Genomic DNA, 72,089 nt, shown 5'->3' on the forward strand with positions numbered 1-72,089 from the left:
TAGACAAATATTTAAGTTGGGGCTCTCTATCTTTGTTTGGAGTTACTTATATGTGTATATGTTTTTGTTTTGGAATCAGTAAGGAGCTTTTAATAAATGTTAATAGATTTCATGTTAAGTTTCCAATACTTGTTAATATCTACTTAATGAGTATCTCAACTATGTGTTTCATTTGTTTCTTGTAGGATGGTGTGGTACTGGTTCACTGTAATGCAGGAGTCTCTCGTGCAGCAGCAATAGTCATCGGTTTTCTAATGAATTCAGAAGGACTCAGTTTTGCTAGAGCCTTTTCTCTGGTGAAAAATGCAAGGCCTGCTGCTTGTCCAAATCCTGGCTTCATGGAGCAGCTTCACAAGTACCAAGAATACAATAAAAAGGCAAATGGAAGCATAAATGATCATGACTGATCAAAAGGAAGAAGTGAAACAATCTGTTTTGACTATACAATAACAGATGTTGGATGTACTTTAATCTGTCATTTTGCAGTTCCCTTTCACATATGCATTTTAAATTCATTCTCCACGCATTTTTATTCTGTGTTCCCTCCCTGCTCTTTTTTTCAGCATCTAGTTTAGAGGCCAAATGGCATTCTACTGACTTCAGAGATGATTTGGCCGAAGAACAAGCTCTTTCTAGAGCAATGATAGAAAGATAAAGTTCTCTTTTCCTTGCAATATTAGGAAAAAACAGAATGATGGGCTTTATTGAACCATCAGACAATGCAGCCAATAGAGAAAGGACATAAAATGATAATTGAGATAATAAAGTTGCCCTGTTTACTTTAATATTAAACTGAATCTTTATTCATTCTAGCTGATTGTAAAACCTAGATAATAAAATGTTCCTGTAATAAAGTACCTTGCTATTAGGTCTTGAATTGATATTGCAAAGAAAGAAGCTTTTATTGAATTTCATGGGCTAGCCACCTGATAAATATTTTTAGAAATTAAACCAGATGGTCTTTTGATGGAAGTAAAAAAGGCGTAGGGTGCTTTAATACTTTATTTCTTTTTACCATTTCCCATCTAGTAATGATTCAAAGTGCACTAACATGATGTTTTTGAAGTGCCGGAACCAGGCCATCAGTTTTTATTTTGGTAGATTGTTTCAGGAGAGATATAAAAAATATTTAAAGCAACATATCTCAGACTTACTGCTACTGCCTTTTCTTTGCATCCAGTCCTGCACTGCTGTCTTCTCACTCCAACATCACCTAAAAAGAACATATATGATAGAGTTTGTTAAAGATTTTGTTAATGTAGTTAGTGTTTTCTGTGGCCTTTATGCCAGCTCTAAACTGCTTGACATGTTAATATACAATAAAAGAGTTCTGTGTTTGGATAAATTTTGTGCTAAATGAAAGATATTTGAAAGGCTTGGTTGCAAGTACTGATACAGTATTCTCTCCTCCTCATACCACTCATTTGAATTGCAGTGTGTCACTGAGTTTCAACTACACTGTGTCTACTTCTCAGTATTAATTGTTCATGCTCACTGTTAATGCAGGTTTTAGGTGACCCCCATATTGGCATTTGCTGGCCATCATTTTCCCATTTCAAGGGGGGAATGGGTCATTCCATTGCCATTTTAGGTGTGGGTGGCTAAACGTGCTGCGAACCTTGGAAGTGCCTGACCAGCCTCTCCTCCGGTGAGTAACCTTTTCCACGCCATCTCCCGTTCTTACTCACGGGTTTATGAGTTGTTGGCCCTAGAAACGCTGCGGAACCAACGTGTAACGATAGCTACGGGTCTGCACGGGTGTAACGAGCCTCGGGGCCACAGCTCAGCTCGGGCGGGGCGCGGCGGTGACGCAACCTCCCGGGTGACGCAGGCGATGCTCCCACCTATCGGGGTGGAAACCGCCGGGCCGCGCTTTGTGATCTCCCGCCCCGAGGGCGGGGCCCGGCAGTGACGTAGCGCCATGTCGTGCTCGGCGTCGCCACCCCGGCCTCTCCCCGCCAGGGGGCGGCTCGCGAGATGGCGGGAGGGTGGGTGGGAGCCACAAGGCCGCGCCTCCCGGAAGTGACGTCGGCAGGCGCTTCCGCCCCGTTTGAAAGCGCCTGGCGGAGGTGTCGGCAGCCGTTTCCCGCCGCCATGGCCGCCTTCGCCGTGGAGACGCCCCTCGCAGGTGAGCCGCGCCGCGGGGCCGCCCCTCCGGGCTGCGCCTCGCCGCGGCCGCGCTGGCCTCCCGCCGCCTCGCCCGCGCGCGCGCAGCCGGCGGCGGGGCGCCTCGGAGGCCGCCGCTGCCCGAGCTGCGGCCTGGCTCTGCCCCTGCCCCGGGCGGCGCGGGCCGCCGGCGGTACCGGCGGCCGGAATCCGGGCAGTGCTGGGCCGCAGTGCTCAGCCTGGTGTCGGTGGCCGGCTGCACCCGGAGATTGCGGAAGGAGGAGCGCCTTCCTCTGAGGGGAAGCGAAAGGGGGTGTGCGGTGAGCTAAACGGCAGCAGCACAAACGTTTCGTGGTGTCAGAGCTGTGCTTAGAGCACCCCAAAGCAGCAGTCCCGAGCAAGCTTGTGGGCGCGAAGCGTGGCAAGCCGCGCTCTGGTGCCTGGGCCGCAGCGAAACGGAGGTGGCTGGCAAGAGCCCCGAGGGCTTTGGCAGGGCATGTTCTCTGGGCGGGGGCACAAAGCAGGATTCTTGATAGGATTTCTTTCAGAAGTAAAATAAACACCTTAACAAAGCAAATAGAGGCAGATGTCTCATGTGACCAAAGTAGTATATTTTAAGAAGGAAGTCCCAGTGTGGCAGTTCTTTTACTGCCTTTTAGATAGTGCAGTTGCTAAAAATGCAAGATTATGATAACTTATTTTTCAAGAAAATAAAACTTATTAGAAACATCTTATTCATTGTGAATTCGTTTGCAGTTTATTTATGGAACTGCTATGTAAGTGATGGGAGAGACTGGATTGTTTGGCTGCTGTGAAGTTTTTAAATTTTGTTTTTGTTAATGTAGGAGCTGAGCCAATGACTCTTGGCTCCCCGATGTCTCCCAAGCCAGGTGCTGGTGCTCAGTTTCTTCCTGGATTTTTGATGGGTGATCTACCTGCTCCAGTGACTCCACAACCACGTGCTTTAAGTGGCCCTACTGTTGGTGTAATGGAAATGAGGTCTCCTCTACTTGCAGGTCAGGATTCATTAAAAACTGAGAAGTTGTCCCAAGAGTAAGAATTAGGGTTTTCTTTATTGCTCTGACTGTTGCAGACTTGAATCCATGTAGCTTTAGAATTTGCTTGACAGTGAACTTAAATGTGTTCAGTTTAGTTTGGCTAAACTTCTCAGAGTAGGCTTAAGCTTAACAAATATTATAAATTGGCAGTTTTGATACCAGGAAAGGCTACTTCTACAACAAAGGTAATATGAACCTCTCCTAATATAAGTTCAATTTATACAAGTCTTTACAAATCAGTTGCATGTACAGCCATCTGCATTTTCTTTGCTCAAAGCAGTTAGATATCTGCTGGCAAACTAAATGCAGCTCGTGAAAGCTATTGATTTCTTTGCAATGAATTCTAAAAAGCCGCTTACAGATTGTCAGGTTCTTAAAATTGAATGGAGAAAAAATAAAAAATACTCAGTATCTAGTAATTGATGTATTATTTGACAGTCTTAATGTCTGCTGCAATTGGGCTGCAGTAGTGACACCTCTTACCTGTTGGAGGTAGATGCTTTTCTCTTTCCAACCACCTTTCCTCCCCCTCCCCTTAAATGCAACCCTCTTGAGAAACTAGTTTCAAAAATTAAAATAAACATGTGCATTTCACCTCATCTTTTTTAAAAAGGGATCATTACAGCAACAGAGTGTCAGTTCCACAAACAGGGCAACCAGTAAAACACTAACAGAGGTTTCCTAAAACAAGTGGTTAAGTGTATTATTTAAACTTAAGGTGAGAACCTTGAAGAGAGAGTGCTTTACATAGTATTTTAAAGCAGTTCCTGGATGTGTTAAACTGGTGAGAGAGGAGTCTTGAGGTAAGTGAAAATTGTAAGGTCAAACTACTTTCTCTGGTGTAAACCCACACAAAGTATTCAGAGGTATATCAAGATCTTTCAGTCAATTTAATTTGCTGTAATAGTGGAAGTCCTAATGTTTAAAAAATGGTAGGGCAGCTAACTTAACTTCATCCTTGCTGTATGCAGACTAGTTCCTACTCTTGGGAGCTTACACTTTATTTAATATGAAATTTTATGGGAAGGAAAGGAATAAACAGTGGGACTTTGACAGTGTAAGCAATGCTGTACACATTTTGACATGGTTCTTTAGTACAGTATGTCCCTTAATTCTTAGAAACCTTGCTTTTGTATCTCTGATAGGGGGCAGTTAGTCTCTGAAACAATTCAAATGTTAATCTGCCTTAAAGCAGGAAGGATGTAGCTATGCTTAGAACTCTTTAAAAAGAACAAGTATGTTTAAATAGGGAATATATCAGGTTTAATCAAGTGTGTTATGACAACTGGTGATTTACAAGTTTTAGATGATGCCTGTGTAAGGAGACAGTTTCTGATAAATATGTAATATTCATGCACAGAACTCTCTAACCTGAGCAGTTTGGTAGGTCAGATGGTTTTGCAAATCCCCAGTGAAAGAATAAATGGTCTTTTGTGGCTGAGTTTGCTGTTGAACTTTCAAGAACACAACAATGGAGTAAAATTACAGACTTTCTTAGGCTTTTTGTCTGCTCCTTTTAAGTGCAGGTGGCTCTCCCCCACAACCAGTAGTCCCTACGCATAAAGATAAAAGTGGTGCTCCACCAGTTAGAAGCATATACGATGAATTATCTAGTCCTGGACTTGGACCAACACCTCTAACCTCAAGACCGGTAAGTGGTTTATGTACTGACTTATTCTCAGCAGAAAACATGAGGTAGATTACTGCTTCAGTGAATTCTTTAACTCAGTTGTATAAACAGTTGTAGCAAAATGACTGAGTTTTCAGTTCACGTTGTTGCTTGCTCTGGTTGTTTTGTGTGCCTGTTCCTTTGTAGTAGTAGCTCTGCAGTAGTGGAGCTTTCTTCTGTAGTTGCTGTTTATCAATAGACAGTAGAGAATGAAAAACACAGATCTTGCCTGTATTATGCTTTTTACATGACAGATACAGACTTGTTGCAGCCCTTCACCTTCTTGTAAGTTTATTTGGTTGCTGATTGCCAGAAATATCCAAATAAATGTGATCTTTTCTTTTGGTGTGCTTACAGAGGTAGAAGAGATTCTGTGCTGAGTAAAATACCTTATCAAACAGGGTAGGGGGATACAGGTCATTTTGGAAGAGCAACAGTAAAATTTCTAGAAGATTATGTGAATAAACACCTTTGCTGCTCACCTAATCTGAGCAGTTAAGTGCTAGTAAGCTCTTTTTCAGTGAACATGATTCTTCTGATGCAAGAGAACATTCACTGAATGAGCAGGCCTTTTATTGAATGTTGCCTTCTGAAAGGATTATTCTAAAGTTTCAAGTCCTCTGTGAAGAAGAGAATCCACTACTGTCTTGAAGTAAATGTTTCCAAAAAAATTATTAGCGGCTATCAGTTAGAATGCATGCTGCTAAATCTACAAGTGCTCCAATTTGCTTGATCTTGGACATAAGAATTGCCATGATTCAGGATAAAAATAAACTTATTTTTTCAGATATTGAGATTCTTCTATATTAAAGAGAAAATAATGGCTAACAGCTAAAACTTGAAGTTGCACTAAAGAATTGAGAGAGAATAGTAAGTCTGGTGATAGAAAATACAAGTGTGTGTATGCTTACATGATTTCTAAATCTTTTAGACAGTAAAAATCAGATACTGATAACTTACAATATTGGCATCCTTTCCCTCAGGATGCACACAAATAATGTGTGAAATACTATAATGCAGCAATAGTGAGATAACTACCTCGACAAAGTTAACCTTTAAGGTTTCTGAGTATTGATACCAAAAGCTATTTGCCTTGACAAAGGATATGTGATTGATGTTAGGTAACAGATTTGTTAGTCCAAAGTTTCCAGTTCCTATGACTTAAATAGGCTTTCTTGTATGACAGGAGCTGTTGCTTGTTAGATGATAAAATACTGTGGACAATTCCTAAATTTTGTTGCTTGTGATTCTTTTCTTGGGTGTAATGGTATGCTCTACATTCCTGTACTATCTCTGCTTCTAACAGTTAAGTTTCGTAGTAAGATAGCTAACTGCATTATTTTCTGTGGCTTAGTAATCAGTTGTAAATTCCAGCATGTAATAATTGAGGCCTRCTGGATGTTCAGGCTATCTACTAGGCTACTAAGTTGTGTTAGAATGTAAAAATGGTGTTGAATAGGTGGGGGAGAGTGTGTGGGGCGAGTTTGGAAACCTTGTATTAAATAAACATATAAATGTGTCTGATCTTAATCTTGAAAGTTAGAAGGAGTAACTTAAGGCAAACTGTTAATATTCTTGCCTGACATTAAGTTGCCTGAAAATGATCTTTTCTGATATGAAAAGTATACTACTTAGAATGATTTGTTACTTTCTGTATTTTAATGCAGCCCAGCTTTTCTGTAACGCAGAGCCCATTGGTTGGAACTATGCCATCAACTCCTGGAGCAGGTAGACATCCTGTCAAAATATATAGACTACTTTCTTATTGCCTTCCTTAGTACTCAATTAAAAATCATTATTGTCCAGACTAGATCAACTCCTTGCTAATTTGCAAAGCAGTCACATCTTTCTTACTAGTTCTTCAAAAGGTATGTGAATAGGAAATACCTTTCCACCATGACACTGATTGAATCAACCATCTTTACTTGTTCCTTGTGGAGAGCTTGTTACTGAATTGAGCACAGAGGTAGTTTTACCTGAGTAAAGCTGCTGAAATTGATGGGTGGCCTTCCACCTTCATAAGGCTTTCTACCTTTTGTATGAACCTATGGCATCTTGCTAGGCTTAATTCTGGATAGTCTTGTTCCTACTTGGCCTCTGTATTAAGCTGCTGCTGCTGTTTAAGTGTTAACAAGAAAGCTGAGGCTAGTCACAAAACTCAGGAGCATGCTTGCAGATGTGAAGTTTGAATTGACTTACTATTTGTCTGCAAATAAATCTCCACCAGACTCTTTCATATACAAATGAAACACTTGATGTTGAATTTATCCTTTTAGGATATGTTCTTAAGCTTGTGTGTCTTGCAAAAGTAACTTGTTAAACAATGCCATTTCAATTTAACAGCTTCAAGTGTATTCAGTCCTGCAAGTATTGGACAGCCTAGAAAGACTACTCTGTCTCCTGCTCAGCTAGATCCTTTTTACACTCAGGGTGATTCCCTAACTTCAGAAGATCAACTTGATGACACATGGGTAACCGTATTTGGGTGAGTTGATTTCTGAAATATTAGAAATAATGGACGAAGTCTTGGCAACGTATGGAAAGAAATAGCAGTCAGACATTGCTGTTATCTGGTATTCCTAGGTTCTGCAACTGTGGTCAAAGCCAGCAAACAGACATATCTGATATTTTAGTGAAGCACCTTAGCTTAAGCTGCATGTTGTTTCTTCAGATTAGAAAGGCAGCATTCTACTATTGAGGTGTGTGGTAACATTATGCAAGTCACTGCTTCTAAAACAGTATTAATACATCATCTTGTTTTGCACTTCTAGAAACCCTTTATAAGGATGTATTTTAACACCAAAAAACTTGGTTCTCATTATGATTTTTTGAGTGTTTTTCCTCTGTTTTTCAGATTTCCTCAAGCATCAGCTTCATATATTCTTCTTCAGTTTGCTCAGTATGGAAACATATTAAAGCATGTGGTATGTCTTAGTTTGAGACTTATCTCTGAAAATGTTCTTGCACATTCTTTAAAACCTTAAATTTTGCAACTGTCATTTAATCTCATACAGATGTCCAATGCAGGAAACTGGATGCACATTCGATATCAGTCTAAGCTTCAAGCCCGGAAAGCCTTAAGCAAAGATGGAAGAATTTTTGGTGAATCTATCATGATTGGTGTCAAGCCTTGTATAGATAAAGTAAGTTAGTAACTGCTTTTACTTAAATATAAGGCACTCTGCTTTTGGACTTCCTTTTTATTTCTTTCCTGCTCCCTTAACTTTTTTGTTTTTGAAACACAAGGCATAGGTAGATAAGTTATATAGGTATAATCTATTAAACCTTAAATGAGTTTTTATTAAGTATTTGACAAAATGCCATGCTGAGAAGGGTCACTGTGGGAAGTCTCCATGATGCTTGGAAATTACCATAATACACAAATCTGTGTTGGTCTTCAAGATATGAATTGAAACCATAATTTCTTTAAGACTTAAGAGACAGTGGAGATGAAACAGTTTCCCAGATTGGAACCTGAGGCAGTGTAGCCTGCATTAGATGTGGATGTGGATTAAAATTGTTGTTATTGCTCCAAATTGTCTCTTGCATCCTCTGACTCTTATGTGACTTCTTATCTGATTCTGTCTTAAGTTTACCTTAGTACATTAGGCTGAAAATTTGCTAGCAAGACAAATCCTGATCTTACCACACACCCCCACCGTCCATTTTCCCTTCCTTGTAAATAGTAGTTGGGGGGTTGTAAATGATGGTTTTATTTCAGTCTGATTTTTTATTGTGAGCTGTTGGTTCCTGTGCATTGATTGTGCCTTATATATGGTATTGTGCACTAGCTTGAGCAAATGCCACTGTCATTTATTCCTCACAGAATTTTTGGTCTCCTCTAAAGGGACACAACACTTAAGGACTAATGCAGTAAAAGTAAAAAGTAAACTATTCTGAGAGGAAGGCCTTAGAAATAAAGCTGGTGATTATCAAATTCAGCTTTTACCAGTTTTAAACATTTCTTCCTATGTTGCTTAAAATTTGCACCTATTACAGTGCCCCTTTTCTCCACAGATTTGTGATAGGGCTTCCAGCCTCTCTTCTTACCTTATTTGTTAATTTGTTGTCCAGTTAGTATGACTGGCTGAATCACCTATAAGCCAAAACTCAAGAAACAATGATTTAAGACACTTAATTGTCAGACATCTGGTTCATTTGTTGCTTTTGAATTGTCATTATCTCTTTTGTGGATAGTGTTCACTTTTAAATATTGATAGATAAACCCGTGATCGTCAACTTTACCTTTCATATTTGCTGCTCTGACTGGTTTCCAAGGATGGGAATGTCTGTGCAGAAAGAGGTTGAGATGTTCAGTTTCTGGAAGCGAGAGAGAATTCTGGAGACTAATCCATTGAGGGCTTGGCCTGGACCTGTAAAACTCTTCCTTGCAATTGAAAACTAGATATGGATTTGACATCAGCTCAGGCTTCTGATCTAAAAGTTGCAGTTGGTTCTGTAGGTTCCCCTCATGCTGAGTGGAGGGTCAGCTGTCACCCATACTGGACACTAATCCTCTCCTGTATTTTGAAGAGCTGGTCTTCTGCCCCATGTGCTTTTGGATGTCTGCTTTCCTTCGGCTGGTTCAATGCTGTGCTCCACTGAGTCTAGATGCAGTAGAGGGAAGGTGGATCAGGTCTCCCCAGGCTGCTTGTCATCCCTCTTGTCTTGTGGAACGCATCATTCTGATCAAGTCACTTACTGCTTCTTCCATTCTCTGTGCATTGCCTTTTCAACACACACTTACAAAACGGAGCCAGAGCCTTCTGACTCCTTTTCCTAGTATTTGCCATGGGGACTGAAGGAAATTTCTTTGCAAATTGAGTCTGAGCGAAGCACTGCAGGCTGGTAAATACTTGGAGATTTACTCCTATCCAGGTCAAGTAAAATATTTTAGAAATATCTGGAAGATGGTCATTATGCTATGTATGTTCAAGTGAGCCTGAAAAGTTATTTCCTGAAGCTTCCTGCAAGTCTTAACAGGTTGTACTGAAAGGCACTTTAAGTGTAGTCTTTGCTTGCTTTGATATGCAGACATATATTTTTATCAAACAATTTTATATAAATCCATAAAGATTGGAATACTGTTGTATAGCTTTTCAGTTTTTGATTATGTTACATTAACTTTTTTCTTCCCCAAGAGTGTGATGGAAAACTTTGAAAGAAACTCTACAACCTCAATGTCTTCAGTCTTTACTCCACCTACAAAATCCTTAGGCACACCAGTACAACCTGCAAATACTACCAGAATTTCTACAATGAGACCTCTTGCAACAGCATATAAAGCTTCCACTAGTGACTACCAGGTATTTTAAGGGGAGATAGCAACCCCCTCTGCCTTGCTTAATTGTTTGAAGCTAGACACATTTAAAAAAGTTAGTGGCCTTAGCCTTTTTCTTCTCCTGTCATTTCTTATAGCAAGTGGTAAAGAGGTGATTTGAGTGCATACTTAGTCTGCTCAGCTGCTAAAATCATTTAAAAAATTAATGACTTGTCACTTTTCCAGAAATTAAGAGTTTGTTTTGGAACTTACAAACATACTTTGGCAAAATATAGTAATACTTAAAAAGAGAAAAGTTTAATATCGAGTTAACTGTGTGTTGACTGATTCTCTTTATTTTCTCTCTTTCTCTTTCCCCTGCCTTCTAGGTGGTTTCTGACAGGCAGACTCCTAGGAAAGATGAAAGTATTGTATCTAAAGCAATGGAATATGTGTTTGGCTGGTAATAAACAAGAGGAAGGAACATACTAGGCACGGTTAGCATTTGAAATCTGCTACCAGCATCCTTGGTTAGTTGTATAACCACTGATGGCAGTACTCTCAACTTCCATCTCACCTGTTTTGCCTTCTGTGAATTCAGCGGACATGTAGCTTGCACTTTAAATGATGGCAATGTGCACATGGTTTTAAAAATATAATCAGTGTAAATTTAAGTGCTTTTTTCCTGTTTGTGCTTTGATTGCATGACTAAAGAAGCATCAGCACTGACTTTTTTCCTTGTAATTACTTTTCCAACTTACTGGGAAGTAATTCACAAAATATTTAAAATGGCAGCTTTATCTACTGATGCCTTTAATTCTTTAATTTTATCCCCCCCCCCAAAAAAAAAAAAAAAGATGATGGGCTTCTTGCTGGAAGAACACTATGTACAGCTGGTTCCCAGGGATAAGGACTGTTTTTAGTATATGTAATCTTAATTTTTTTTATTTGGATTCATTGCTGTTTTGTAATTATCTCTGGCATCCTGTTCTAAATGTCATAGCAATCTTTTAACTCTTTATCCTATGTTTTATTAATAAAGCTAAATGAAATTCAGTCTTTTTAGGTTGTTTTTAAAGAAGAATGAGTTCTATTAGGAAATAGTATTTCTGTTACTCTTACTAGAGTTGATTATGAGGCTGCTTAATCTTTATTACAGTGTTAGCAGCAGAGCAGTTACTACTGACTTTTACTGAAGTAATAGCAACCAGAGTTAACACCAGTTAGGGTTTAAATGCATATCTCCATGGGTATTTCAGTGCACTTCGTAGCAGTTAACACACTGTAGCCTTCTAAGCTACAAAATGTTCAGCTGAAGTAGCTGAATTAAAAAATGAAATGTGTCGGTGACCAGAGCTGGTTTCATTTCAAGGTTGTTCTAAGAAATTGTTTCTGAGGTGTTGGCTGCATGCTGAATTTTTTGAAATTGAACCCCGTCTCCCTGAAGCTTTCTCTTGAAGGGGAACCTCTCAGGTAGTCACATGCATCATGTGAGCTCATGGTCTTAGACTGAGATAGCTTGTGAGAAGCTCTTTTATCTGGGAAAAGAGTAATTTTTCTTCAATACTTGGGAATCTACATGTAACTAATACTTTAATTTCTTTCATGTTTTTTTGTGTGGCTGTTTCAGGGTGTGTCAACATTAGAGTTTTATTTTGGATCAGGAGTGTGCTCCTGAAGTGAACCTCCGGTCATACCTACCTGCCATGCTTTGGTTCAAACTGCAATGTGGTCTCAGAGTTCATCAGCTGAACTTCTTTCAGATGAAATTATATTAGAAGATTAGTCCAGAAGCATGCCTAAAGAACTCCAAATACTAATGGACATTCAGTTTACAGGATTAAACTAAAGATGGTCCTGAGTAAAATCCCAGAAGTACTTAGTGAGGAAGTCAGGTCCTGAGCATCTGCTGTGGCTGGGCTGCACTACCTGCTATTGTAAGATGCCCTGATTTGCTATGACTATGCTCCTTGCATGTGGAGGGGGAGGGAGGAGGGGGAAAAAAAACACCCTGGAGTGGCATGACCATATTTATTGGGGGTGTGATGGTAATCTTTTGCAAATTACTTTTGAGTAGTTTCATAGGAAAACTGTGCCCCCCCCCCCCGTAGCTGGCTGGAGTTTAGAGCATTAGAATCTGAACCAGCCTGGTGATATCAGTTTTTTGTTTTTTTTTTTTAATTAAGTGAATCATGGCAGTCAGGGGGAGAAGAAGGAAGATTGACTGAAAAGGAGGAACTGTGGTCTAATTAGAGAATGAGTTTCTTTGTAGATGCACTTGGGGAACTTGCACAGTTCACAGTTCACAGTGCACATCCTCAAAAGTATGTTTCCAAAGTTTGTTTCCTTGCTTACTTGCTCCTGACACATGCATTCACATTAAGTGCATAGAAATAGGTATGTATATGTTTATACATGGAGAACTCCAGCCAGCCCCAGCCATAAAAGATGCTTCTGAGACCTCAAACTTTGGAAATCAGTGCAGAGATCTTCGGATCTAGCAGACTATACTCTTCTCTGAATCATTTACCAATAGTGGTAGGGCATACCATAAACCCGTTAGCTAGGTGCAGGTTGAGTTAAATGCCTGTTTGCATAAAATGTGAATAAATATATTACGGCCTGCAGTTGTCTGCACCATCCTTGTGCGCTTCAGTCATGCAGTCTTTAAGTATGAAAGCACCATACTCATGTTGTCCTGCATTGTGCTAGAGCTAATTGGTTCTCAGTATCAGCAGGACTTATGGGCTCAAGTATAGCACTATATTGTACTGTTTCCAGTTCTGCTAACTTGTCCTCTACTACCTCAGGGCCCTTTGTACTTTGTTGTATGGTGTAGAAGTAACCTGTGCCCAGGCAGATTCGGAGTTCTTTTTGAGATGCATTTTACTTTATTTGCAGGCTGATGTTGTATTAAAGATTGATTTTTAGAATGAATGCTAATTGTTACTTATCTGTTTGTTGATCAAAGATAATGGAGCTGCTCAAACCTAATTAATATCCAAATATGTTTGCTCAGAATACACATGACTTTTTCTCACTGAAAAATATTTGACATGCAGACAACCTCAAAGAAAATAAGTAGTTCATATACATTTTCTTCTGCTAGTTGTTTTGCAAAATATAATTTTGGTGCACTTCAAAGCTAAAATGTGTGTAGGATTTAGTTACTTGAATTCAAGTGGTCAAGAATGAGATTGAACTCAAATCAAGTAAGGCTGATGCTGAATATAGAAGAAAGGAATTGGAGCCTAAGTCATTTGTTTAGCTGAACTGTTGTACCACTAAGTATCAGACTTAAAACTGTGCTCGTAAGTGTTTTCACTTATCTCAGTTTCCTGTTTGTCATGCAGTCTCTTGTTTGTCATGGCTTTAGGAATTTTTTATTTATTTATTTTTGCAGCTTCCTGCACAATAAAAGCACTTGGGGGTAGTGTGCGTTTTTTCACTTTATTATGGAGGTAAATAAGAGAAGAAGAAAGTTTAGAACAAGTGAATGTGTATTTCTGTAAATAGCATTAGGTAATGCTCTTCATATGGCTTCTGCTGGTAAAGATTCCCCTTAATATATTTAGTGTTGTGCACTAGGTAAACCCTAGTCTCACTGGTAGTTCAGGCTTAGTGATTATGCAAATGTTAGTCTCACACTGCACAAACCACTGTACAACTTTATTTCAATGTGTTCCTGATGTGTTCTTACTAACTAAATCAGAGTACAGGGGGCCATGGGCGAATGGCCATGACTCAAAAGTACATGTGCGAAGAACATCTGAAACACTTGGATGTCTGCAAGTAAACTCAAGGCTGGTTACTGTTGTTAGGTAGCATTGCATTTAAAAATTAAGTTCTTCCTATTTGTTAGCCCTTTATATGCTGCTCTGCAATAAGGAGTAATGCTATGCTAACTGTTGTTAAAGATGTGATTTACATTAAAACCAAAATTAAGGACTTCAGCTAGTATTGGGTAACGTGCTCAGTCGTGGTTTCAATTGTATGAGATGTAAGACTGGAGACAGCATTTTTCATAGGATCATGGCCTTTAAAATAGAACTTTCTTGAATATTTTTTGTAGTCTGCCTCAAACACTAACAAGTTACCCAGGGATTTAATTTAATATCAAAATCTGTGCAGTTTTAAATTCTAGAAGGATCTGTTGTGTAGTTTTTGTGGCAATTTCATTACAATTTTAACTGGGATACTTTTTTGTAAAGGCTTTTTTTAAAGACAAGTAGGTAGTGTTTATCTTCCACCTCTCCTGCCATCCTGCTTCAATTTAGCTTTCTAGTAACTTTGAGTTATGTGTATCTGGGTAATGTGTTTATAAAATGAGGGTCAAATGTTAGAGTACTGCATGTTTGCTTCTCTATTTTAAACTTATTTCAAGTTGCAGGCATCTATCTCCATCTTGTGGCAATTCTTCAGAACTCTTTAGTTACTGGGCTTGTAACTGTTTAACTGATGCTGTATGGGATACAGTATCTTAATACTTTGTCTAGGCAGTGCCTAAATAGTACTGTGAGAGAACAATAGAGCTCAAATGTCATTTTTTAGTTGAAGTGCTTTTGTAATAAAAGAAGAAAGAACAAAGATGAATTTACAAAATGTAGTAACAGCATAATTTAGAAATAATTCAAACTTCTAAATACTGCTTGAATGAAATAGTTCTTAAACTTATTAAAAATCTTATCAGTATTTACTCATCTCCTTGTCATTTCGAGATGGATAAACTGAACAAATAGTATTTTAGCTGAAAATGCCGTAAAACCCATTTTACATAAACATAATTGGCTTTTTTCTGGTACTGTCCAAGTGCATGTATAACACAAGTCTTGCATGGGTTTTATCCTATTTGACTGTAGATGTCTAGAGCACAGGTGAATCCACAGAAATGTTGTATTGCTTAAATATGTTTTAAAATTTGTAAGCTCCCTTACTGTTCATTTGATAATAAAATCAAAACAAACTGGCTTACAACCAACTAAGATTAAGGAGTTGATTTACTAAATTTCAGACTGCAGGTGAGAAGCCACTGGAATAAACATTCTACCTGGAGCAAAAACATCAATCTGCAGACAACTTTGTGGCTTCTTGGTAATGCTGCATTTTCTTTTTTTAATTATGTGGACAAGGGTAAAAGGTGTTCTTTTGATGTGAAGTGTGTCTCCTGGTGAGTATCAAAGTGCAAACAGTACTGACTGTCAAACTTCTGTTAGTGTTTATAAATGAGAATTCAACATTCCAGGAGGAAAAACAGATAAAAGTTAAATAATGTTGAAGCAAAAACTGGCAATGACAGCTTGATGGAAAGTCTTAAGTCTGTGAAGGGACCTTGAAAAATGAATGCATTAAATAATAACTTTTTTGGTCTTTTATTAAGGAATCCTTCAACTCAATTACATTCTGTGTAATGCTTATACATTGTGTTTCTATCAGTAATCATATCTTCCACGTTTTCTGCAAGCAAAACCCATGTTAAAATGAAGAACGTTAGTCTGAGAAGCTGTAATTTGTACATCCTCTATAATGTTATCAAATATCTTGACTGTTCTTCAAGCTCTTCAGTTTTATAAGTGAACTTATAGCTTGAATAAGGAGTTTACTGCTGATGTAAGCAGATGCTGGTCTCTATAGATGAAGTACTGTTTTTGTACAAATAACAGTCCTTTTGTGCATAAAGGTGGAGAATCTCTTATTAGAAACAGCATGAAAGTCAAGAATTGCTTGGAACAGTTTTTATTTGCTCAGCTGTTCATCACACTTGTGTTTTGGGTTATATTTGGGTTTCTCAGATTTCAGCACAGTTTACTGCAAAAATCTTCTGAATGTCTTGTTCATTGTAGGGATGAACTTAATTTTCAGTAGGAAAAATAGAGAACTTTTCAATGACATTACTTTTTTCCCCTCTCCTTGTGCGTCAGTCACCTAATTAGCATCTTGTTTAGCTGCCATTGGAGCCCTGTGTGTTCTGTGAGAATCTCTGTTGCTGCAGAATTATGTTCCCAAAAACATGGTGGTTTTTTTTGTTTTGGAGGATCTTTCCAACCCCCTACTGTTAAAAAAGTAACCTTGAAAGCCTGAGGCAAGGGTAACCTGACAGATGCCTGTGGAAAGCCTGAAAACCATAGTTCTGGAATGTGGATTATCCAGTTCCTCTCAATGGATTGCTTGTTTTCAAACCTAAAGATAGGCAAAATATCTTCTAAATTGGTTATCAGATAAAGCACTCTAGCTGAATATTTTAGTGACAGCACAGACTGGCTCTTTTGAGTGCTAGCATGCTAACTGGTTTTTGCCCCTTTGCCAAAACTTCCACTTTCTCCTGGCAACTAAGTGTATTGTTGGCTTGGAAGAGGCATGGTTGCAACACTGGATGTCATGAGTTAAAGCACTATAAAATGAATTTATTAAACAGTTTAAATTTTTAGTATATTAATAACATACATCATTAGTTTAACTAGTGCCAGTTTTCTGTCTCCTGCTCCAGAATACACAGCAATCAAGATGCAACAGAACTGAGATCTTGCTTCCGTGAAGCCTTAAGTATGGTTATGGCTTGTCAGTACTGACTTTTTTTTTAAAACCTACACGATCAACTGTTATCTTAATCTCAGAAAAGCTGATGAAAAAGCTTAATGAAACTTCCTTTAAAAAAATTTGCTGCAAAGTGACAAATTTTTGTGGCACAGCATACTTTCTGGGTGGCAAATATTTTGACTTACTGGGCTTTCTCACTGAGCACCCTTAGTTCTCTATTTAAAGTATGCAAATTTGATGTTTAATGTGTGGGATTAATCTCTTGGATGCACCAGGGGACAAGATCTTGCCTCCGACTTCAATAAAATTGAGCTAAGGCCTGCAATATTTTCGAAGCATGGAATATAATAGCATGTAGTATCACATTTCAATATATGAAATGCTGTTAAAATTACCCATCATAGGGTACTGTAATGGGCTATCGATTTTAGTTGCCATGCTTTGTATTTCTTTGTAATTGAATTGTGCTTGTGAACATATGAAAATGTTCATTTGCAGAGTGAAGGTGGTAAAGTAAAAACTGCAGAGGTCAACTTTATATACAGGCTAGAGAGCAGTCTAGTTACCTTACTGTTTCCAAATAACTGCAGTATTAATAATGGAGTTTGCATGTGTTGAATAGTATAATTTTTGTTCTTGCTAGTGACAAACTAGAAAAACAGATTAGTTGTTATTCCTATGCACCTATTTAGACTTGCCAACTTTTGAGCTGCTAGTAAATATAGTTTTTTAGAATGAGAAGTATCAAACAGCTTTTACACCAAGAACTGTAGGAATGGGATAGGGTGAGTGTACAGCTTGGCTTAAGGCACCTTTCTAAAAACTAATTTTATGACACTTGCATAATTAAGAAGGTGATTGCATATATTTTAAATGTACTTTTAATTATTTTGTTCTGGAGACAACTAGCCTAGCCTAATAGATATACAGTAAGTAACTGTAGTATGAGAGTTTTAGTGGAGTAGGTAAAGGTAATGACCTGTCTTTTCAGCTTATTTGACCGTTTAGCCCTCGCTAGCATCTTACTGGTTAGGTCTTGAAATGTTTTTTCCAGCTCTATATACAGTAGCCAGGGGAAAAGATCTTGAAAGACAGATCGCTAGTGTATGCTATAAGTAATTAACTAGTCGGAGTACTAGTCATAGTATGGTGCCGGCAGTTGGCATTCTGTGCTTCAAGAAATTAAAACAAGTTTATTTGCAGCATGAGTTAAAGTTGTAAAATTGAAAATTGAAATTGAAAGTTGAAATTGAAAGTTGAAATGGTGAAAATTGAAATGTGATGCAGAAGCAGCTGCATAGCTTCTTCATTTCTACAAGACTTTGGCTGTATCATACCCTGGATAGAAGGGTATATAATGAAACTTGATGAATATTATGTATGGATACCAGATACTTGGAGTATCATCAGCTCAACATAATGTGACAAAGAACAGGTCTCAAAGTATAATTATATGTCTTTAGAAAGCAATAACAAGATCTGTGGGTGAAAAATAGTCTGAAAAAATGATTAGAAAACTTTTCTACTGCACAAATATTTATCATCAAACTACTCTAAGATCCAACAGGTATTAGTACCTTATGTTCCAATCTACCTTTTGTCATTTCAGATGTGTTTGAAAAATTTAAAGCTCTGATTTAAATTTAACTTTGGCATACAACTGTAACAATGGTGCCCTTACCACTGAACCTTAATACTTTGCATGACAAAATGAGGTTACATAAATTTGTCATTTGCTCTCAGGCCTATCACAACATTTAAAAAAAATAAGAAGCCTGGTTCAGCAGCACTTTCCCACTATTTTTTCCTCTGCTTTTTTTTCTTGTGCAGTTAAAGTAGCATGATAAAAATTGCCACCTCTCTACTCTGTCAAGTGGGAAGTACATGAAATATGGTTGAAATAGCAATGCTCTAAATGCTCATAGTGAAGTAAATGCACAGTGTTTTCTCTAGCGAATATGTCTGAGTGGTGTTCTATGTGCCAGTTCTTTACTTGCTGGATGAAAAACTTCTTTTTAGCAACTAGACATGGTTTTGTGGATATCGTTCTCTGACCATCTGGAAGAGCTGACATGAGTCCCTGTAGGATGGACTGGGAACAACTAGGCGTAGGTTGGAGGAAGTTTTTGGTCTGGAAGAAATTTCTGCATAGGGATTTGATCCCACAGTCTCTGGTTTAGATTCTGTTTCACTTTTCTGTCTTCTCTCAAAAATTCTGGATTGTGAATTGGGAGAGGCCTCTTTCACTGAAAGATGTGCCAGCTGTGGTGCAGAACTGAAGGAAATGAGATAATGGTGGCTGTTGATCAGACATAGAAATATTGTTTCTTAAAGAGAAAAGAAATATACAGAAGCTCTACAAAGCTTCCTTGCAGAAGTGTTGTACCGGTGTTTGAGCTGTCAATGTAAATAACAGGTAGCAGTCACTCTGTTAGCTTTGGGGCAAATATTCTTACTAAAAGTGAATAACACTCCCTATTGTGATTTTTTCCTCTAAGTATTAAAGAAAGGAAAGCTATATTGTGGTAAACTTGTGCAACAATTTACAGAGCTAATTTAAAAGATATGTTTTTGATAAGGTATGCAAGGTAGAAAAAAATGGAGATGTAGTGTGATAGCAGGAGGGACTTCTTGAAGATATGGGATTAAAAAGCTGAGGAATACTACCACAAATGTTGGTCAATAGGAGTAGAAAAGTGTTCCTTAAAAAACTTATTGCAAGTAATGTATATAGACTTTGATTTTGGGGTATGACTGCTTGCTCAGTTTACTGTTACTGCAATCAAAATTCTAATTACAGTATATATTGTAATTATTCTTCTAAGCCAGTGTGTCAGAAAATCATTTTATTTTCACTGTAATTCTAATATTTTTAAGTGTTACACTATTATATTTCATATTATGTTTTTTAATGAGAAGAATGTTTTTCTCAAACTTCTCTCCTAAAGTCAATGGAAATCTTTAAATTGAACTTTCCAGTTGTGTAATGGCAGGACCTAAATAACTGGTGAGCTCAGCAGCATGTGTTAAATGAATTGAGGATATATTCTATTACCTTTAATAACATCATACAAAACAAATATACTGTTGACATCCAAGAAAGCCCAGTAGAAGTGGTGTAAGCTGTTATGCAACTCACAAGCTAAAGGAAAAAGGACTCACATTCTTGGCACTACATTTTAAGTTTGTTCTAATGTTCATATGAAATGTTTTTTGCAGCTGTAGCCCAGCAGTGTTAGAGCTAATGCTGTAGACTTTGTGTTCAGGAATACAAATAGCCATTTTAAAAGCAAAAGAAATGAACGTGATTTAGTTCTGCAGACTCAAGCTGCAGTGTGTTCTGGCATATTTGGTCAGAAAAAGCGTTTGTTTAGATATGTTCTAGAGTTGAACACACATGGGGATTATATCTGAACATCTCTTCCTACAGCTAGTTGCAGAATAGGAGGGGATCTGTTATTAACTTACATGCTATTGCTGTGAATGGTTGATGATTCCCCTTGATCATTATTTCCTATCATATCCATTATTTCTGTCTAACAATTTTTTCCCAACCTATTGCACACTAAAATTCAAAAGAAATAACTTTGCATCCTGTGGAATACAAATAAATGTTCTAAAGTTGAAAATGTAGCCCACCATTGTGTTACCTTTGTCTTTCCCAAAGGCATTTCAATGGGCATGTGAAGCTTTTTCCCTCTGTATTGTGTCAGAGTTCAGAGATTCACTGATCACATCTGTTCTCATTATATCTCAGGTTGACCTTGGCACAGCAGGAAAAGCCTACCTCAATATAGAAAGAGCCCAGTGCCTGGCAGTTCATATGATATGCTACTGAGTGAATTAGCATCTCACCAGTTTAAATGCATAAAGCTAAATAGAGAAAAAGTTGCGTGATCTTTACAACAGGTGAGGGGAGGAAAGTATGTAAACAGCAAATCATATAAAACATGATGGTCTAGAAGCTTTACGTGGCTATAAAGGAGTAGGTTTCCAGAGTTTCATTATTAGATCCTTTGATCTTGCTCTTACAGCAAGGAGAATCTCTGTTTTGAACCCAGGGATCTCCTCTCCCATTTGCTGAAGATGCCTAGAATCACCTGATACCATATAAACATCTCAAATACTGCACAGGGGACTGATCTTCTGGAATACAGAGCTGTTTGTTCTAGAGCCTGGGTGCTCATACTGACTTTGGACTTGTATTCTTGCGATAGTGCCTTTAGTAAGCACCAGATAAACACTTTGCAAGACGTAGGCACTATCCTGAAGGATTTACAACCTGGAGGTATGAGACTGATGGAAACTGGGAGAAATGTACTCTTGTCTTCATTTTATAGATTGGGAAATTAATGAACTGAAAGAGTATATCTGTATACTGTGGAATCGGTCACTTAGAGCAGTGTAACAGATGTAGTGCAGAGTACGGTTTAGCGGTGAAGAACGCAAAGAACATTCTTCATTTCCTGTTGTTGCTAATGCCACTATGGGACTAGCAAACTTCTTAGAGACCTCAGTACTCAGTAATGTCTACTATAAAATTAATGTAGTTTAAAGCTGTATTAATGCTCCCTTTCTTTTGCTGCATAAATACACCAAAATGGAAGATGGAAATGCCTACCCGCCTCTTGCTTTTTATGTTTGCTTTCTATTTGCAAACAGGAAACAAAGTTTGAGAGGGGTAGAAATAATGCCTTTATGCTAGGTCTTACCTTGCCATCTTAAACTCATATAGCACCTCTTATCTGTTAAAAATCAAGAGCTGTATAGAAGTGGTGTCACTGCAATGCAGTTATTCTTGAAAAATAATAGCAAAGAACAGAAAGCAATAGCAAAGGGTGGCTGGTGTGTCACAGCAGTGGCAAATATTATGGACACAGAGGTTAAGTCCTACTCTTATGCACAAACAATAGACATCTCTCAATAAAAAAGAACAAAGAAATCTTGCCTTACACAAAGGAGAGAGGGCAAAAAAAAATACTCCCATATCTGAAGCACTAACTACATAATACTGCTTATGTAATTGTTGGTGGGGAGAGGCAAGCTTGTTCCTCCCTCCCCAAAGCCCTGTCAGTTTGAGATTTAAATATCCAAAGTGCCCCACAAAACTTATATATATCCCCAGTACTTGCATCAAAGATTTACTGATTTTTTTTTTTTTTGAAAGCACAAACTTGGTAGGAATATTTTGGTAGATTTGAGATTTTGATGAAAAATAAGTGATATCACAAATATTTTCCATGCCCCTTCCTTCCACCAGTTTTCAATAATCTATATAAATTACTGTATATATTTCCAAGGATAAGGAGGGTAAACTTAGAATTAGAATGTCGGCAATAGAAAGGAAAAGGATTTTCTGTTCAGTCTGCACAAACAAAGTGTGTGTGTGGGTGTATCGCAGGCTTTGCAGGCCTTCACCTCTGGAGGGGACTTGTGGTTTGAAAAGGGGGCAGAGATGATTGCAAAGAGTAATGAGCTCTGACCCAGGGTTCTGAAGCAGTGTGAGAGACTGTCTCAGATACCGGTTGCAATGTGTCTAATTGGGATCTCAAGTGATGGCTGCAGCTGAGACTTTTGCTAGATTCCACACGGGCGCTCTCCTGGCAGTTTGGTTTTGAGCAAAGGTCTTAGCTAAAGAAATAAGATTCTCAGGCTGAGAAAGAACTTTGTGAAATGTAAATAGGTCATTAGGACTTGAGGCACCAGTGCAGTTTGGAGTAGGCTTTACCAACTGATTGGCTATACTTGCACGTTTCCCCTTGACTTCTCCTGGTCATACATAATTCTCACTTCTGCCCACCAGAAATGAGAGGGAGAAAAAGATGTTGCTTTGTCTGATAGTGATGTCAATAAAGTCTGATTCAGCTTACTCCAGAATTACGGTATTGACTTCAAGAATTTGTATCTATTAATAGCAGTGATATTAGACTGATATTGAATTGCATGTCCTATATCATTTAGGAGAGCCAAAGAATTGAATCAGATAACCCAAACCATGACACAATAGAAAAAAAAAAGGAAATATATCAGTGTGGGAGTTATAATTAGGGTATCTACTTTTGTAGCAAAACAAACATTTTATAAAATTGACCTAGATAATCTAAACTGTGTGTACCTCCATCCCCCATAGTGTGATCACTATAGTGAGGTTGCTTAGATTAATATTTTCTTTTATCAGATATTGGCAGTGTAAGCTCTTGTTTTGCTTCTACATCACCATGAGGGGACTTGGAACCTAATTCTTTGATAAAGAAGTACTTTTACAGGGTCATTCCTTGGGCAAGGGTGTTATTGTAAATATAAAAACAAACAAAAAACTAAAGTGGAACAGCAGACTGTCTGATGTCAGCTTACAAAATTCTGTGTTTGTTATTTTGAAATGGGAAATCTCTTGGATCAAACTAGAATTCAGGTATTTGATTAATTCATGATAAGGAAAATAACTGATTGTAACTTCCACTTTTAAATCCTTCCCCATCAGACACAGCCTTAGTAAAGGGGCAGTAGCTTAACTAGTCTGTTATGTTGCCCCATTTCATGTAATGCAGTTGAACAGCTCCACACCCCTTCCTCAGCTGTTCTTTCTCCTTTTAGAGCTGGAGAGAGAATCCTCCTATACATGGAKATATCAGGTAAGTTCATCAGAATAAAGTGCCCGTTTATTAAATTTTAAAATGTTTTCATTCAAGAAAACAAAACCTACAATTCAAAGTATGATTTATGTTCTGCTATCTCCTGACTGGTGTAACCAGTGCTTATCAGACTACACTGTGAGTATCAGACTAACTTCGTGGAGGTGTCTTTGTCCAGCTGGGATTATTAGTTCCAGCATTACATTGTGTTAATATGCTTCAGGACCTCAGCTGGCTTCATGTGTTTGTGAGATGTTGTAGTGAAACTAGTAAATCTTCTTGGCATTGGGCATGCAGGAGAACGAGGCACAGAGGCAGCCGGTTCTGTGGGGCAGTGGAGTATCTAGGTTTGCTTTATGCCAGCTACCTAGTACCCCAAGCAATGGAAAAGAAATTGTATAAGAACATCAAGGTAAGTGATGCGAGAGATTGTTTTTATGTATATAATATACACGTATCTTGCATATAATACATAATTGTCATTCATCCATATGTGACCCTGCTTTATGTCTAAGAAAACTTGGAACAAAGGAATGAAAGCAATTGGAAGAAGAAACAAGTTGCAATAAAGGAGGGGGAGGTAGCACTAGGAGCATCATGATTCACACTGAAGACCTTGATGGGGAGACAGCAAATTGTCTGCACCCAGTACTGGTTTCAGTTATTTTTCACTGAATGTCTCTGTTTTTTAAAGTAAAGCATTCTTGTATCTTGTTATTTAAATTCATTGAGTCTCTTCTAATAATTGATGAATAAAGTCATCAGGGTATTTTATTCCTTAATACTACTGAGATGAACTCTTGACTAATGCTGTGTGGGTTTTTTGTTTGTTTGTTTGTCTGTTTTTCCCCCCTATTTAAACATGCTGTAGAACAGCCTGACAACTCTACTGGATGATATAGTTTCTTGGCAGTAATCACTTCAGCCAATCTGAGGGCAAGGGGCCCAGTTCAAGGAAGGAATATGTAAATTCTATGATATTCCTGTTTAGGAAACTACTCAAGGATGTGTTTCATATGAGCCACATGCTTAAACACTGTCGACTTATGCAGGCTTCACAGAGAGCCTGAAGTTTAACTTACGTGTGAATGCCTTGCTGAATGAGAAGGCACTGGTGAATTAAAAGTTAGTCTTAATTGAACTGAAATCATAGAAAGGGCACGATCTGCTGCTGCTGCTTCTCCCAAACTGGGAGCAAGACGAAGTGGAAGTGAGATTCTTTTCCTCAGTTCAAACAATTTGTGTAACTTAAACTGATGAAGAAGCCAGTCTAACTGCCTGAGCGTCATCCTGTATAGCAAATAAGAACAGAAGTTCAGGACATTTCCAGACTATTTATTAGAATTCAAGAATTCCTGAAACCAATATTGTGCAAAAGTGCTGAATTGGACTTGATGTCTTTGGCTCAATTCAGCCTCTCTGGAAGCTGGGAGGAGAATACTTTATTCCACCATATCATATATTTCACAACAGTGCAAATCAGAGATGTGTTAAATACATTTAAAAATCTTCTTTTCATTCTTTTGTGCTTACTGAACTGGCATAACTGTACTAGTAATAAAGTGCAAAACCTGTATATGCTTATATGTGTTAATGCACAAAATTTGCTTGTTATTTTGTAGTTTTCAGATTAGATTTGTGAAAATACATGTATGCAAAATAACATGTACAAGCAGAGACTGGGTTGTAGTCTTTTGTGAAAATTAGCCTAAAGTAGTGCTTCATATTGAGGTTCAGGTTTTTTTGTTGTTGTTTTGCAATCTGAATGTGAGGTGACAAAGACAAAAACTATGTTCTAATTCCATTATTTAAGCAATATAATGACAAGATCTAACCTGTATAAAACAGTATGTTCTCAAGATAATATTTTTTATAATATATTCAGCAATGGTTTAAACTGAGTTAGCTTTATGACTGTAAAAGTAAACTCTAGTCTGTCATTAGCTGTTTATGGTTCATTAGTTCTAATGCTAGGAATTGGAAAGCCACCTGGGTAAGAACGCATTAGACTTTCTGCAGTGCTGTCTATCTTGAATATAGTGCTGACTCTGTTATTCTTGCATCTAATGTATTCAAGTTGGCATGAATGTGAAAGATGCAGTTCTCATTACATGTGCTAAGCCAGGCAGCAAGGGAAACAAGCTTGACTAAATGCTTGGATTTCAACCAATGGTGCAGCAAACTAATGTTGGTTCTGAAAATGAAAACTGTTACTGTATTCATCAGCTGGAAATGCGGGGAGCTTTGAGAATCAAAGTTAAACAAGAAACTGAAGACACTTTGGCAAGTTAACCCTCTTCAGTTTAAAAGCATCAAAATGAAAATTCCTGTGAATAATAAAGGTACTTGTTACTAATAACAGTTGGTGATTTCATGCTGAAGGACATATTGTGCAGCATTTTTATTTTCAGTTGATGCACTCCTTGGCAGCAGCAGACAATAAAATGGATAGAAATCTTCAGTACCAGTAGCTGTTTCAAGAACTCTTGTAGGTCAGTCTTTCAGAATACAGTTTAAAGTTAGGAAAGTTGCATCAGCAGAGTTCCAGTTGTCCTTGAGAGCTTGATACAAACTTTGAACTTCTTGCTTTCGCTGCAGTATGTAATTGTCCCACTGTGTTTGTGGGCTGGCATTACTCTTATTTAGAGCACTGCCTTGCTCTTGGAAGCAAGCTATTCCCACTTACACAGTTCAGCTTCTTCCATAGCTTAAAAGCATTTTTGCTTTTTTTGCTTTTCCAAAAGCCTGCAGAGTGCATGGCTATTTGTTTGCATGTGTGACACCTTAAATGGCTCTTGTCAACAATTACCCATTCAGAAAAGTGGCAGTCTTGCTTGTGATGCTGTAATGAAAATGATCTCTAAAGAAAAGTCTACTGTTTCCTAAATCTGAACTTATATCTGTAATGTGTATTCTGGTTGAAAACAATTCAAAGAATAATTTGTGCTCTATAACAGGTCAACATGGAATACAATGTTGTTTTTGCAATTTATCTTTCAGAGACCAACTTCTTGTTTTTTACCAGCAAAGTTATGGTCCGACACAAATTCTACTGGTTACAGTAACAGCGTCTGACAAATGTAGTCATGATGTGGGGTGAAGGGGGCAGCAATGTAGAAYGTATGTAAAGTGTTGGGAAAGGGGGGAGGGGAAGAGATTTTCCATCCCCAGTGGTCCCAGGAATATTTATTTCTTGGAATTATGGCTCTTCTCAGATTATTTTCAGCCTTTTTTTTTAAATACCGTGAGAACCTCTGCCACCACTGAAACTGATCATTGGTAACACCCTGACTCCAGTGCGGTCAGGAGTCCTCCACTGCTGACTGTGCTCAGTACCGCAATCACACCTGGGAACCTAGGAGTAGGGATTTACTACGGTTATTACTAAATAGGCGTGTGGGTAACTACCGAAATCCAGAAAGGATTCAAGATCACAAAGTATTCAATAAAACAGGAAAAGGTATGAGTAAATGGATCTGTTTCCAGAGTATTTAATAGGAAGCTTTAGCTGGGAAACATGGAGAAAATCATGCTGTGGGAAAATCGGAAGCTTCCGTAGTCTGAAAGCATATGAGATAGGTAGCTGTGACCCAGAACAGGTTCACAGACAGCCTTCCATGAAGAATATCGTGTGTGTGTCTCCTTCTCTGTAACAGAAGCCACCTCTTAGTTTGTATATGTAACTGCAAGGAGTTCAGTAATGTTTCTCAGATGTAATTTTTTGCAGAAGTTTAAGCATGAAAAATAAGGTGTAGTTGAACGCTTTTTTTCCCATCTGCTTTAATGTCAGCCTGCTTGTAATCAGCCTCAAACCTGTTCAGTCTTTCCCAACCTCTTACCAGTCTCTTGCCTGACAATACAACTTGGTTACAGCGAATTCTAGAGCAGATAAATATTTCGCTTACATGGTGGGAGAATATGCATACTTAGTAGAGCATCTGTCTTTTTGAAGCAGATACAGCAATTATAATTATTTAATCATTATAATTTATGTGCATGATTACATCCATAATGTGTGTATAATTTATGTGTAGACAAGGGGGGGAAGATCCCTTTGCTGGGGAGCTAAGCCTTGGAGACCTGAGAGGTGAGATATCTCAGACACAGGGGAGATAACTGCAAATTTTAGTTTCGTGTTTTTCCTTTTCATCTTAATTGTTGCTGTTTTATGGGCCTATTTCTTGTGGAAGAATTAGTCCTAACCCAAAACTGTTTCAAGGAGAAACCTAAAAGCTAGAATGGAAGTATGATCAACTGTGTTGGGGAAGAACTTGAAATACGTCTGTGTATAAGGTACATCTTGCTGAATAGCAAATCTTCTTAGCACAATGGGGCTAGCCTAAATTTCTTATTTTGTTTTGTTTTTGAAAAGTCAGTGATGTCATTGGTGATTGCAGTTTAGTGTTAACAATCTACCAACCAAATACCTAAATCCAAGAGATCAAGAGGCTTTATCACGTCTCTCTAAGACTGTCCCTATCCCGGAAATTTCTAGACACAGAACTAGGAACACAACCGACAGAAGGCTTTCATGGAAGTCCACAAATTGTTCACTAAGCCTTTATTAAACTGGAAGCAAAAGCAACCAACTTTATGAATAAAGAATGGACTGTACAGAGCAGTCTGAAAACAGGTTGAAGAAAACCATAGCTCCTGTCTTTAACCATATTAAAATACTGCCCTTTAGCACTGCTTTATGCTAGTCCATACCTCAGAATTGGAATTGTATACCATAACCTTTTTTCCTTTACCATTCTTTTTTTCCCCCCCTTCACTTGGATTTTATTTATTTATTTTTAACTAATACAACTGTTTCATTCTCCTGGGTCTTTCAAGTAAGGCAAAATTATATTGTAGGTAAACTGAGAGTCCATACTTTATGAGCAAAGTCTCTGATTATGGAAAAAATTTAACAGGCAATTCTCCTTAAATTCCAAAATTACTTCTCTTTTCTGGGCCAACATTATGGATTATGAAGACTATTTATCGTGCTTCTTGGTTTTCAAGTAACTTTATTTTTAAGTGGTGTAACCAGTACCTTGTTTTTGTTGTAGTTGCTTTCTAAAGAACAATGAGGTCCCAATGTATCTGCTTTAGACTTGATAAATATGTATACAGAAAACCGGACTGTGGGCATACTTTAGCCCTGATCTTTGGTAACAGTGAATATGCGATATGTTAAGACCTAACCTAATACAAAAAAAGTCTTTCATGCCACTGGAATTTTTTGTGTTAATTAAACATCAGTTCACTCGGCCTTTGCATTAACAACCACTATTGTTCTTTATTTCTAATGAGCAAAATCTTACAGGGCTGAACTTTATTAGCTTTCTTCCCTACTGTTTTTGAGATGTCATGGTGGCTTCAAAAACCAATTTATTTCACATTTTACTTCTGCTGCCAGCTGACTAAAAGTGGTTTGATTTATGTACAAGAATATAATAAATACACAAGTGAAAATAAGATATTGTTAAATAATGTGCAGATTCCAGTGGAAAGAAGTATAACTGAGCAGAGGATGTTAGTAGTGCTAGAACAACTGCTACATTTAGTTGTTTATAATCACTCTCTGTTCATACTATGACTTTAAAAAAAAATTATGAATGCTATGGAATGAATATGTTGTTCTGTCTCCTAATCTATGGTATCTTTTTTTCCATTTTAAGGTGCATTTGGCAGGACTGATTTTGTGGAAACGTCCCCTATCAGGCTAGAGTCTGTGTCACTATTTTATATAGCTTTAACAGTGGTAAACTGATGATATACTTCCTAAGTTTCTCACTGTTACAGGTGAAAGAAAGAAACAAACTTGTATGCATTGTAAGGCTTAAAGTCATAGAGATGCATTTTCTTGGTGAGGAGCTAACTTACTGTTTTGGTTAAAAAAAAAAAAAAGCAAAAAAAACCCCAACCTCAACAACACCTGAAGAAACTGTGTAAGAGACAACTATGTATTTTTCAAGCTTGGCTGAAGGAAGATAAGTTAATGTAATAGGAAAGTAGACCAGATGAAACAGAAAAACTTCCATCTATGCTACTCAAGGTAGTTCCATTGCATTGAATGGAATTATGGTAACTTACACCTGTAACCCGCTTCTTGCAAACGTCAGAAAAGCTGTAGGGATGACTGTAGGGAAAACTAGAAATATGAACTAAACGTGACCGATAACTGCTGCAAGCAGAGAACTGCCCAGTGAGCAGAGAATTTGTATACAACGGGGAAAAAGTCCCTTAGCCTTTGTCCTAGGACTTCTCTTCAGGATCTGATCCTGCAAAATTCAGAGCAATTTCTGGAAGTGCTAAGAAACTTGTGCTGCATGAAGTCTGTGTCTAAACCTCCTTTTGAGGCTCTCAATTTCCCGATGTTGTTCAGCAGCTTGTGCAATGAATCCCGAAATAAGCAGCCTCCTTCCTCCTTTTGTTTGAGAAGGAATTAAAGGTTTGGCTGAATTTGTATGAACGTTGTTGATCACCACTGCGTTGTGATTACTAGCTGGTACGTTTAGCTGCTGTGTTTGACAGCAGTAGAGTATTCGGGCTGCAGAAGTGTGTCGCTGATGGCCTACAGGATGCTTTTCCTTGAGCCCGCAGTTAAAGAAGCACTTTCTGCGCAGAGGCTGCGCGCAGGCACCGAGCACTGCCGTAGGTGGGCTTTGTGCTGCGGAGCTCATCCGTTCTCCACGTCTCACGCGCGTGCCTGTTTTCAAAAGTGCTGTACGCGTACAAGCTGTGAACACAAAACAATCGCTTTCAAGGCTTCACGCAATTTAATGCCGCCAGGACGGACGTACCTTCTTTTCTTCACAGTATATTTAATCCCTAAATTCTTAAGAACTCTAAGTTCAAACTCCAGCAGTTTTAGCTTACTTTTTTCCTCCAGGAAGTGGATAAATAAGAGCTCAGACATTATTTCTGGTGCAGACTGAAGGTCTCGCAGTAGTGGGTGCGTTTTTTTTTTTGTTTTTGTTTTTAGATCAGGAATATATACCCGCTTCCATCTTAGAAAATTACCCTTCTCCATGATACTGTGGAATGTGTTTGATACTCGCTGTTTTAGGAAAATACTATTTATCACTGGATGTTAAAAATATCCCTGGATATTATTTAAAAAAAAGAAAGAAATCTCCCCGTTGAGACTGTTATTTCCAGCCCAGCTTTCTGCAGGCTTACGGCGCTGCCGGCACGCGTGGCCGTGCTGTAAAGCAGAGAGGCTGCGGGAGGGAGCGGGGCGCGGGAGGGAGCGGGGCGCGGGAGGGAGCGGGGCGCGGGAGGGAGCGGGGCGCGGGAGCGAGCGGGGCGCTCCGCCCCAGCCTGAGGCCGCTCTCAAGCAGGCAAGGGAAGTCCTAAAGCAGCACAGCAATCTGGCAAGAGTCGTATTTCCAACAGCAGTGGTGGAGTCTTTAAAAAATTATAGCTTAAAAAATAAGCTTTGAAAACCTCTTTGCTAACCTGCTAAAATTAGCATGAAAAATAGAGAGAGAGAGAGAGAGAGAGAGAGAGACAGGCATGGTGGTGGAGGCAGAAGGCATTTTGCTGTTCAGTTTAATTGTGGTTAGAAGTACTTATCCGTGAGGGGAGACGCTTGCCGCCGGGACGGTGTGTTCCTCAGTCGTCTTAAGGCAGAGGCACGGTGAAACAGCGCGCCCCTTTCCTTTCTGCGTCCGCGGGAGGTTTCGGGCCGGTCGCTCTGCAGCCGCAGACGCTGTGCTTCGCTCCTTCCAAACGGCCGCGATCAGCAGTGGGCCATTGAGCCACTTGTTCGAGTATTATGGAAAAACAAAATGAAGAGAGAAACGGAAGGAGTCAGGCTGCCGCAAAATCCCGGGCGTAGCAGAGCCGCTGCGTGCGCTGAACCCGCCTGCGGCCTAAAGCCCTCGTCTGGGGCGACGCATTAGTCACTGAGGTTCCTTGGGAAAGGGGAAAATTACTGGCCAGTGGGGCCGTTTATTTTTGGTTCTGTGTGTGTGTTTAAGGAAAAAGAAACACAGTAGCAATTGCAGGCACTATGCAATCAGAATGCCTTGTTCGCTATAGATTTTCTTCCCCCCCCTTCTGATTTTGAAAGCAAATATCCACAATGCTGTTCTGAACTGTGCTGTGAATATAATTCTGTTTAGAAACGCGATCTCCTTCTGGTTAAAATAAAAGCTCTTGTAACTGCTAAGGAATCGAGTGTATAACTCCATGAAGCAGTGGAGTTGATTGGTAGTGGAATTCATACTTGTGTTTTCCTCTTAGCTACACTCGGTGACCATGTAGCTGCATACCTAAGAGCAGAAATTCATACTTAGCTTATCTTTTAAGTACTTCCCCTCCACCCCATTACAAAGAATCCTGCAAGTAAAAGAAGCAGGTACAATTGGCGTTGGGTAATAGAACAATGACCATCAAATTCTAAATTTTTAGTAATTCTTGGAACAGAAGAAGGAAAAGCTGGCTGAGAATCCTGTTCCTGCTCTCAGAAAGCTTCTTGGGGTGCAAATCCACTGATGGCAGGAGGTAACCTAAACAGCGGCTCTATGAGGAGGACTTCGTGGCCGCTGACTTTTACTTGGTGGTAATCCTGGCAACTGGATTGTAAATACATGTGCTTTCTGATTTTGTTTGTGACCATTGTAGTTTCAAAGTATTCTTTTTCTACTCTAAAAAAGCTTTTTCATATTGGGGTAATTATTCATTTTCCTGCTTGTGTATTTGCTTCTATTTGTGATAATTATCATTAAGAATTTATTTTGTTGTTATAGAAGCTAGAGGCTCAAAAGAAGAAGGGCTTCATCGTCCTTCACAAAAGGCAAACATCAAAGTAGATGAGAGGGGCAGAAGGGATGGGGGGATAAAAGACAAATAGAGTTGAATTAACCTGCCTCGGACTACATAGTGGAAAAGCTGAAATAGTCCTCAAATCTGCTGCTAAAGACCTCGGGCTCTGACTTTGCTCGCTGAGCAAACAGCTGTAGCAGCTCAAGGTGCTGCTTTGCTTCCCCGACTGTTTTTTCCYCGCAGCAGAGATGACATCTCGTTCACAGACCTGCACCTTGACCTGGACTGCTCCACCAGAGGTGCCAGCAGAAGCCACGGGCTGGTGAAGCAGCAGGGCTGGGGCTCGTGCGCGCTTCTCGCCTGCCCCGGCAGCGCCGCGGTCGCGGGGTGGGTGGCCGTAGGCGGTCCCGGCTGGAGCCACGGCAGCGGCCTCCACCACAGCTTGTCGTGCCAAAGCCTTGTCGTTTGGTCACGAGTTCTCCCCTGCGTGTAGACGTTGCTCTCCTGACGAGAACGTGGCCGTCAGGTGCTGTGGGTTTTATGGTAAATTGGGGCAGTACGTAATGATAACCAAAAAGGTGGAAGGTACACATATGTATCTTACCCCTAGTGCTCAGGGGCTGAGCTGTTACACTCAAGTTACTTAATTTTAGATGGTGATTTGGACCAGGCTTCGTCAACAGGAATCATTCTTAAAGAAGTGGTAATGTGGAAGGATCCAATTTTGTGCACTGTTTATTGTCTTTCCAGCAGTGACCATTTAAGCAAGTAGAGTAGAAGAAACACAGCAGGATCAAAGTGTCAAAGTGTGCCAGCTGCGAACACAGTCCCTTAGGCTCGTCCTTTCCACTCTTGATGTTTATATCTGGCTGTATCAAAACCAGTTAGGATCTGTGGAGCTGTGAAACTCCACAAGCAAATGAAAAGGTTCATGCAAATATAATTACCTTAATAGCATAATAACTTTCATCTGCTTTGACTTCCCAAGCTTTCCTTGTAATTAAGGGTGAAATCTCCCACCCAGTGTTTATATCAGGACAGTGAGCAGGATTTATATTTGTCTATTTGAAAATTTGTTCTGAAGTCTCTTAACTTGTTTTACAAATCAGTGGAGCAAAATGGCTTTTGTGGAATTACTACTGTAAATAGGTTTGATTCTTTCCTTATCTGGAGAATAAGATCTCGGAACAGGCTTTACTGTGAACTCACACTCTATATAGCAAAATCTGGTCTAAATATGGTTAAAAAGTAAACCCTTACTCACTAAGGGCTACATTATCCTCCTAGATATTTATGAAAAGCATTCAGAGTGAACAGTGTGTACCTATCTGAAGGCTGATTTGATCCTTAGGAAAGTTATGCCTATTCTTGGGTTTCAGGACGTACTCAAAGGATTGTGTTGTGTTGTGTTATTTTGTAAAAATACTGCAAAAGGAAAGCAAAGAAGGAATTTCCCACTGTGAAAGACCAGCTTCTCCTTGACTGGTTATGCTGACTGGCAAGTTCTGCTTTGTGCCCAAACGCAAACCTTTAATCTTATAATGTATTTAACACATAAAACACAGAGTTCTTTTCAGTGTAATCGTTCAGGTAAGCATATAAACTTTCTTGCGTTTTGTAAATCCTATTTTGTTAGTGTAACTATGGCAAGCAAGTATTGACTTTTTTTTTTCTTCTCTCTCCCCTCTCCTTCTGTAATAGGAATTTTATAATCGGGTTCAACCAGCGAGCGGGCAGAGCACTGTCCGTATACAGAAACTTTCCCTCTGTCAGCCCTTTCCCTATGTGGAAGCGCAGTCAGCAGCAGCCACCGACGGCACCGCGGAGCCTCGGTCCGGTGTCTGGAGCGAGGCACCGCCGAGCTGTCTGGGAGGGAAGCTGGCTCCCAGAGGTCCTGCCACATGGCAGGAGACCCACTCCCACCGCGCTTAAAGGTGAAAGGTGAGGTCTAACTGCTTAAGGTAGGGTGGCATTTGGCTGTAGTTCTCTATTGGGTTTTCCCTGGAGCATTCACACAGAATTTTCCCTAATGCTAAGGAGACTGCAAGTGCAGGGATTCACTGTGGATCCCACCAGAATCCTGCTATGCTCATTATATAATTTGAGGTGACTGTGGTGGGAGCAATAGCTTGCAATACCCACTCTGTTTCGCTGCTGGAGACCAAAACCACTTTATACTTTTCTGAAAATCACTGTGCACAGAATGGCTGAGGTTAGCTCCTGCTGGTGTAATACTAAGAGCAGCAACAAGATCCTGCCACAGTGTCTTTGTATTCTGCTCTATCCTTTTAGCTGTGTAGCAGTAAAAAAAAAAAAAAATTGATTACCAAAGACCTTGCGTTTGAAGTGCACTGCTTCCAACTGCTATCTGTTTTCGGATTCCTATTCCGTCTTCTCCCTCTTTGTGATATTAGAGGAAGGGCAGAACAAACCAGATCTTAAGCTACTGACAGAATCAGATGTTGCCTTTTCTTGGCATCAGTGGTTCCGTTAGAAAAGAGACTTTCAACAAGTGATAACTGCTATGGGTGTTGTGTCCCTTAGGATCATATAAAATGCTTGGAGAAAAGAGAGGGAAGGGGCGGGGGAAAAGGACTAATGTAAATTTAGAGTGTATTACCTGGAAATTATGTGCTGGATGTCCTAAAAGGAGCGAATGGTCGGCTTTAACAGTAACAGCTCCTGGAGGAGCTGTATCTTTGTTTCCTGAGCTAGATATAAAGAATTTGGACCATGCTAAGCATTTTCTCATATGATTCGTAATTACCTCCCACAGTGAACCGAAACTACAAAAAATGCTATTTCCTTAAATCTGTAGGTTAATTTTAAGTCCTGCTAGCATTTCTGTTAATGAAAGCAAAGACTGTCTGCACACAAGACCTGACTTTTTGGGAGGATGGAAGATTATACTTTGAAGGGTAGAGGGGGGTTGGATTCTGTTGCTCTTTCTCTTTTTCCTTCTATTTTAATCTGTTTTTACTCAAACTGATAGCAAGATTCTATCCTTGTCCTTTATGTTTGTGAGTCTCAGGAGAACAGCACATACCATTTCTGTGCTATTTTTATTCCTTCCTCCTGGTAATCTGTGGGTATCTCAGCCTAAATTGGGTCACCTTGAGGATTAAATAATGGCAGTACAGGAATCCATTTCTGGAAGAAAGTCAGTTGGTTTCTTTTTTTGGTTTGTTTTGCCAGATGGGAAAAAAGAGAAGCTTTTGCCCTCTGGAGAGGATTCTTGAGTAGCTTTTTATCTTTGGTGCTCTTAAACTATATATGAATATAAAGGTCTCAGACAATGGACATATTTTTTCACATTAATAGAATAATTAATCTTATTACCTTGATTGTTTTACCATATGTTAATGGGTAAGTGATTAAAAATGGCTTTATATCACAAGACAATAAGGTTTCTTATGTGGATGTCTACTGGTTGGCAAAAAAATAGCTACTATTTTATATGTGGAAAGGAATTGCATCAGCTATACTGCTCTAGCTATAAGAAGACTTTCAGCCTGCATCTTTTTATTTAGCTTATTTGCATGTAAAGGTTCCTTCATGGAAACGGATGATTTATTATAACAGCATGTTTATGGCCTTGCTTTCTCTAGGTTAGGTGACTGAAAGTGTTCAAGTAATGGCTTGGGTTGTTGGCCATCTGTTAAAATGCAGCAATGCACGTATGCCCAGAAGAGAACACGGTCCAAGCCTGCTATTCCCTCACAGCGACCTGGCGCTTGATACATCATCTTCAGCCAATCTGAGATTTTTCATTATTTCAATGGTCTTTGGATCCTTTGGAGAGTAATCTTTCTTTGGAAGAAGAGTTCAGCTGATGAGCAATTTTTTTTCTGCTGCTGAAAAAGAATATCAGTTAGGTATGTATAATATGTATATATTTTATATATGTATTGCACATATGTGAAGTATGGAAATCCATGTGGAAATAGTATGAAAATCTTGGCAAGCAGCCAGAGCAAATCTGAGAGAAAATGCAGGTATCTCTTTTTCCGGATAGCTGGGCAGTGTTTGGTATTCAGGTCTCTTCTGGGCAGTTAGTAATACCCTTAGCAGCAGCAGAGCTATAGTTCAGTGTATTTATTTCCCCATCATCCCTAGTTCTGAATTTGTCTTCCAGCAAGAGTGCTGCATGGTGAGACTCGAGTGGGGCTTTCTACCCCCATAACCACAATGATGTCTATTCTAATGAAATACATTGGGTACTTAATACTTTTGTTTGGGGATATGAAGTCATTAGCAGGAATGGAGCCCAGTTCTCCAGCCTCCCAGCAGCCTGCTTTCCTAATATAAGCCCAAACTGATATTTTGCAGCTCAGACGAGCCAAAACTATTTTGTATTGTGTTCTGTCCAGCTATGATTTCTATCTGGATCGTATTCCTTAGCGCCAAACTATACCCATGTACTCTGACGTACACATAAGGAATATCAGGATAAAAGGTGTTTGAAATGATAGTCACTCATCTATTTCATTCTACAAAGTTCATTTCCTATAGAACCTGTGCTTAGTGACTGCTGATGTATTGCTGTACAATTTTGTATGTTTAGCTCCTTTCAGAGTGCCCTCAGTCTAATATTCGTAGGTCCAAGAAGTTGTTTCGTGCTTGCAACAGCAGTGGAGTCTTTCAGCCTCTGGAGATGTCTCCATAACCAGCTGGGGTCTGAACTAAATTATGAAGAAGCCAGTTAGGAGCTGTACCCAACAAACTCTAAGCTGAGTTAAAGCAGTAGTCAGAGAAGCCTTGTTGCTTCTGGTTACAGAGGTGTTTCTTAGTAAGCTTCGGCAAATCTAGGAATATATGATTACTAGGGAGTTTCTTGAGGGGGCACTTGAAAACCTGCAGAAACCTGAATTTTCAGGATTTTTTCCATGCTTACCTGGTCAATGTCTGCATAAGGCAGAATCTGAACTAGGATTTTAGTTTTTCCTAGACTTCTCTTCCTTAATAACTCCTCCATATTCCCTTTCTCTGCCTGTGATCTTATTGTAACTGAAGGAGGAGGGAAGGAGAGGGCAAAGACACTTCAGCAAATCAAATGTCAGCAAAAATCAAACCACTTTGAAACAACAGAAACTGGAAAGAATGTTTTAGAGCTAGTTTTACTGCTGAAACTGAAGGGATAAAGGGGTTTTAAAGTGTCATTAAGGCATAAAAGCTATTGCAGAGTCCAGTTGTCCCTGGGTTTTGAATTCCCAAGCAGATTTTAGAAATAGCATAGTCTTTGATGTTTGATTTCATCCATCTTAATCCCTATCAATTTAACAAGGAGGAGGAACTCAGGGCAACAGTGTCAGCTGAATTGTAGGTGAACAAAATTACAGGCTGGGGTTGGAAGAGATTATTTTGACTGACATCTTCTTGAATACCCTGGAATTGCTGGAGAGAAGGCTTTTTTCCCCTTACAGAGCATCTCTCGGTGAGGACAACAGGGGACTCTCACAAAGAGTAAAGGCTTTTGGGTAGCTTTTGGGTAGTGCTGTTACTGTCGTTGAAAAAACAGTTTGAAGTATTACTTGGTGCTGTTCTATTTTATCGTTTGGCCAGTTGTATACAGGGCTATTGGGTTTTATACCTATGGCTTTGGCAAAAGCATGAACTCTCCATAGTCTAGAAGCAGAATGAAAACTTTATGGATGCTTGACCACAAACTGACTTTTTGGCGCCTCTGGTGAAAACCATGTTCACTTGGTCTCCTGCTTTGGATGCAGGGACCGTAACGAATACCCATAAACAGAGACACTAGGACTGAGCAGATGAAAAATCTGAGATCTTTCAAGTAAAGGGAGCAAGAAAAGCAGAAAAGGAAAAATTCGCTGTGCAGGTAACAAAGCAGACATCTCCTCTGGCTGCTGAAAGATTACACAGATTTTTTTTCCTGTGTTCATTGACAAATGCATCTGTCCATCTTGTTGTTCACGATTAGCCACTGCCCACAGTAATTCATAGCCAGAACTGAAGTTAGAATTTTTTTTGAAAGGTGAGTTTAATTTTCCTGTTGCAGGATATAGTCCCTTGATATCAGATAGTAAGATGAGATCACTGATTTTTGGTTAGGATCAAGAAAGAGRAATGCAAGGAAAAACCTTACATTAAAGTCCAAACATGTCAACCACCTACCGCAGTTTTACAAGGAAAATTCAGTCTTCATGATGTGGTCTTTAGGAGTTCTTAAGTGAGTTTTCTGCTCCTCTACCTTGTGAATTGTGCTAAATTTTTAATATCTACTTCTCAAAAGTCCAAATTCAAATGTAAACCCTGTGAATATAATAATAAGGATTTGTTCATGTCTTTTCAGACTTGTTGAGAAAGTGTTTGGGGACAGAGAAGGCATAAAATGAGCAAGCAGGTGATAAGCACATTTTCATGAAATTCAAGGCGCTATCATTGTTTCTGTGAGTTGAAAAGTTGTCTCTGAAATGAACTTCTAACAGAAATGTAACAGCTAGACAAATTTTAATGTAAAATCATAATAATCCTTCTGTCCTTTTCAAAGTAAAATGTTATTAGTCTGAGCATTTTGGATGGATTGATATGGTCTCTACTGGGAAAGAACATGTCTATCAAGCTTGGAACATGAGTCCCAAGCCTTGTAGGGTTTTACGGGTAAAACAAACATCAAAATATGAGCTATAAATCAGCTGCAAGGGCTATAAGATTTTTATCAGGCAAAAGTCAAATCATCTTTTCCATGACAGTGATGGTTTTATTCCTACAGTCAGGCAGAATAGCTGATTAGCCAATTTAGGCAACATCCTAGATATCTGGATTCAAGTCATCTGCAGGACTTAAAGATTTCTTTAGACCCAGGATTTTTTGTGATACAGTTGTACTAGAAGCTTATACAAGTTCTTGTAAACTCGTTAGCAAACTTGGAAAAATTCTGTGTTTGCAAAAACCTTGAATTTGAACAATTTCAAACTTTAAACCTATGCAAAAATTTGGTTTATGTATCTGCCATCTACCAGATACCAATTGGCAGTGTTAGGAGCTGCAGCCGAAAATCTTTTAAAGAGATGTGGAAAACAGCTGAAGAGTTAGGCAACTATTGCTAAACAAAAGGTTAACAAGCCTACTGAAAGCCAGTCTTCTGCTTTAGAGGTGCATTACTGAATGTGGTTTGGGCAGCTTGCTCATCCTTCGTTTTACCAGGCTGTCATATCAAAGTAGAAAGTCCTTAGAAGAGGTATCCCAGGTGTGGGTAAACTCCAGCTTCATTTCTATCTTTAGCAGAAAGCCCAAAGCTTAGAATGATTTTACAGACTTGCAATTACTGCCTGTTGACATAGTACTTGTTTGAGTTCAGCGTATGAAAAAAGCAGGATACACCTGTGGACAGTACTTTCTTTTTCATAACTTGGCTTAAAAAGCGTCCAGCAGATGGTGCAATATACTCTTTTTTTATATATATACAGAAATGCTTGAGACTTTCTTTTAATCAAAATTAAATTTAGTAATTTTATATCCTCTGATCTGAGGTTAACATTTCAAAGTATTAATTGATTTTTAGAAAAAAAATATAAAGGTTCTGTACTTTTTTTGCTAAAGAAATCAGTTGAATTTCATAGACGCACAATTTTGTAATACCTTCCCTGCCCTTATAAACACTTTTGAGAACATAGAACCAAATCTTTAGGGAAGTCGTGAAGCTGTTCCAGCTCTGCAATGGGAGAGCACAGTGTGTGCTGCCCATCACTATCCCCGCATCCAACAACTGCGGTTGAGCACCTCGGCCTCCCCCAGGGCTTCCCCGCTGCCAGTTGCTGCACAGTGTCTGTGGGAGAGCAAGTCCGATCCTAGCAGAGTATGATGAGGCAGTGTAAAACCAGTTACTCCCCCCTCCTCTTCTTCTGGTGTTAATCAGTGCCAGACAAGAGCTTTCTAGCTAATAGCAGCTAGTCTTAACTGGAAGACAGTTTTTTGTTTTGTTTTGTCCAGACACACAATTGCCTGCCTGTTCTTCATACTGCCCATCTCGTACAAAATCAAAGGGTTAAGTTAGTACTGGGAATACCATGCCAAGATGCTGGTGACCAACCTTCTACAAAATAGTCTGAGATACAGGCAAAATATCCTCACTTCTGATGATGAGCAGATGACATCCCAGGTCTCTTTCCAATGCTACTCCCCGGGGGGGGGGGGGGGGAAGACCTGCAAATATTGTGTTTGGGTCACAATGAACAGAAATGCAAAATCTTAGTAACAGACCAGTGCACAGATGACATGAGTTAGTCTTCCTTCTTTGATTCTTCTAAAATGTGCCCAACGGTTTGTCAAGAATTATGAGAGGCCACAATCTTGGAAAACACATGCTGAGGAGTCAAGAGAAGTTGTAAAGCTCCAGAAAGGTTTAAATTCCTTATAGCACATGCTTTCCCTAAGCATTTTCCTCCTTTTCTCCATTTCTGTGTAAGTTGTGCAAATTTAGCTTTGGATACAAAAGTGATGCATAAGACCAAGATTGTCTTGGTAGGAGATGCAAGTAAAACCATATCTAGAAAAGCGTGCGCAAATTCCTTTGAGCTATATGGGCTCACTTCAGTTTGCTCAGAATATCTAAAAGAACCATTAAATTACTTGGCCATCTCCTGTTAATAATGGAAAATTCCTCATAGAACTGAAGGCCTGAACAATGGAGATCAACTGTTGATTGCCCCAAAAGGGCAATAGGGTTTATGGTAATCATGAAACCACAGTCTATAAATATTTTAAATCTTTTAAAATTGTGTTTCTAACTATCCCTTTTGTGGGCTCCTGAATGCAGCACTAATGCAAGCAAAAGGCTTCTGGGAAACCCAGGGAAATGCAATCAGATGCAATTTAATACCTCCCTACCTTCTTGTGCCTGCTGGTTTTCGGTAGTAAATCACCCATAGGCCACTTAGTGTTTTTTTTAACAAATGTGAATGCAAGGACCCAAGTTCACATCCTGAGCTCAAACATTAATTTTTTAGGCTGGTGGGGATGGAAACATGGCAGAAGCAGTGAGCTTAGCTCTTGTGGGAGGAAAGATAGCTGTTACTGTCATTGTACAGAAATCTTTTAGCTTATTAGGCTTTGATCCAGCTCCCCTGCCTATGAATGACAAATCACTGAGTCTGATGCATCTTACCTGGAAGGAGTTTTACTGGGGCACAGCCATGAGGGAATAGAGCAGATTTGCCCGGTACATTTACCATGTCTTTTGGGCAGGTACAGAGCATGTGATGTTACTGAATTTTCAACCACCCTCTACCTGTTAATTCTGTGACTATTTTCAAGTTAGGGAGTTTCTCACATGGTCTTTTACTGAGTAGCATGCTATGTCAAATTTGCTTACTGATGTGCTTTCTAAAAGTGTTCCCCTGCTAGACTGAACCTGATTAATAAAATGTATGAAAGCAAGAGGAAAAAGTCTTCTCTAGATTTTTGTCTGYTTCTATACTTATGACTGATTTACACCTTTAAGACCTATATGGTATTGCTTTTTTCCAATTACATATGGATTCTTCTGCTTGCATTTTAAGCCATTCGGATGCATGTTGTCTAAACTGGGAACTGTATTTGCATTAGCATGAGGCTTTGTCCAAGCTAATAAATCTTGGTGAGAAGCAGCGTACTACAGTAATACAGTGACATGAGTTTTTGACTGGCAATGGTAGGGTCTGCCTGATTCAGAGCACAGGACAGACCCTTCAGTGGCTGCTGCCAGGAGGCAGTACTCCATAGAGCTGGAATTCTTGTGAAAACTTAACATATTTTAGACCTAACTATTGCACTTTTCAATGTGTAATTGTTACTAAGTCAAATCCTAAAGCACATGGACTGTGTTTATTCTGTTCTTATGCAGACAAAATACCCAATGATCCTAGTAAATAAAATCTGAGAAGTCTCCGAAGGTAGTTTAATCACAGACAAGTCATTATTTCCTTTCCTGCTGTTTTGTCTGCTAGGCTAGAAGCAATGCTAGAATTTATGTCAAATGGCATGATCTGTGCAGTTTTTATGAAAAGCCTGGAACATGCCCTTCTCCCAAGCATCTTGTTTCTGGTTCTTTGCATGACTCTGCAAAGAGATGTGCAATATACCTGGAGCTTTAGAAATATTTAAGCAGATAAGCATCTTCCTCGAGCCAAGCATAATGGAGCAAAGTTAATAAGGAATGATGAGGTGATGAAGGGCATACTTGGTGTTCAGTGCAAGTAAGCACAGTGATAAAGTACCTAAATGGGCTGTATGGTGTGTGAATGGGCCTTCTTGCTTCGTCTGTGGGTCATTCCTCAGGAAAACGACCTTGTCTTTCCTTGCCATTTCGTACCTTGACTGGCAGTCCCCGTTTTTTCTCTCCCAGGTCAGTATTATGCTGAAATAAGTCAGTATTATGTGAAATGCAGGTTGCTGCAGATAGTCTCGACCTCTCTTTTGTGAGGGAGGATTTGAGGAGTCGTTTCACTTCATCCCCCTGCTTGGAGTCTGAGCACAAGACTTTGCTTGGGAAACCCAGCTCAGACCAGTCAGTTACCAGATCCTTCCTCTTCAACTCAGCCAGGGTGACTGCAGCAGGCATTCCTGCTTTTTAGGCCCTATGGAAGTTTATGGGCTCTTTTACTGCGCAGGCTGTTTTCCTCTTCCCATACTTTGCAGTGAGCCAAAAAGCGCTTGCTGTTTTACACACAGTGCAATGAACACGTAACAGCCACTGGAGCAGTTTATTGCAGTAGGTCAGGAAGAGTAAAACAAAGTCAGAGCCTTACACTGTTGCACTATTTATTAGATACCAATCTAATACTCAGAAATTAGCAGTCTTTTAATCTCACATATCAATGCCGCTGGCAAACTCTCCATTATTACAATTAAACAAATTATTTACCTATTTGATTGTAAGGTTTAGGAATATTGCTCATATGTCTGTCCACTGAAGGAGAGGTAGGTGCATTAAGCCCACTTTCATGATAAAACTTATATGTTGGATGTGTATAAAACTTTTTATGTTTATAACTTTAAGTGTGCCACTGTCAGTCAAGGTCACCTCTCTGCCAGTTATGGTTAGAAGAACATATCTAAGATCTTAATATAAATGAGTGGTAAGATAAAAGATGATAGAGTGGCATAGTTTTAAGTATATTTTATATCAGTAAAACTAAGCTGGAAACAGTTAACAAAAATAATTGCTGTGCATCTTTATCTTTGTGCTTAATAGTCTGATTTGCCTTCTGAAATGCTTTGACTAAGTGGCAATGCTGTAGGACTAGATCCCCTTTTTCTCTTTTTAAGGATTTGATTTAGTATGCTAATTTTATATAATTCTTCTAATGGCAGCTGAGTTAGCCTTGTAATTATTTAAATAAATCCTAAAATATTTCCTGTGAAGAAGTTGTTTAAGATGTTCCCCTTGTGAAACTCTGTTTTTTCTGTATATATGATTTCTTCTAACTAAAATGTCTGTTGCATTCACAAAGTCCCCTTCCCTTTTTTTTCCTTCCCAGACAACAGAGAACTGGCACTTTCCTTATGTCTTAGAGTAACAAGTTATTAATGATCTTTGTAGGCTTTTCAAAGGTGGCCTTTTGGGTCAAGGCCTTCTCCTTTGTATCAATCGTATGGCTTTGCACTGAGAATGACAACGTAGCTCCTCAACTCAGCCAGCCCTTGATTAGGGATGGGATGGTCGCAGTAGTCTCGGTGGCTGGGTCTTCTCCTATGTGTTCTGATACCATTAGAAACCCTGGCAGGAACACAGTAGAAGAGATTTATTGAAGAAGCTTGCAGTTAGGGCTACACAGATTACAGCAATAATAGTAATGAATTTGGTATAATATGGAATTCAAGGAAAAGGGCAAGTATGTAATCAAAATAGCATTGAATCCCAAAGGAAAGATAAAACCTGTGAGATAGGAAGCCTAGCTTGATTTTCAAAATTTATCACCCAATTTATTCACTTTACTTAAGACAGATTAAAGCATAAAACGTAGCTATCACCATGCAAATATCAACAGGATTCAATAATATGGTCTTTGGAGACAAATACTTAAGTCAAGTAATTTAACCAATCAGTTAAACTTTTTCTTCCCAAACATGCATTTTAGCTTCCTTATCTGCAATGCAGATCACTTGCATTCTGCTCAGCATTTGGTCTGCATGAATAATTTCCAGTAGGAGTTCAGGATGGGAAACAAGTTGAGAATGCCTGTAGCGCTTGGCAGTGAGCTGAGGAAATCAGAGATCCTTATTTTTAAAAAAGGCAGTTCTGTAAATTCAGCTGTGTGATCCTGTATATGTTATACATACATGTATAATATTCTATTTGCATCTTTTGTTCCACTGAGGGGCTGATCTTGCTTGTTGGGGCATTCACTGGATTGGACGATGGTTAGGCACTTCTTCCCCAACTCAGACCCCTGGCTGTTTCAGCCTGAAGAGACAACTACCAGAAACTTCCTGCTCTATCAGTAGTTTATTAAAACCTTTGCCAAATTCAGAAAAAAATATGAATGTAATCTGCAACAGGAAACCATGAGGCAAGTGAAGCCTTGTGACCATCTGTGGCATGTTCAGACCCTTCCCTTTCGTGATCTTTTGCTCAAGGGTCAAATGATCTTGTTTAGTGAGCCAACTGGCTGGGCTCTTCTACTTCCACCTTTCTGTGCTTTTTCCCCTAACAGGTCCCTCAGGAAATCCCATTCATCAGCGAGGCCACCTCAGCAGTTGGGTAAAGGTGAAATTCTGTGTATGTGGCACACTTCCTATGGCCGGGGGACATGTGGGCAGCTACGTGATGCGTACGGGGAACTGCAGGTTTGGTACATCTAGCTGTTTTGTGTTCTGATGTTTGGGCTTAACTGTATCGGTACTCAAGGATGCTGATTCCTGTTTTCTCTTCTTTCCTCTCCTTACTTCAGTAGAGACTTGCTGCCTGCCATTGTGTGACTGCTGTTACTTAAGGGAAGTCCAACTAGCTGTGTCTCCTCAACCCAGAATCTGATGTGGGGAGGCAACCTTTCTAGTTCCTTTCCCTATTCTCATCCCTGAATAGCTAACTTCCACTTTTCTGAAGCAATTGGTTGCTTTTAGTTGTCTTCTGAGTGTTGTAGGTTTGGGTTTTTCTTTTGTTGTTATTTATGTTGCTGTTGTTCTGGCTGGCCTTGTTATTATGGCTGTAAATATTGCCTAGTAAAATGAATTGTTAATTGCTGAACCTCTAAAGAGCAGACAACAGGCTGCTTACAGCAGATGTGGGAGGCTGTCAAGAACTGTTGGGATCTAGTGTCAGATCAATCATACACTGGAGTTTTACATCAGAAGGTAGTTTTGAAAGTGAGAAAGTGGATCTGATTTTAAGAATATTCCTCAAACTGATTAGTTCCTTCTTGTTGCTGAAAAGTGCTTCTTGAAGTGTCAGTCCAGCTTAGCTAAAGTACCTGCTGAATATAAGTGGTACTAGCTCATGCTAATATTGCTAGAGGCTGCTACGAACCATATATTTTCCCAATTTAGGAAAAGTTGGAAGTGTTTTTCTATCATAGATTTTCTAAAAATGTGTCCCTGGTTGTAGGAGCTATTTAGAGACATTTACAAAAAGAACCATATCGGTACTCAAGAATGCTGGTTCCTGTTTTCTCTTCTTTCCTCCCCTTACTTCAATAAGGACCAGCTGTGTCTGAGTGCTGCTGCCTGCCATTGTGTGACTACTGTTATTTAAGGAAAGCTGATGCAGATTTATTGTTTTCACTTATTTTTATGTACATGTGAGAATATTTTGCCTCCTAGGAAACACATTTTTTTTTCTTTCAGCTTGTTTTTAGCTCTCCCTACAGTATTAGGGAATCCTGTTTAGAAACACAGAAGGAAAAACTGAAGAGCAGTTTGAGTGGGTCCTTTAGTTTGAGATTAGACAGATCATTCCATATGAATTTGTGATGTGACAGCATAAAGAACAAATGTAATTTCATGTTACATTATTATTTATTGGATTTATAATAAAACTGCAATTACAGAGGGAGCCTTGTTCATTCAAATAGTCTGAGACATGGTCAGCATTCGTATTAGTAAAAGCTTATGCTATTGCAGTGTAGCTGCTGCTAGCACAAGTATGTGTTCTTCAGAAATACTGGTGAGTTTTTATTTAGAAATAACAAAACTGTGACTTAAAAGTGCATGTATTGAGTTCCAAAAATTCTTGCGGTGGCAGTGGCCCCCAGCACAGTAGGGGTGGCAGCAGGCTGATGGTCGGCTGTACAAGGTGTGTGGAGTTGAGAGTTTCAGCATAGTGACGTTCCACTGTATCCTCTTAAAGTCGTTTCTGTGAATTAAAGAAACCTTTCTGTCCAAAGATGGATGTCCCATTTCCTCTTTTTGGCTTCCAGTTACAAACAATTAGTGACATTTCAGTCTCTCTCCACCCCCCTGCCCTTCCCCCCCMAAAAAAGGGGGGGGCTCTACAAATATTATGTGCTGGGGTCGCAATTAGCAGAAAGGTAAAATCTTAGTAACAGACCAGCACAAAGGTGATATGAATTAGTCTTTCTTCTCTGATTCTCTTAAAAATACGTCCACCAGTTTTTGAAAAATTAGGAGAGGCCACAATGTTGGAAAATACACAGGCAAACAAAATAACCTGGGAATTTTGTAAACACAAGTCTCTAGTGCCCTCTATTTTCCCCAGAATTTTACAGTTTAATTAATAGGTATTAACAGTGAAAGGACTGAAAGAACTATGGAGAAGGGTCCTGGAGAAGACTGGTCCAGCAGCCTGCCCTTCTTTTATTCTATGCTGATTTGATCTAGATTATTTAAAATGACTTTATCTACAGTCCTTGCTACTCCTCTTATTTTATTTTGAAAAGGCCATCAGAGAAAGTGAGGATATGCTCTGGTATTTTTTTGGTGAAATTGCACCTGGAGAATATGTTCACTTCAAAATAGAGAGACAGTAAGAAACCAGAAGGAGCTCAGAGAAGGCTAGTGAAAAGCCTTTCAAGACTAAGGTTATCCAGTTCTCCCTATTACTTTTCTCCCAATGCACAGTGGCATTAGATATTCAGAATGTGGAAAATGCAGTGGATATTGGAGGTATAAGATCGTTCCCACATTCCCTTGACAGCCCAGTGCCAGACATGCAGGATATGGGATGGACCCTTGCTGACCAGTGCAGGCGTTCTCATGTTTGATGAAGGTGGTGCTGTTGGCTCATGCTGAAGGCTGTGCTATCATGAATACGTGCGCCTAGACTGGAGCTGATTCACATCCAGACAGCTCAGAGCACAGCTCACATCTGCAACCAAGACAATGCTCTCTGGGCTTTCATTCTCTGTAGTTTTGTCCTAGCTAAAAGTTCAGCCCAGTGTATATAATGGAAGAGAAGACCATCAGTATGAAAGAAGAGTGAGTAGGCTCTGCTGGAACTGGTCCATATTTTGTAAGTATAAGCTAATAATCAAATATAATTGTAGGGAAACTCATTTTTTTGAGAGCATATATTTAAAAAGAGATATTAACATTGTAGTGTGGTAATCAGACACCGCAATATTCCTGGTAAAATGCCAACATTGCAGATTTCTGACAAATCCAACATTCGTTATTTACCTATCCAAAATACTTGGCTTTGAAAAAGCAATGCTGTGTGCCAATAGAAGGGTGTTCATTACAAGTTCAACACAACATGCAGTCAGCTTCAGCACTGAGCTGACTAGGGGGTTTCTTTGGCTCCTCTTAGAAAGTAGAAAGTATATTAATTGGCCCACAATTCAAACTGAAGCAAGGAAAGGAATAAGTGAGATAAGATGAGCTGTCATGGGCAGCAGCTAGATTTGCTGGTGATTTTGGGTAGTGAGTTAAGGGAAAGGATCACTTTCTCTTGAGAACCGCACAAAATCATTTGTCAAGTCATTAGTCTTATGAATTATTTTGACTGTTATTGTTACTAATTATTTGTGCTGAACTAGTGCTCAGAGAAGAGTTATACTAAAAATCCTATTCTACTGTCTTCTGTAAAAGCACACAATAAAAAGGCAATCTTTTCCCTGAAAAGCTTTTAATCCTAACACCACTTAACTTATCTGTTTTTCTTCTCCTCATTTTCATCATTTCATTTGGTATTTCAATCATCTTGCATTTTGGTTCATAGCATTTGAACCTTTTCCCCAGAGCTGTGTTGGTGTTTGGCAAATATGAAATTCATGTATCTTCACTCTTTTATGCCTCTGACTGTTCTTCAAGTTTCCTCCTCTCAGCACGTGCTGCTTTTTCTCAGGATTAATTTTCCCCTTTTATTTTCTTGTCCCCTTTTCTGCTATTTTTCCCATTGTCTCAGTCTTCCTTTTCTGTGCTTTTTCATTCTTCAATTTGCTCGTCTTTTCCATGCACTTTTTTTGTCTGACACTCTTCCCTTCTTTCCCTTTTTCAGAAGATTTGAGGGCAAGATAATTCTTATTTTCCTTCTGTTGTCCTAGCTGCACTTTTTCTGGTGAACTGTTCCATCTCTCTCCTTGTTTTCCACCTCAGGGGAAAATCGGCCACTGGAAATGTTATTTGGACAAAGCATACCTTCTAGCAGAGAACATGATATTGCGTCATGACTTGGGACTGTGCTGGGGGTTGCTGGAGGATCCAGTTTGGGGCTGCTGGTTCTGCAGGGACTTCAGTACAAGAAGGCAGCTACACTAGATGCACTTGGGATATAGCCCTGGATATACAATTTTATAAATATGAAGTTACTTTGTGAGCTCCCTGGCAAATTTCCAACATTGTTTATTGGATCATGGTGAAGAAATAGTATCTAGACAAAAAGGACAAAGCTAGCTGTCTGTAGCTTGTCCTTCAGCTCTGCTATTAATTACTGTGGCTTGCTGTAGTTTGTTTGCAATAATTACAGCTGTATTGCCAAAGTAGCCTTTAAAACTGGATTGTTGTTGTTATCATAACTGTTATTGTTCAAGAGCTGCATTTTTCAATTAGAGGAAATACATGAGATACATTATCTGTAACAATCCCTTTTAATGATAACAACGGATATGGAAATTAGTCCAGAGCATAAAATTAAAGATATTTGAATAATTATAGTGTAATCAAGTCAAAATTACTGATGCCTTTATTTGGGGCTAGATTATGTAGAAAACAGTGCAAGAAAATACGTGCTTTGAAATCTGAAAGGCACCAGTGTTTGACAGCACATTTGCATATATTGTACCAAATAATAATTTTGTTTTATGTCTGTCAAAGATTTAAAACAGCCACTAGGCTAGTTTTCAGATGCTTGGGTATGTTGACAGAAATTCCTCTGTGGTTCAGCTTGCCGGCATGTCTTGGATGTGCTGGTCTGGTAGATCTGCAGATAAAGGTGAATTTAATGGTGTTCAGCAAGCTGGCTGAGAAGTGTCTGCATTATAAATGCCTGTTTATTGGATTTTCTTGGGAAAAGCCTCAGTTCTTGTCAATTCCCTTTTCCCCTTTCTTATTTGATGCTATGTGTATTCTTTTATTTAAGACTATAAAAAAAGGCCAGAGAGCCCAAATGAGATCAGAGACAGAAGATGAACGGATAAATATGAATTTTCTTAGTGTAATAAAGTTCCTTTTTCAGGATTTGAAGAAAATAACATCCTCTGTAATTCTTTACCTTTAGTAACAACTGCTGATTCAGTGAGCCAGAACTACTACAGGGAACAGTTCAAAGCTCTCCCAGGCTTCTAGCTGATAAGTCTCAGGCACTGCCTGTGTGGAAAGAGAACTAAAAACTGTCGACTCCAGACAATTTATTTATTTGTGCAAAGGGAATGATGAGAAAAATATTTATGTATCATTTGACTCCATTGCAGAAGGCGATAAAGACTATGTTTATGGTTTTTTGGTGGGTTTAATTTCCAAAAGGAATGTGAAAAGTTGAAGGCAAAGCTTTTATAACAATCCTAAATCCCTAAGTCAACTGGCAGAACTCTGAGTTTTATATTAGTAGGGGGGAAAAAAGGCATTAGAGTTCAGTTACTTGCTAAGATTTAAATAACAGACCTTCCCACCCTTTAGAAAAGTTAGTGCTAAAGTCAAAGTGGGCCCTGAGACTTTTCATGCCACTGGTGAAGTTGTCTCAACCAGTGAGAAGGCAAATAAGCAAACAAGATTTGGTGAGCAGGAAAACATTTTTAATTGTTTCTCACTTTCCTCTTTGGAATTTTTTTCTTTTTATTTTTGCATAGTGTATTCAGGACAGAAACATGTTAGGTATCCCAAAAGAGAAAACTCTGCAAATTCTGCCTAACCAGCAAGAGAGTGTGATGGACATGAAAACAAGAATGTTTCCAGTGAGTTTTTGAGGAAAAAAAAGCAGAGAGAGATTCTATTAACAAGCTTAGATGGGTAATACAGAATTTTCCAGTTTATTATTTCCGTTTTGTATGGCAGATGGAAATTGGCCAAAAACAACTAAAGGAGAATTCCCTTTCACCAGTAAGACATTATTAGAAATAACAATGTAGTTGCATCTGATGTCAGGCCCATGAAACCTGACATAAATTAGAACTGCAAAGGTAAGAAGGAATAGGCAAGCCAATGATCAAATGGCTTTTACCAGCTCATGATAAGCTCTTGCTGCATTCAGATAGAATTTTGAAACAAATAATCTGGACTGGAATACCTAGTAAACCAGAATGTGGTTTGTTGTTCTCATTTAGTAAGGAAAGGTAGAGAAGGAGGAAGACTGGGGCTTCAATTCTTGATGCTTTGTTCTGTTTCAGAAAGCTTAAGAATAACTTCTTTGGGGATGGCCAGGCAGAAATTATTGGTTGTCTTCGGTAGTAAGGGGAAGAAAGATTTTCACTGACAGTTTAAATTAGTTCAAATTACAGTCCAACTTCATATAGTATTGCTTAATGAAAGCTTCACAAGCCTTGTACAGTGATCTCCATGCTTGGTCTCATGCTGCGTGGAAGGTTCCACCATTGCAATGCTTCGTAATCTGTAATGCAGGCTTCTCACCTGCAAATCCCAGGAGTCTGGAATTGAAAATGAGCAAGAAACCCTTCTGTATTAATAAATTGTATGATGTATTTTTATTGCAATCAGAACAGTTGTCAAAAGATTAAGTAAGTTTTGGGAAACAGCAAAGAAACTTAATAAAGCAGAGTGGTTCCTCGGTCTGGCTGAGGCAGCTCTCACTTTGCATATGTATTATGGAGCTGAAATTGATCCAAATGAGGCCCTTGGCATGTGCAATTACCAAGGGGAAGGAACTGGCACGTTCAAGTTCATACTTGAAGTTCTTAGGGTATTATATATATTTAATCTTCCTTTTTGCATTATTGTCTCTTGGGAGTTTCAGTTAAGCCAGGAAAAATGCACACTGTGGGCTCTTAGATTACGATCTCAGTTTCCAAATCCCGAACACCTCCCCCCCCCCCGTTATACCTAGCAGGTTACTCCACATTATATCACTGAAATTCAAATATTAAATTATGCAAGCTTAGCCCCCAGAAGAACTCTTTTCAGTCACCTATGGGCAACTTTTCCTTTGTCGTCTTTTCTTTCTCTCATGAAAATAAGCCTGCTATTAAAATGCAAAATAATGGGATATCCTCACATTTTGGAGGACAGTGGAGTTTCCCATATATCTCTCTAATGATGACACTGAGGGTAACCTGTGAAGGCTATGCTATTTTACAACATTAACTCATTTCAGCTGATTTAGGCTTCATTTACAGTGTATCTCAGCTTGGGTCAGAACCCTGGGTTTGATGATTCCTCTACTTCTGAAATTGTTGGAATAGCATGGTTTGAAGAGCACGGTATCCTCTAACTGGTGTTGATGCTCTTAGGGACTCCAAAGTTCCTACTCACCTCTGATGCATTTTTGAATGAGAAGTGAGACAGTTTAGGAAAATCTTGCTTTCTCTGAGGTAATCCAAGCCCTTAGTGATGCTTCACCTCCACTCCATGTCTGTGAAACAAAATCCTGGGTCTGCTGAGTAGTGGTAGTGTTAGCTGCTGCTGCCAGGTCAGACTCATCCTGGAACTTACCTCTTGGTAAGGAAGAGGAAGAGAAAAACAACTCTGTCATGCACCAGCGCAGGCCAGGCTTTCACCTGACTATGGACAGCGGTGGTGGATCAGTAGGGTTTCTGGGTCATGTAAAATGAACCCGGCTCTGTAGACACTTTGCCACTGATGCAGAACCTTGAACTGGGTATGTAGGCTCCCTGTGCAGTGTGTGGAGAGAGTTAGGAACCATACAATGGTATCTTTGAGATAAAACAGCAATAAGGGAAATCTGGAAGATGGTTTTTTTCTCAAATGCCACTTCTCGCAAAAGACTTTACCCACGGCTTCAGAGAGGTACCTTGTTCTGCTTGCAGTATGTGGTAGTGAGCCATTATGTATGTGTAGGCCTTCTAAAATTGTTGAGGAAGGGTCTGTCTGTACTAAAATGTACAGTTTGTTTAAAAGCACTTTTCCAGAACATGGAAAAGATTTTTTTTTCTAGATTCATTAGCCATCAAGATATCATATGAAAGAAAAGGAGTGAGGGGGAGGGTGAAGCTTCACAAGAGCAGCTACTACCAAAGTAAGTTGTGGTTATTGTATTTTGCCCTTGGATAGAGCTGGTAGGTGAGATAGGTGGAGATAATGTCTGACCAGGGAGGATATTGCTTAACATGCTCAAAACTTAAGTTTTTTTTTTTTTTATAAGTGCAACCATAGAACTTTAGGTGTCTGGAACACAAAACAGAAATTGAGATTCAGGAGGCATGAGGATCATGAGGACCCAGTTGAGCAAGGTTTTGAGGTCTGCTGTTTTGGATATAGGTATTTCAAGTCTGTTTTAATTCCATTGAACACATTTTGGACTCGCTGAGGTATGCTGAAATACTGAACTATTATGATGTGTTGTTATACTATGTTTCCTACAAAGGAGTGTCCTTTCATTTTTAGTGCCAAATATCAGCTCATAAAAATGAATAGGCATTGACAAGCAGAGGATTTAAATCATATAATCCAAGTAGGGTGACAGATGAGTAAACTATTTTTGATATGCTTATGAAGAAGCAAGAGAAACCTTCACAATGATAGTAAGGGAAGTTAATTACAAATTAGAACACAGGTTGACTGAAGAAAAGGTTTGGTCAATTCTATTATTCTTCTAGGGCTTTCAGAAGTTGAACAACTCTAATGTCACTTTTTTCTGCAGTTAAGGAAGCATAGAAGATAGTTTCTGAAACTTGGTTTGTCTGGAGCAGCACTTTCTCTCCTGCTGGCTAATTTTTACTGTGAATTGAAATGGAAATGATTATGTGCATGAAGGGCCTCAGACAATCCTAAAAAAGTAACAGGAGCATAGATAAATTGTGCCAGTTATCATTGTCTCAGATTTGGCTTCTTTTTCAGTTTCACAGAATGTTGTCAACACACTGTCCTTATCAGTTACTTTTAAAAATGCTACTAATTTCAGGAATTGCTTATTTAAAATTTTGTTCATTGCCAAGTAAAATGATTCATTAATGTATTTGGCAGTGACTCTATATTGGGCTCTATGTGCAGTCTTAAATCCTGTTGTTGTTTTAGACTATTTGAACTACTGGATGTTTAGGTAATGTCTTTGAATGTTACCTTTAATTTGAAGAGAAAGAGCAAGTAGATGGGGGAAAAATATGATATCTTCGTTTAGCTTTTTTATTCATTTATATGGGAATAGTATTTGGAGACTCCATTCAGATCAAGTATATCAGGTATTATCATGCAGTAGAACTGATCCTTCTCCTGAGATCCAAGGAGATGATCCTAGTGAGCTACAGAAGATGAAAATGGCATCAGTGCAAAGTACATTATCTTGTACAAAATGATGGTTTCAGTTAGGGTTATAGTGAGTGTTTCTCAAGTCTGAAGTCCCTTATGTACTGGGACCATACTATTGGAAACTTAATATGCAAATAGCTTTGCACAGGATAGTTTTCTGCAGCCGTCCAAATAAAAATAGGAAGGTTTATTTCTCTTTATGCAATTTAACCTTCCTCCCTTCCCCCACATGCCCAGGTGTAAAATTAAAAATATATTTGTTGAAGTCAATGACAAAACTTAATGCAATAAGCAGACTTCTGCACCCAGATTGTAAACAGAAGGCAACTTGAGCAAACATGTTTGTGCTTATGATGAGATTCAGGCCAAACTCTGCACAGCTTCAGAAGGTGTCAAGAATTCAACCACCTTTGTAGTGTCATTATAGGCTTAAAATGACCAGAGAAAAGGGTTCATTTCTCTAAGCTACCAGAATGGATTCAAGCTTGTATATAACCTCTGACATATTTATATCACTCTGCCTTTGCTAATACTTTTTAACACAACATCTCAGCAATAAATAGTTGAGAGATTCTCAAGTTGAGGGCTTCTGCTTCTTAAAAAGATATTTCATTCTAATAGGGAAGGAAAGTGTTTCTAGTGTGAAAAATCAAGATACAATTCATTGTGCTTGTGGGTTTTCTTTAGTTACTGCTAATCCAAGATGGTTTAGTGTTCACCACAAATTTGTTTGTCTTCTAAGGCAAAGTTGCTGTTAGCCATTTCAATTCCATCTTCTAATATCTGTGTGTGATTAGAGATAGCTGAAAAACATTTCAAAGTTATTCCTGTTTTTTAGAATTCAAAATTAATCAAACCTGGTATAAAAACAGCAACAAATCAGATTTTTTGGAAAGTGGAAAGGATGGTAAAAGAAGTTTTTTCTGTTTAAAAGGAAATGTGTTATTGCTTTACTTGAATCTTATTTTCAGGGAGGGAAAATATTGCTCAAAACGAATGCTTCAGTAATCACTCTATTTTGCTTTGTTTTTGGGGCTTTGTTCTTCCTTTAATTCAAAACTTATTATTCATTTGAAATACATTGATCAGTTTTATGAAATGTCCGAGTAAACACAGTCTGGTTGTCCTGAGAGCATTATGCCACCAAATGTGTAGTGTTCTCACTGGAGAATAAAGTTTAATCACCTCATCTGTGTTGCTTTGCCAACTGGTCCACAAGACCTCCTTCTGTCCCATCCTTCACCAAACACTGGTGAGTGTTTATAAGTGAACTAATTCAGAATTTACCATTTCCTATTAAAAATGTTTTTTTTTTTTTCGCCCTTTTGAAGAATTATACAAATGAGACATCATTATTCCTTCTCAGGAAGAAAACAAAACAGAAAAATCATGAAACAGGCTAGAGAACTTGATTCTCAGAACGTGCATTTGATTGCCAGAGTTAGAAATATAATTGACAGAACAATTAAACTTTCATTTCCTTGAACCATTCTTCCATGCCATTTCAAATCTAACTTTGGCAGGTCGAAGAAAATAGCTGTTTGAGCCTATGTACTGTAATCAAGAGTCGGGCACAACCCTCCATCAAGAAGCCACTCTGTAGGGGGTTTTCTCTTCCACTGCATTTCACAATAATGTGAATGAGAGCTCTGACTCCCTGTTGGCTTAGGGTGGCGAGGCACTTATTTTTTCAGGCAATCTCTTGTCAACTGAAGATTTACAAAATAAACCCTACAAATAGCATATAAAAATGTTAATGTGAGAGAACTTGCTTCTTCCAGTGGTTAATCATGTTTCAAACATGAGACATTTTTAAAGCAGTGCCTAAATAATAAATGAATCTTTTAAGCCTAAAGCTAGGTCGCTTTTATTCATTTTCAAGTCAATTTATATTGCTGCAAATGCCTGTTTTGCGCTGACATCTAAGAAATAACTAAATTGCAGGTTTGAATCTTGCAAACTCATTTTAGAAATTTTCATATGCAAACATATGCTGACTGAAGGCAGTGGGTCTCACACACACATAAATGAATCGGGGTCAGGCTCTATTAAATTAATGGAATTGAGTTCCAATCTCCACTAGAGCTGATTGTGTCTCTGAGACACTGAAGAACATAAAATCCAATCAGTATTATCCAACTAGTACAGGTAAGCAGAGCTACTTATCCCTATTTGTAACAAGTCACTGGGATCAGACAATAACAGTTCAGATTTAGTACCGCTCCTTCAAAAAATTATGCAGTAGTACAGCCCTATTCACATGACAGGTTTCAGTGAAATTAGTGGTATTCCTTACATGGCGAAACCTATGTACAGTATGTATTCAAATGTTTGCATAACTGGGATCTTAAAATGAATAGCTTTTCATTTTAACTTATCAGAAATTGTGGCCTCCTTTCACCTTCTCTTCATTCTTTCTTATAGACAGTTAAAGTCTTCAGTCTTCCTCTCCAGGCACATCAGACTAGCGCTGGTATGGCTAATTTCTAAGCAAGCCAATGCTTCTTGCAAAAGGTGATAAGATGCACTGATGTCTTTATAAGAAAAATACAAACCAACGCTATATTAATTGAAGACGACATATGGCAAGTTCTCTCATATCATAACTTGAATGACTTCAGCAGAGCTACAGTCACAACAAAAGATAATGGCATTGCGTAAAGTAAATAAATGTTGTTACTATTTAAAAACTGAACCAAATTCTGCTGAGCTATACACAATATCAGAGAAATGCAGTGGTTTGCTCATCAGGAATTTTATTTCTGAACTTAGGAGACAAACTCTTACCCTTTCCTTTTTGTCCCTCATGACAGATGCTACTTATAGAAAAAGGTTACTTATTTTATGTAAAATTAACTGAAGCTACAACTAATAATGACCTTTTTACCCTTTCATTTGCTTGCATATTATCTTAATGCACGTGATCTTTATATTTCCTTAAAATCATTTTCTGGATTTATTTAAGATATATACATTTATGCATATTTAGGTTGTAGTTCCACTGTCATTCAAACAGGACTGCAGGATTACATTTTTCCTCATTAAAATTACTTATCTAAGTAATAGATAAAATATTGTAGTTACATCCTGAAAATTTTAGCAGTGATTAACCAGCCATAGTTGCCACATGATCAAAGCCAGATCCAAAATTCATTCATGTCAATAGGTTTTGATTTATGCCGTACATAAAAATTTGATGCATTTTGCTAAAATTTGTGATGCTTTTTGTCCCTCAGGTACATAGATCCTGATGTCTCATACCCATGTTTAGAAAAGTTCCCAAGTTTTGTTGATACCTTTTCCAAATTCCAGTCTATTAAAACAAATTACTTTCCAGATGGGGCTGCTTCCGTTGCCATCACAAAAACAAATGCAGTGTTGCAACAAGTCCGTTATGTTCGAACTTGATAGGAAGTGCCTTAAAATGGGTGAAATTTGCATCATCTGAGGAAGGAATGCACAAGCTAGCAGTAAGTGAACATATTAACATATGTTCATGTAGCTCATTTATTAAACTCTGCTGCTGCTGTGCTCTCTTGGATTACCTCCGTGAGGYACCTAACCCCTTTCTTCCTTCTGATCTAGCCAGGCTCTAGCACTTCCCAATTTCAGGAGAGCAAAACTGTCAGGAAGGTCAGACAAGGTTTTCAACAGAGCTCCAGAGCTTTAAGCTAATGCTTTCCTCTCTCCCAGGTTCTTGCCATAGTGAAACTCTGGCACCGAGCGTGCCCGTGGCGAAAATGCAAACGTCTCCCTGCAGCCGTCCGCTGAGCGACTTCTTGCAGAAGCTGGTACCCGCGAACTGGGGGGAGTCTGTCAGGGTCACCTCCCAGCACCCTGGACAATCATCAGGTCAGCTCATTCGAGCTCCTTATGACTAGAAACTTCTAGTCCAAAGCTTTTAAAACCTTCCAAAGCTTCTGTTTCTGTTCTCAGGTTAAAATCTATAACTAGGTGCTCTTGCTATCCAAATAAATATCAATTTCTTGCTCAGATAAAGATGAGTTCTTAGCATCACACATCCTTAGTAACAAAAGACTAAGCTATTGTGTCTGCTTGGTTGTTTGAAGTTTTTTTTTAGCCTAATGATTATTTTTGTTAAGCTCAGAAGAGTAGCAGTGTGAAAGAAAGCACTTAGTGTATACCTAAGTCTCTAAAAAGTCAAATCGAGCTTAAATATATGTCCATAATGAAGTGTGTGGCTTCTAAATACAGGTGATATATTTTATACAGTCAGGGCCCGTGGTATCAAAAGGCCAAGTGACTTTCTCTAAAGCGTATTTTAAATCTTGGTGTGCCTGCTGGGTATTGTGTTCCCCAGAGTCTTTCTATAAGAACAGCAGAATGTTGTTATCAATGTAAGAACTGGGTGGCTCATTACCTTTGTAGTGTATCATTCCCCATAGGGTCATCTAATAGTTTCTTGAGTGATTTGAGTAGTTTTGCTCCAATACCCTTACCTAGGGGAGACACTCTCTCTCCAGATTGATGATTAACTGCATAAATAGGTTGACTTGTTTTTCATTGTGTTTTCATCCATGTTGAAAAATGTAAAAAGGTGGCTTATTACTGACTGTGCTGATTTAAGTGACATGTAGTGCAATCAAACCTATTGCTTTTATCCATTCTTACACCTCCTAGGCTTTCTGTAACTGCCTGCACTTAGAGGTTGATTCTTTTCGAAAACCAGTGTAATTCCATCAGCTGGAGTGCTCTTATGCTGGGCTATGAGATGTTACTTTCCTGGAGTCTGTGAAATTATACTGGCGTGGCATCTGAACAGATTTACTTGATACCAGCTCATGAACAGGGCATTAATTTGAAGACCATGTCAAAGACCTGAGAAGGAAAAGCAGAAATAATTGCTCCTCTCCAGACAGACTGAGTAGACTTCCATGAGTCACATAGTAAGAAGATGACTGGGCAGCAATGACACAGTTTCCAGAATAGTATTTGTTTACAGCTTCAAAAGGAAGGAAGCAAAGGGAAAATCAAAAGTGGAGCTGAAGAGCGATTCTCACCCCAATCATTTGGTTAGGAGAATATTGTATTACACAGTACTTATCCACGCAGCCCCTATTCCAGAGGTCACTGCATGTCATTTAATTCTGTTGTCAGAGCAGTCTGAATGTTGCCCTAAATGGCACATGTCCATGTCAGGGATCCTACAGGGCTACCAGAGAGGTCCCTGTTGTGTCAGCTAAGTCCTTATGTCAGCCTTAGAGGTGATGGCTATGGTAAAAATTCATATATTTGATTGTGTGTCGCTGATCTTCCTATGCTCTTTCCTGCTATGGATGGATTTACTTTTTAGTGTTCTTTTTTTCTAGCATACAGCCTAAAGCAATCTCAGCTCAGGGAGAGTTTGTCCCAGTATCTCTGTGTCTAAAACCTTAGACTATAACTTTTTGAAAACAAAGGATTCTGAGATGACATCATACTGGCAAAATAAGTCACTTTGATTGAAAGATTTTCCAGCTAGGATCCTTTCAGATGAGGAATGTAACGATATATTTATACTCTGTCCATGAAAGAGATTGAATAGGATAGCAACGGTAGAAGGTTGTCTCTAGGGGCGGTCTAAGGAGCAAGATGTGTAAAATTACATGTAACCAGTAATCTTGTATCAGTGGGTATCCAGAGTAACTCACAGCTCACAAAAAACTCATATGAAGATGTCTGCAGCCCAGCCTATTACAAGCCTAATCTTATATTAACAGTGTATGTGTGTGAGAGGTGAGAGAGAAAAAGATTTTCTAGGATGTGTATATATAAAAAAATTTTTTTTTGATATAAAGGAGAAGATTCTGCCGTGTCCTACTCTGGTTAGATGAATTTACAATAAGGGCAGCTTCTGCCTGTAACCCACCATGCACTCCCACAGGAACAAGTGTGGAGGTGTTTCAACTGCTTTCTTGACTGAAGATCTTATTGATATGGGCAGGTGAGATGGCCGGTAGCAGTGGGGTCGGCAGGTTCAGTGGCATGGCCAGGTCCCCCAGGTCCTTATGACACTGATTAGAAATGTGGTGGGAAGTGCACACAGCTCTCTTTAGTTGTACAGGAATGTTTTTGAGCTTGCTACTACGGGTCCTTCAAACAGGGCTGCCTTCAGAATGGTTTGGAAAAGCAGTATCCTCTGCTGCTGCTAATACCTCTCCAGCCTGTATTGCTCAGAGGGACAGGATTTTGGCCACAAGCCTTGGAAGCCAGTTGTCTAATTGCGCCCAGAAATCTATAACTTATGAGAAATAATTAGAAGTGAGCAAGTGTAACCGTGTCTTTATAGACGTGTGTTCTGCTATTTCTATGACTGGCTGGGTATTTTTCAAACAGTTTCAATTCACTTCAACAACACGCTGTTGTTTTCAGCCATTGCCTGTCTAGCCCATGAATTTTTTTCTCACTGTATCTTTGTCTATAGGTTGCAATGGCACAATCAGAGAGAGGGTCCTAAAAGCCTACCTCTGCCTGTTGCCTGTGAAAAGAAAATAGAACTTCAGCCTTGAAAGCACTAATGCATTTGCTTAATTTTATGCACTCTAATTGTTCCCTTGACTTCAGTGGGAACACTCGTGTGCTTTAAGTTGAGCATGTGCTTAATTACCTTATTAAATCAGGGCCAATATGCATAAAATTAAGCATATGTGTAAATGTCTGCATATTCAGGACTATAATGGAAACTTCAATAAAATAGAGTTGCATTTTACATTCATTAACAGAGCAAAAATTCGTTGAAGTCAACAGGCATTTTGCTGAGTAAGCCAAGAGGCATCTGGCCGTACAGCTTGCATCCCCAGCTACGACTCTTAATGTACAAGAGTTAAAATCCAATGCTGATGCACCAGGGTGCAACTGAGGAAAGAGCAGCTTAATCAGGCTGCCACAAAAATTCCTTAGCAATTTGCCACGTCTGTGAGAAAAGGCTGTTGTTTCAGAATGGAAGAAAATGCTTATTCAGAGGAACCAAAAGAAAGCAATTAAATTCACAGGTTAGTATGAATTCCTAACACAGACGTACAGAGCCTGACACTCACAACTGAGTAAGGAATAAGCTGTATAACCTTACCTGTAACCAGTTAGTTTGTATCAGTGGGTTTCTGGGTAACTCGCAGGTTTTTTAGCTCACAACAAAATCACACGTCTTCCTAATGCACAGCACAACCATGACAAAATACACAATTAAAAAAGAATAAGATCCTATAAAACAATATGGGGTAATATAAAATCATACCTAGTAAACACAGTTATAATCTAATTGATTCACTAGCATGCGCTTAAGGAGCACTCAAGGAGAGAGAATTCCAAATGTGCTTTTTATATATCTTCAGGTTCTACTTAGTTAAAAAAAACCCTCCCAGATCTGCCCATATCAGTTCCCTAAATCTCATGTTCTTCTCTGTGTACTGAAAGGGGCAGAGCTGCTCTCTTTTTGTATAACAAATGATGCTAACAGGAGAGGAAGGTGAAGGGCTGATCTTCAAATTGGGGCTGGATGCAGAAGTATGTAATGAGTTTGTTTCTTTCTTACAAAGAGGATCCCGAACGGTTTAGGCCAGTGTATGAGGGGGGAGAAGGAACTGCTGAACATCTGAGAGCTTCTACCATTTGCTGAAAGCCTGGCTGCTGGTTTGGCCCCCCATAAACAGATCAGTCTTTAACTGTATAATAAGGAGGTTTTAGCCCTTGGACGTTGTTCAAGGACTTGGTTTGCAAGGACACTGAGGCACCTAACTGGTGCGGTTGCTTTCTGTCAAAAAGTTGAGTCCTCAGGGCCCACGTTCAGCTGTACTTTATGTAGGTACCTGCATCCCTAGGCATTCATTTCAATCATCTATTTCCAATTTCTATCAGTCAGGTTTTCCAGGCACCTGCATTTTAGCTCCCGATCATGTGTCAAATTCCCAGCAGCCCCGCTCTGCACGGACCTGAGTATCTGCTTCCACGCGTGCGGCCCGGATGAGAAGAGCGAATCCGGCTGCCTATTGCTCCTGCCCTGGAAGTGCTGCCCGGGAAGGGCTGCTGGTTAGGCCCGGCACAACGCATAACCAGGGAGAGAGGTGGGCTAACCGCATCCTTTGCCTGGCGTTAGCCCGCACCCACGTCACTGAGTGCCCGAGGGAAGGATCAGATCCCCGTCCGTGTCTTTCTGCGTATTTTAAATTTTTGTGGGTGGCAGGAGTAAAAGGCCATAACTTCTAGTCCTAGCTTATTGCACAATTATTTTTAAAAATAATTGAAAGATTGAACATATAGCAACTTATTATACGTACAGTGAAACTGAACAAGAATAGGTTCAGGAAATTAAATAAGTTTTCAAAACAAGATGATGATGTTTCTGTGTTTAGGCAATTTGGCTTGTTTCACGTGAGGAGGATCTTTGTGTGAAAACTCCAGACTTTTGAAACTAATACGAACAATCTCCTCACAGAGAGACATTCTGTAACTTTCCTTAGAAACAGTTTTGAATTATAAATTGAGATAAATTAGATGAAATTTATCTTAAAAATACCCCTTTTTGCAGGCTACAAAATGTATCCCCTCTTTTGTGTTATGTCACACAAAGAATGATACAAGATCTGACTAGTTAATGATTTTTTTCAACTCAGTTGAATAATTTCTCCTCAGGTTTATTTATTTCTTCAGTGACTTGCTTAATTTGTTTTGTGAATCTTTCTGTTCTTTTTTGTTTTAAATTCACAGGATTTTTATTTGAGCTTTTCAAATGCCCCAGCAGTAATTTCTGTTATCCCTGATATTTCTGCATCGCCATAATACGAACTGCTGCAGTGGGAAACATAATCCTCTAATCTGGCTAGTTCAGATGCATTGTTCATATAGAGATATTTTCCAATTCAGTGTATTTATTAACAGCTCTGAGCACTCTGTTCACCCTGGCGTCTGTATTAGGAACAGTTTTATTAATGAAAATTGTAGATAAACAGTGGGTTTATGCCTGTGATGACTTATTCTATTAATTGTAATAACAGTGCTGGTTCATATGATTATAGGATCCAAAGCTCTACCTTTTGGTTCAAGAAACTATGATATATATATATGTGTGTGTGTGTGTGTGTGTGTGTGTGTGTAAAGTATTTTGGCTAAGTTTTGGTTTTTATCAGATGAATATTCAGTTCTCTGTGGAAAAATTTTTTAATGATATTTTTTCAGAACCTCAGTCTTAGAAAACTGGACATTTCTGACCAGTCTTAGTATTTAATTAGGGGAAAGAGATGACAGAATTAAGGCAGAGCTTACCCTGAGTTGCTGTTCCTGGGTATCCTGAGCCTGATGTGCAGATGCATGCTATTCTAGCGTACACAAATGCGTTTGGCCTCTGAGATCTGTCACTGCTTTGGTGGGATGTTTTTTTCAGTAGCATCTTCTCTTCAAAGGTGTAATCAATTCTGTGCTTTTCTGTCACTGCAGTGGTGTTATGCTACCTGCAGGTGATATTTTTTAAGTATGATGCCTAAGCTGTTAGGCCATAAGTGAACAGTTCGCTCCTGGCCAGCGTCAAAGTTGGGAGACTGGTCTGCATCAGTTTGCAATATAACCAGTCTGGCACTTAGGTTTTCATTTGAATGCTAAAAAGAGCATGTGGTGAATGTGATATATGGATGCAAATACTCTTAGAGATTTAAATAAGTTACTAAATAATTCATGTCTGGATATGCAGATACTTTTAGTGAAGTCAAAACAAACTGCTGCTTTCATAAAATCCCAGGATGAGGTGGAAGATTGTTAAAGATATGATTCACTGTAGTAGGTCACACAGTTAAACTAGAGGGTAATGACATCATGCTCTTTAGACAGGAAACTGAGTCATCAATATAGGGCAATACAATACTATATCTCCATGAAACAAAACAATTCATCTTAATATGGCTATTACATGCTGGAAACGTGATACAAAAAGTACTTTTTTTTCTGTAGGATCAAAAATTTCCCCCCCCACTCTCCTTCCCCTCAACAAAGCCAAAGAATGCGTAGTGTTTTATGCGTAGTGTTTCCAGAATGAAATGGAGGATGAAATCATCCCTCAAGCTGCAAAGCAAGAAGAGAGCTGCTTGGAGCTAATGGTATTTCCCATTATAAAGTGCTCTGAGATATGAACAGGAAAAAAATAGAGCAAATATTATTTGTATTTATATGTATGGGCAATATATAAATATGCTCAAACATTTAATATTGCTGGAGAAATACTCATTAATGACTATCTGAGATATGTTTCACTGTAAAAAAAAAAAAGCTGAGAAAAAGATTATAAACATGGAATTGTTTGGAAGAATGGAGAAAGGATTTTCTCAAAAGTTGGCACACTTATTAGGGAGTCCTCTGTTTCTATAACACCAAGCTCTTGGAGAAATGAATCAGTGCTAGTTACATCCTTTCTGACAATGGCATTTTGGATTTGGCCATTTTAAATTTGGCAGTGTATGATGAACTGTTTTCTGCTGAAGTTGATGGCACTATCACTTAATGATGCTATCACTATAAAGAGAAAATCATTTTCTTGGAGGGCTACTGAAGATCTATCGCTGTATGTTGCACTAAAATCACAGAAGAAATATCTGTGCATGTTGCAACATAATATGCTAAAAAAGCCCAGGAAACAACTGCCAAATGATATTTTTTGACTATCAGAATAAAGGGGGTCTTCACTGAACAATGTTTCCATTGTAGTGTCATTGGGTGCTCTTGTTCCCCATTAACTTCAAGACATCCAACCTATATCCTTGAGTCTGTAGCAGCTGCAAACTGGTTTTTATTGCTACTGTACCACTTGAAACTTTCCCCTTAAACTCAAGATTTTCCCTTAATTTTTTCCAGTTTAGCCACCTTTCCTTCATTCTGTATCACTGCACTATACCTTCCACATACTGTAGACTGGAAATGCCAACCTTTCACATGTCAATTTGTTACCATCTCTCTCACCTTCCCCACTGTGTGCAGTATGCCCTACTTAAGTTTTCCTGGAAAGCCGTAACACAATGATCCTAATAAAAATCGTTGTTTTTCTGAGAGTCCTCTGATATCTAAAAGAACTATAAATACGTGACTATGCATGTGCGCATCTTCAATTTACTAATATATTTCTAAGGGTAATTTTGTAGAACTTTTTACGCAAATGAGTTTTCCAGACCATTTCTCTCTTTCTAATGTTGCTGTTACCTATGCTAGTACCAGCTTCCAGGGAAATTTATTATTCTTCCATTTCTTTACTTTAAGCAAGCTGTTTGAACCTAATTGATATTGCAATGTCTCTGGAGCAGGGCAAAAGGAATTGTGCAAGAGTATTGTCTGAGTTATTCACAGCTGCTGTGTTTGACTGCACTGTACTGCCATTGTATTTTTTCTGAAAATATTGGAAATCGTTTTCACGCCTATAGGGTAGATGGGAAAAAATGAGCCAATCACGAGACACAGTGGATTTGGTAAACAGTACAAATTATGGCAGAAAGTTTTAAAAGTTTCTTTGTCCATAAAATGTCAGTGCTTTTTTCCTCTTCAAGGTTACTTTTAAAGCAAATATTTGAAGGCTGCCATGTACTATGACTATTTTTGAGAGTCAGTGGAGAAAAAAAATGTCTRCAATAAAGCACAAGCAAAGGGAAAGACTAGAAAGGGTGAAGAGAGCAGTAGACAGTTTTGTGGATACTAGGTAATGTTGTAGATTTGCAAGTCTGTTCCTGTAGGTTTGCTCTGGGCCCCTTTCACAGTGACCTGCCAGACCATTTAGATCAGAGGGGAGACAACAGTGTTGCCAGTTTCTTCCTTTTCCACTCCAGCATTTGACGACAGCAAATGTTTCATGCTGTTAGCAACAATTTCTGTAATGTGATTAAATGCAAACGTGTAAATGAGCCCATTGGCTACTCAGACTGTCCTATGGAGGTTTTAATTTTGGCTCATGCTAATGTACATCGTCGGAATTTATTTCCATCAATGTCATATTGAACCATACTTGTTACAGTGGCAGTGTCCTAAGGCCATGTCCATCTTTCTATCCTAAATCCCTGTTCTGTATGAATGAAAGCCCCTGATTTGTTTTGGCTAAAGTTTGCCTATGCAGCCTCAGTCCATAAGCAACTCACCTTCCTCTGCTCTTCAACAGTTTGGTTAATTCATGACATAAAATCTGAATAAATTTCAAGTATCCTTTTTTTCTTGGATTAGTATAGCATAAATTGTTTTAAAAATACAGTAGCCATTAATTTTTAATGTTAGCTAATTGTACCTTGTTCTTCATTTTACTACTGATCTTTATAAAGTTGGAGTACATTTTTATCTTGGTTTGACAGCATATAAAGAATGAGCATTAAATGTAAACTGTGGTTTTAGAATGACATTCCTTGATAACAGAATGGTTTCGATTTTGGTGAAAAGACTACCCCTAAGGAAGATGATTAAGGAGAAAATTGCTAGATGTGGAAGAAAAACGCTTTTGTTCATTTTCCCCGTTGTTTTTGTGGTCATGGCTACTGTAATATATTCATCTGCAAGATACTGCATAGTGTGAAATCTTTTTTTTCCTTCTGATTACCTTTTCTGTTTTCTTTATAGCCTTGCTGACTTAAAAATCAAAACTGATGACAATCAAACTATAGAATATGGGAAAAGTGTAAAGTATGCTGCATTTCTACCAATTTTGTGATAAATAAGATACTGTACTCTTGAGTCTTTATTTTTCTGACAAAGGCTATGAGAACAGCAAGTGGCACAACATGAATCCATTCTTGTGTCAATTACTGTAGTGAAAATGGAAAATAGTGCTACTGCAGCCTGCGAGTACCCTTGAAATGGTCAAGAACTCCAAACTTATTAGACATTCTGCTCAGCACAGCTGGTTTAAGTACGCACACCATCTCCGAAAAACTGTTCTTTGGAGCCTAGTAATTTTCTTCCCACTGCGAGGAGATGTTATACAGGCTTGTTTATTATAAACTTTAATAGAATTGAAAGCCAAAGTATATAGACACCTTGTATCAGAGATGGCCTTATGATGAAAGTGCACGGCATGATTTATTCTTGGGGTATCTGAATAGAGAGTCCTACATTTGGTAAAGAAAGTAACAAAGCTGAACCACAAGAAATATCACAGCTCTCCATTTAGATAAAAAAATACAAAATATGGAAGTCACTGTTCTGACTTCAGACCTGCTTCTTTTCTTTTACAATAGTGGTTTATATAAGAATAAATGGAATTAACCTTCTATTAAACCATTTTTCACAGCTCATGTTTAACAGTGGCACTAGTATCAGTGAAGCGCAGCTACTGCTGAGAGTCTGCAAGTCTGGAGTCTTTGTTCTTGTTATTTAGACTAGTCACATAATCGTCTGCAGCTGGAGTTCCTTTTTCTTGGTCTCTTGCTTAAGAAAGACTGCAAACACAACGTGGAAAGCTTATGATGTTTGCAAGCAGTCCTGTCTTCATGTGGAATCAGCTATTTCTTTGTGTGGTCTTATAAGATTCCCTTGGGCAAGAAACTCTTCTTGGCCTTTCGGAAGTCAGCACTGTCTCAGTGACAAAGCAGTTGTGATTTTCCTGGTTAGACGCTGGAATCAAGTCATATAGTGAGCAACAGACAGTAGGCTAAATTAACGCTTGTACTATTAGTACCTAGAACTTAAAATTTGTTGAAGGAGAGGTTCCCAAATATTACCGAAAAAGCAATTCTGACAACGTCTTTTGCTTAACAGAAAGCAGGAAGGCGGATAGATTCTGTTCTCATAAAATTTCCAGCACAGATTCAAAGCMTCCCTGAGCTTCAAATTAAGTCCGTGTACACTTCCAAAGTCGCAGGTCCTTAAATTGTAAAATCATAGATCTGTTAAAGATGCTTTTGGAGTTACCTCGCTAGGAGCAAAATTTTCTCATCTTTCAAAGCTCAGCCATCTTTGGCCTCAGCTTGATTCCTTTTTCAAAGCTTTTTTTCTGTTGTACAAGATGAAAAGCTGAGAAAAGAAAATGCAGAAGGAAACAGGTACAATAGATAAAGCATAGTTACAGAGCAGTTGAGGTTGAAAGATATCATTTGTCTTTTAATCCGTCTGCTTTCAGCATAGTGAAGGACTATCCTCCACAATAATTTATTAAGTGTTTTATCTAATGCTGACAGTCAGTGTTCATTGGTACAAAGAGTGCTAAGATCTTGGCTTAAACTGGTTGCTGGCAAGTTCTGTGTTATGCACACAACTTCTCTATTATACACAGAGCAGTGGTGAGGGGGGTGTCTCTGCTTCAAAAAAATGCTTATTCTCGCAAGAAATATTGAACCAGTCCAAAAAGTTCCTATTAATAATAATAATAATTAAAAAAAAAGTTTTGAACTAAACTCAAGTGGCATATAGGAGTTTTGATGAATATAACCCCTGCATATACCTATCATGTCCTGAAGCAGAGCATAAATGCAATTAGAAAATTGTATCCAGCCTTTTGGCTATGAAGAATCAATTTTAAGCAGCTGATTGCTGATCAAAGAGTGAAAGTTCTTCATTTAAGGGAAGGGTTTTTCTAAATGAGAACTTTTCTCCTTCTCTAATAGCACATATTTGGTTGTGCTGTTTTAAGCAAAGGTCACTGGGAAGGGAAGATAATCAGCTGGAGTGATTATGAAAAGATATACAATATACATATCTTTTTAACTTGGAAATTCAATATATATGATCTGTTTATGAAACTGCCAGAAACTTTTACAGTAGTAAATAGTTCATGCTGAATTCCCATTTTTTTAGAACATTAGACCAAATTCTCTATCAGTGAGTGAAGCTTCCCTGAGAGCTTTTGGGCCATGCTGGACTGAAGAAAAGCTTACTGAAATGTTTACATTTAAAAATCTGCCTTAAACCAGGGATTTTATAAGAACAGTAAGGGTTTTGAAAACAGTTAAAATTATGTTCTGGAGGGTCTGGCCCATCCTTTCTTCCTAATGATATTGTCTCAGTTGGACTTACTGGTGTTTGAAAATAACGTATGGTTTTCATGAGTCAGCAGAAATTCTATTCTGAATAGAGAAATGGCACCTACTGCTGAGTAGGAAAGTGTGACTTTTTGTATAGTCAGTTCTCAATGTAGCTAGTTTCACTGCATTATTCTGTATTAGAAGTAAATTTAAGTTTTAGAATTTAGTTCTAGATTCAGATATTGCCACGTTTAGCAGAACTCGGATCTGTGTTTTATACAACCACAGTGACTTGTACTTCAGCTGAGACCTACAATATGTCTATTTGGAGAACTGGCATATTTGTTCCATCTTTAGTTGTTTGTTTGTTATATCTGTGTATCTTAAAAGTATCTAGATGTCTTTAAAATGGTCCTACCTTAATAATAATGATGAAATAGAATTATACAAAATAGAACAGGCAAATTACATAGCTCATTCATACAGCATTATATTTTTGGAGTACTTCATACTTTTTATAATATTGTATGCTTTCCTTTATTATATAGATGACACTTCAGTGTCTACTTTAATACATCTTTTAATGTACTCATTACAATACTTTTAATACATCTTTAATACATCTTTTGAGGCGTGGTGTTCCAAAGAACTCCTCATCCTGTAAATATTAATGAAATCAAAGCCAGAACCTATCAAACATGCTAAAGAAAATATGCTAAAACCAGTTAAGTACATAAAAACATTTCAGGAAGAGGGAAGAAGTTACTCAGCTAACTACAAATAATTTTAATGGAGAACGTAATGCAAGAGGGCCAATGCATCTACATCACGAATTAATTCACTTTGTGAAGTGGTCTAAGTTAAGAGACGTAGAAAGAATCGCATTACATTATTGCAGAGAATCTTGAACAGCCATTATAGGTAGTTTGCATTTGTAATTCTCCTTACAATATTAGATGTAGAAAATGTTCCTGTTGCTCAATTAAATTTAGCATGACAAATGAAATTAATTCAGGCAAGATATAGCTGCCCGTTCAATTCTAAAGTTAACTTTTCATACAATATCAAGCTTCTGTTAGTAAATTCAGACTTAATCTAATGCATAATTAAGAGCTGTAATTTTATGAATAAATATATTGCTCAAATGTATATTGTGACTAAAGTATAGACAGTGTTTGCCTAACTATATTTTTGTACAGTTAAGATTAACAGCAATCTAAGCAACATTGCAAACACTACAAATTCCAAAATATTTTTGAATGAGGACTGAGTAAAAATTAATAAGGACTCAACCTATGTGAAGTACATCCTTGCTAATGTGTGGATAAAATGTTATCTGCAAATGGAAAATATAGCTTCTTTCAATCTCCTCATCTCCTAAATAACGTCTCTAGATGTGCGGCACCTGTCTTGGCCAAATAGTGAATGAGATGTGGCAAGTGAGAGTTCTGCTAGGACAAACAAACACAAAATAATATGTTCCTAATTTTTACGCTGTGTGAAGTCTTGATACACGTTAGTCCCAGGGATTTCAGAGGGCTACGCCGTATTCTTTTTCGCTGCTTACTGTAAAGGTCACGGGATTAGTGCCAATTAGTCGCTCAGGGGCTGCAGCAGCAAACTGGCGAAAGAGCCGCGATGCCTGCTTTCCTTCTCACGGCGTCTCAGCGCTCTGAGCTGGGCTGCGTGGCCCGGGGTGGGAGGAAAGTAAAGGACAGCTTATGGGAGGAAAGAACAGCTGCACGTGGCCTCTCATGTCTCCTACTATGTACTGACCGTACGTCTATCCAACGCAGAGAAAGAAGCCAACTCCTAATGCGTCTTCCTGGATGATCATGCAACATGAATCTGAATTTAGTCTAGAGAAAGTGCTTTGCCTTATGGATAAGGAAGTGGGATCATCCCTTTTAAAACACTTGCTGCCATCACAAGAAGAGAGAATAGAGATCTGCGTAAAAAAGACTGATGAAAGGGAGTCTGATAACCTGCCAGCTGTGTTTTAGAAATCCTTCCTTTTTTACTTGCATTATGAAGCAGGGAAACCCCTACTCAGTGCAGGGCATCAAAATGCTGGAGATGAAAGTAATTTGAAACAGTTTTCTCACTTCCCAAATCTGAAGGCCCTGAGGGACCAGTCTGATTCTTGTTTTAAACAAGAACAGCCTTCTGACATGCCATAGCTCTCCAGAAAATGAAAGACAGAAAAGTTGGGACTGTGGGAAAAGAAGGCACATATTTTTCTTCTTTTTGTTTTGATCTTTAACATGCAGGGATTTACTAATGCAAGGAGAATTCTTGGATGCCTTGTGAAAGACAAGTTACATGGGCAGGTCAAAGGTCTGGTCCTAAATCTGTGAGTCTGTATGTTCAGAAGCAACAGTTTATGCACATTTTGATCACTGCACTTCATGCTTCTCACACCCTTCTGTGGTATTAGAGGTGTTCAGAGATTTCATTAATTCTGGACCTTAACTGTGTGCTTGGCAATTAAATAAAAATGGCCTTCAGGAATGGCAGCCAGTATGATGCATTGATATAGAAACTGTTTCCTACACAAAAAGTCATAACATCACTCCTGAGAATATCTATGTTATACGTTTTAAAATGCACCAGACAAATACTCCAAAGGGAAAGGGCATATGTTATTGCAGTCCTGGGGCAAGAGCAGAATCATAAGATTGACTTTATTTGGTATTTATTCAGCTATTCTGAGCAAAGTACGTCATTACTCTGACAACACTGCATTCTGCAAAGCTGTGATATCCCATACAGTCTCTATCAAAATATATCTTGGTGTATAATTATATGCTCCAAATAAAGTCAAAACATAACAACACTGAGCAACGCAACCTATGAAAATGTGCACCAAAAATATGTTTTAGGATTCCTAAACACAACTGTGAAGAAACTTGTTAGGTTTCATGTTTTGTTACTCTCAGAGTTGAAGAATGGTATACTTCTACTCCTGTTCTTTAGCTTTTCTTGTGGCATACCTGCTGAGATGCATATAAATGTCTGGTGAATGTAAGTCAGTGGAGTTTAGTAGGTTTGATCTGGATCAGTTATGTGAAAGAGCGCTTACAAACACGGCCATCAAGGCGAGTGGCTATACATGATTCATTTATTGATTCTGGTTATAGAGTGAGGAACCTACTACTTCAGAAGTTATCAGTCCTTTTCTCAAAGTTAAATAGCCATGATTAATTAAGATAATATTGTTTTGTGACAAAATCCTGGGGAGCAGGGGACATGCGGAAAAGAAGAATCTGGAGGTGATCTTGCAAATGTACATACTTAATGGTATTTCCACACATCAAATAGTTATGAAGCACACAAATGGCCATTCATATGCTAATACCTATTTGCAGGTCATCACAGCAGCTGTGTTTATAT

At 38.7% G+C, this 72,089-nt stretch overlaps 2 protein-coding genes across 5 annotated transcripts in view; both read left to right on the forward strand.

Annotated features, from left to right (window-relative positions):
• Positions 1 to 857, forward strand: part of DUSP19 (dual specificity phosphatase 19) — a 7,130-nt gene extending 6,273 nt beyond the window's left edge. Inside the window, exon 4 of the mRNA XM_026091001.1 lies at positions 186 to 857. Coding sequence (XP_025946786.1) covers positions 186 to 407 — 222 coding nt within the window. The 3' untranslated portion in view covers positions 408 to 857. The remainder of the gene's footprint in view (positions 1 to 185) is intronic.
• A 1,163-nt stretch (positions 858 to 2,020) lies between these two features.
• On the forward strand, positions 2,021 to 13,526 carry NUP35 (nucleoporin 35). 4 transcript variants are annotated; one of them, XR_003257723.1, is made up of 11 exons: positions 2,021 to 2,128; positions 2,952 to 3,122; positions 4,691 to 4,815; positions 6,501 to 6,561; positions 7,177 to 7,318; positions 7,688 to 7,757; positions 7,848 to 7,976; positions 9,975 to 10,139; positions 10,483 to 10,623; positions 11,724 to 12,030; positions 12,280 to 13,526. XR_003257723.1 is itself a non-coding variant. In XM_026090994.1 (9 exons), the coding sequence occupies exons 1-9, from the start codon at positions 2,095 to 2,097 to the stop codon at positions 10,558 to 10,560; spliced, it is 975 nt and encodes a 324-aa protein (XP_025946779.1). In that variant the 5' UTR covers positions 2,021 to 2,094; the 3' UTR covers positions 10,561 to 11,149. The 4 variants fall into 4 exon arrangements, 2 of the variants coding, with proteins under 2 accessions (XP_025946779.1, XP_025946780.1); XR_003257722.1 differs by having other exon boundaries at positions 11,724 to 13,526; XM_026090994.1 differs by lacking the exons at positions 11,724 to 12,030; positions 12,280 to 13,526 and having other exon boundaries at positions 10,483 to 11,149.
• The last annotated feature ends 58,563 nt before the right edge of the window (positions 13,527 to 72,089 follow it).

The sequence above is a fragment of the Apteryx rowi genome, unplaced genomic scaffold (genome assembly GCF_003343035.1).
Source record: "Apteryx rowi isolate R43461 unplaced genomic scaffold, aptRow1 scaffold_89, whole genome shotgun sequence".
NCBI lineage: Eukaryota > Metazoa > Chordata > Aves > Apterygiformes > Apterygidae > Apteryx > Apteryx rowi.

Bases quoted from the DNA above. Each gene is read 5' to 3' on its own strand.
- NUP35 (XM_026090994.1), top strand. From the start codon at position 2,095: ATGGCCGCCTTCGCCGTGGAGACGCCCCTCGCAG. The intron at 6,562-7,176 runs GTAGACATCCTG...TCAATTTAACAG, and splicing joins GCCATCAACTCCTGGAGCAG to CTTCAAGTGTATTCAGTCCT. The intron at 7,758-7,847 runs GTATGTCTTAGT...AATCTCATACAG, and splicing joins GAAACATATTAAAGCATGTG to ATGTCCAATGCAGGAAACTG.